General features: G+C 43.8%; 4 protein-coding genes across 12 annotated transcripts in view; all 4 read left to right on the top strand.

Moving 5' to 3' along the window:
- The window catches only part of pias4b (protein inhibitor of activated STAT, 4b), a 17,467-nt gene extending 11,545 nt beyond the window's left edge, over positions 1-5,922 (top strand). Inside the window, exon 13 of the mRNA XM_029703877.1 lies at positions 5,788-5,922. Coding sequence (XP_029559737.1) covers positions 5,788-5,922 — 135 coding nt within the window. The remainder of the gene's footprint in view (positions 1-5,787) is intronic.
- A 1,281-nt stretch (positions 5,923-7,203) lies between these two features.
- map2k2b (mitogen-activated protein kinase kinase 2b) lies at positions 7,204-13,202 on the top strand. Of its 2 annotated transcripts, none has more exons than XM_029705632.1 (13): positions 7,204-7,509; positions 7,845-8,090; positions 8,197-8,407; positions 8,941-8,997; positions 9,119-9,208; positions 9,375-9,452; positions 9,841-9,892; positions 10,009-10,133; positions 10,846-11,065; positions 11,156-11,208; positions 11,378-11,439; positions 11,649-11,694; positions 11,923-13,202. In XM_029705632.1, the coding sequence occupies exons 2-13, from the start codon at positions 7,996-7,998 to the stop codon at positions 12,031-12,033; spliced, it is 1,200 nt and encodes a 399-aa protein (XP_029561492.1). In that variant the 5' UTR covers positions 7,204-7,509; positions 7,845-7,995; the 3' UTR covers positions 12,034-13,202. The 2 variants fall into 2 exon arrangements, with proteins under 2 accessions (XP_029561492.1, XP_029561490.1); XM_029705630.1 differs by having other exon boundaries at positions 7,204-7,605.
- Positions 13,203-28,127: 14,925 nt separating this feature from the next.
- tcf3a (transcription factor 3a) lies at positions 28,128-68,817 on the top strand. Of its 8 annotated transcripts, none has more exons than XM_029705623.1 (21): positions 28,128-28,460; positions 34,206-34,300; positions 35,006-35,078; positions 44,639-44,712; positions 46,587-46,662; positions 47,156-47,196; positions 47,722-47,851; positions 48,590-48,639; positions 51,837-51,939; positions 55,459-55,595; positions 55,703-55,841; positions 56,013-56,071; positions 56,259-56,337; positions 57,159-57,235; positions 57,404-57,583; positions 57,770-57,881; positions 58,020-58,152; positions 58,794-58,847; positions 62,723-62,967; positions 63,603-63,749; positions 65,688-68,817. In XM_029705623.1, the coding sequence occupies exons 2-20, from the start codon at positions 34,247-34,249 to the stop codon at positions 63,740-63,742; spliced, it is 1,956 nt and encodes a 651-aa protein (XP_029561483.1). In that variant the 5' UTR covers positions 28,128-28,460; positions 34,206-34,246; the 3' UTR covers positions 63,743-63,749; positions 65,688-68,817. The 8 variants fall into 8 exon arrangements, with proteins under 8 accessions (XP_029561483.1, XP_029561482.1, XP_029561484.1 ...); XM_029705622.1 differs by having other exon boundaries at positions 62,720-62,967; XM_029705624.1 differs by lacking the exon at positions 62,723-62,967 and adding an exon at positions 59,535-59,776.
- Positions 68,818-71,259: 2,442 nt separating this feature from the next.
- Positions 71,260-71,940, top strand: part of uqcr11 (ubiquinol-cytochrome c reductase, complex III subunit XI) — a 5,465-nt gene continuing 4,784 nt past the window's right edge. The window contains exons 1-2 of the mRNA XM_029705620.1: positions 71,260-71,407; positions 71,935-71,940. The exon at positions 71,935-71,940 is cut by the window's right edge and continues 135 nt beyond it. Coding sequence (XP_029561480.1) covers positions 71,358-71,407; positions 71,935-71,940 — 56 coding nt within the window. The 5' untranslated portion in view covers positions 71,260-71,357. The remainder of the gene's footprint in view (positions 71,408-71,934) is intronic.

Here is a 71,940-nt window from a genome sequence, read left to right as displayed (position 1 = left end):
ATTATAAGTGAAATAATCTGTCTGTAAAGTATTGTTGGATAAATTACTTGTCATGCACAAAGTAGATGTCCTAAAAGACTTGCCAAAACTATAGTTTGTTAACAAGAAATCTGTGGAGTGGTTGAAAAATTGTTTTAAAGACTCCCACCTAAGTGTATGTAAACATCCGCTTCAACTGTATGTGCTGCCACTCCATAAGGGTGGGGATACAAATGATCTTGACAACTATTGCCCCATTTCAAGACTACCTTCTTTAGCTAAGATTCTTGAATCCTTGGTTAATGTACATCTTCGTTCCTTTTTATCTGATAATTGTATTTTTGATATAAACCAATCAGGGTTTCCTCTTGGGCATAGTACTACCACAGCAACCACGTTAGTTGTTAATGATCTTGTCAATGCCTTGGATGCTAAAAAGATCTGTGCTGCCTTGTTCATTGACCTGTCAAAGCCGTTCGACATTGTTGATCATTCTGTTTTGCTGAAGAAGTTATCAAAAATACGGTTTACGGTTTCAGAATTATCTTAGTGACAGAATTATCTTAGTGATCTTAGTGACAGAACTCAGGCCATCTTGACAAAGGTTAAATCTGAATTTCTTGAGATTCAAAAAGGTGTTCCTCGGTTCGATTTTGGGTCCATTATTGTTCACCTTGTATATTAATGACATAGGAAACACTGTTAATACTTGTAACATTCATCTCTATGCAGATGACACAGTTTTGTATTCCTGAGCCATCTCGGTGCAGCAGGCCATTCGTTAACTTCAGCATGACTTTGATTCAATTCAGAAATCACTTTCAGATCTTAAATTAGTGTTAAATACAAGTAAACCCAAGCTCATGCTGTTCTCTGGGACACGAAATGTTGACCCTGAGGACCTGCATATAAATACATGGGTGTCTGGATTGATGACAAGTTGTCCTTTGTAACTCATATAGAAAATATGACTAAGAAGCTAAGATCCAAGAGTTTTTTTTATATCAAATTAAATCATGCCTCAGTATTGAAATTAGGAGAAAGATTGTTCAAACAACGCTTCTCCCTGTATTGGATTTTGGTGATATTGTTTACATGCATGAGACAACCTGTTTTGAAACCCTTGGACGCAGTCTACCATTCCGCAATACGCTTTATCACAGGGGACAATTTTATGACTCATCATTGCAGTCTGTATAAAAATGTAGGATGGACCTCTCTGTCTGTAAGAAGAGAGCTGCATTCTCTTTTATTTATTTACAAAGCAATCTTACAGAAACTCCCTTCATATGTAACTTAATTAAGAATCCTCAGTTACCAAACCCATTCTCAGGAATGGATAACACTAGAGATCCCTTTCATTTCTTCAGATTTGGGAAAACCAAAACGCAGGTTTTTTTGGCCCTAATTTGTGGAACAGTCTGCAGAGTTCACAGCAGTTACATGTGCTGGTGCCACTCAGGCAGTTTAAATTATTGATTGCGGATCTCTATGTAGTTGAATTATTGCTTTTATTAAATGTTTATTTTGTTGTGTGCTAAATTATATTGTTTTATACACAGACTACTGTTCAAAAGTTTGATCAAATCAAATGTTAGTCACATGCGCCGAATACAACAGGTGTAGACCTTACAGTGAAATGCTTTACGAGCCCCTAACCAACAATGCAGTTGGGGGAAAAAAATATGGATAAGAATAAGAGAAAAGTAACAAGTAATTAAAGAGCAGCAGTAAAATAACAATAGCGAGAATATATGACTAGATGTTCAGGAGTCTTATGGCTTGGGGGTAGAAGCTGTTTAGAGGCCTCTTGGACCTAGACTTGGCGCTCCAGTACTGCTTGCCATAAGGTAGCAGAGAAAACAGTCTATGACTAGGTTGGCTGGAGTCTTTGACAATTTTTAGGGCCTTCCTCTGACACCACCTGGCATAGAGGTCTTGGATGGCAGGAAGCTTGGCCCCAGTGATGTACTGGGTCGTTCGCGCTACCCTCTGTAGTGCCTTGCGGTCGGAGGCCGAACAGCAGTAGTAGTAGTATATCCCTCCCGCCGACTAATTGAAGAAGAACTCTTCGTCCAGTTTGATGTGAGTAATTGCAGTTCTGATGTCTAGAAGCTCTTTTCGGTCATAAGAGACGGTAGCAGCAACATTATGTACAAAATAAGTTACAAACAACGCAAAAAAACAGACAAAATTGCATGTTTGGTTAAGAGCCGATAAGACGGCAGCCCTGCCCTCCTGCGCCATCGTTCTAATGCAAGACTATGACGAGGTCATATCATTCCTGTGAGAGTTCGGTCCATTCCAAAAAACAGTAGTTGTCTTCCTGAGCATGAGCAATATTCCAAATGGCTATCTGGGAATGTCCATTGTCTTTCTCGGCGATATACCAGAGCACTGCTGCAAACTATCAATCATCAACTCGAGTGAGAATGGAGACCCGAACATGGGAATATCTTTTAAGGAAGAGAGTAGACTGGTGGGTCCCGACATGTTCCCGATACAAGAGGATCAACAACACTGTGGCGACCACATTTGGATTTGGGAACGAGTCGGGGGGATGTCTCGACGGATGGTACTTCAGCAATGAGAAATACACGTCAGCTATAGTGTTTGATGTAAATATCCTGTAACTTTTTTTTATCCAGGCATAGAGGTCTGGGCTCTAAAGGCACGGCTAGAGGTTTATAGACTAATCCCAGGTTTAATTGATCCAAGTTGTCCCTTCACCATATTGGGAGTGGGTGTGTGATAATGCAGGAAAGGTCCTGTCCTCGAACCTTGATCTTCTTCCTAGGAGTTCTGGTCGGATCGTTCATTAGTAGCCAGCTCTCTGACAGGTAAATCCATCCACGTTTGGATCAGATTATGCCTTCCCTTAACTCGGTGTGGATAGTCTCTCTGCAAAGATGGGTTTCTGTGAGGTCTGTGAGAGGTTTATTGCAAGCAGGAACAGTCATCTAGGCCTTTTTATGTGTAGGTTAATAGGAAGGATAATCTGATATCATGATATGCCCTGCTCATATCGATATCAAATGATCAATATTGATGCCCACCACTAAAAGTTAGAGTAGATTCCCAAAGCCTAAACACAGAAATGTTGTTTTGTTCAGAAATATTCACTAGAATGGGAATCCCTATTCAAGTCGATGAACGTCTTCTGATTCTATTTCTGTGCTTGTGTTTATTATCTGTGTGTCCTGCAGGTTTGGGAGGAAGCCAGTGTTTTTCAGTACAATGGCTGTTCAGATAATCGTTGCACTAATCCAGTCTACCTCAATCAGCTGGCCTACGTACTGTGTGCTTAACTATCTGAGGGGCTTGGGCCTGACATCCAATTGCATTACATCACTAGTATTGGGTGAGAGAAGTGTTGTATGTGGCACAAGGCCAGGGTACTGGCATACATCCCATTTACATTCATCATATTCCTACCCAACCTCTTTGAATGTTCCACTTATAAACTGCGGGCTACATAAGAGTACATTGTCTGCCAATAAATGTTGTGTGAATAGTATTTGTGCCAACAATTATTGTGTTCTTAAATAGGCTACACAGGAGAGGGGTAAAGAAGTCCGAGTATCAAACACAGGAAGTTAATATACCCCAAACAGTCTTCTCTGATCCTGAAAGCTTTGTGGTGGTGAATCTTGGGGCAAGAAGTCGTATTATTATAATAATAATAGCTATAGGCTATAAGGTCACAAACTTTTTTCCTGGTCGGGAGAAACTAACTTCAGGTTAGGTTCCCCTAACATATGGCGTTGCACAATATTTGCAGCCTGCGAACTGCATCTGTTTAGTTATTTGTTATTTTACGTAGTCTTCGCCAAATACACAAATTCCTGCTATGTAAATGGTCAGGGAGGTGACCAAGAACTCGATGGTCACTCTGATAGAGCTCTAGAGTTTATGTGGAGATGGGAGAACCTTCCAGAAGGACAACCATCTCTGCAGCACTCCACCAATCAGGCCTTTATGGTAGAGTGGCCAGACGGAAGCCACTCCTCAGTAAAAGGCACGACAACCCGCTTGGAGTTTGCCAAAAGGCACCTAAAGACTCAGATCATGAGAAACAAGATTCTCTGGTCTGATGAAACCAAAATTGAACTCTTTGGCCTGAATGCCAAGCGTCACATCTGGAGGAAACCTGGCACCATCCCTACGGTGAAGCGTGGTGGCATCATCATTCTGTGGGGAGGTTTTTCAACTGCAGGGACTGGGAGACTAATCAGGATCAAGGCAAAATGAACGTAGCAAAGTACAAAGAGAGCCTTGATGAAAACCTGCTCCAATTCCTTCGCCCTCATGGCTTGGTTTTTGCTCTGATGTGCACTGTCAACTGTGAGACCTTCAATAGACAGGTGTGTGCCTTTCCAAATCATGTCCAATCAATTGAATTTACCACAGGTGTCTACAATCAAGTTGTAGAAACATCTCAAGGATGATCAATGCAAACAGGATGCACCTGAGCTCAATTTTGAGTCTCCTAAGCACTGGGTCTGAATACTTATGTAAATAAGGTATTTCTGTTTTTTATTTGTAATAAATTAGCAAAAGTGTCTAAACCTGTTTTCCCTTTGTCATTACGGGTATTGTGAGTAGATTGCTGAGGAATTTGTTTTATTTAATCAATTTTAGAATAAGGCTGTAATGTAATAAAGTGGAAAAAGTCAACTGTTCTGAATACTTCCAGAAGGCACTGTACATTTTATAAGAATCAATTCCTACAGTGGTCAAACCGTGGTGCCAAAACATTCATATACTTATAATGTAGTCTATTATATGGGGCGGATGGGATTCTTATCAGAATGCACTCTAATTCCAAACAGTAAGCCAGGAGAGTGAAACAGGGAAAAAGGTTATTCTTGTCCAGGCAAGAAATGAAGTATGACTGTCATGGCAACACCTTGAACAAATGGCACAGGACAGAACAGGTTGGATGCAGTCTGTTGATTTGCGGTTCTGCAAAGAATGCCCAAGTAAATCAGTAAATTGTCAGCCTAGCAGTAGGGTGACCCTACTCTGGTAGCACCTCCTACTAGCTTGTTACTGCAGTTTTATGCTATTTATGTGTGATACATAACTGCAGAGAACAAAATTTGTCTTCATTCAATATGATAATAAGTATTCTAATAATTTGTTTGCTTTAGCTTTCATTAATATGCACATTTGTATCTTTTTAAACTAAGGCCCATTTGTACTGTTACCTAAACTGTACACTGCCACTAGAGGTGAATAAAAGCCTACTTGTGTGACTGACTAAATTACACTTTTGCCTCCCCCACCTTTTCCACCAGCCCTACCACCAAAGATGTATTTAAACCCTGGATTACTGATGCTATGTACTGGTGATTGAGAGGCTTTGAAGTCACTGGTCGGCCATATTGGTACTCCCCAGTATGAGCAGTCCTGGTTAAACAGTACAAATATGGCCTACGAAGATCGATCAAGATGGCAGGACAAAGTGAAGGAGCAATTCAGCTGGTAAGACACAAGGCTTAAGTGGCAGGAGCTTCTAACAACCACTGATTACAAAAAGAAAGCCAGTCATGTTACGGACACCAACGTCACCCTACCGGATGAGCTAAACACCTTTTTCTCACGCTTCGAGCATAATGACTCTGACGAGGAGAACCCCCGAGGGCTAAGGGCTAACATTCTCCACGGAGGATGTGTGCAAGTCATGCAAGCATGTTAACTCTCGCAAGGCTGCCGGCCCCAACAGCATCCCTAACCACGTCCTCGGAGCATGTGCGAACCAGCTATCTGTTGTGTTTTCGGAAATGTGCAATCTCTCTCTACCAGGCCATTATCCCCATCTGCTCCAAGATGTCCACTATCATCTCCGTGCCCAAGAAGGGGAAAGTAACTGAGCTGAATGACTACCGACCCTTAGCACTGATCATAAAGTGCTTCAAGAGGCTAGTCAAAGATCGATAACATCACCTCCTCGACACACTCAACCCTCTCCATTTCGCCTACCCCTCGACAGATACACAGACGACGTAATTGCACTGCCTATTCCCCTTACCAACCTGGACAAAAGGAATGCATATGTGAGGATACTGTTAATTGACTACAGCTCAGCCTTCGACACCACAGTGCCCTCTAAGTTCACCACAAAGCTCACAGCCCTGGGACTGAACTCCTCCATATGCAACTGGGTCCTGGACTTCCTGACGGGCCATCCCCAGTTGGTGAAGATTGCTAACATTACCTCCCCAACACTGATTCTCAACACGGGGCCCCACAAGGGTGCGTCTTCAGTCCCCTCCTGTACTCCCTGTATACCCATGACTGCGTGGCCTTACACAGTTCCAACTCCATTATCAAGTTCGCTGACGACATGACAATAGTAGGTCTGATTACCAACAACAACAAGACAGCCTACAGAGAGGAGGTAGGCACTCTGATAGCATGGTGCCAAGTAAACAACCTGTCCCTCAAAGTCAGCAAAACAAAGGAGCTGATTGTGGACTTCAGGGGGGACCAGGCTGGGCCCCATCCTCGTCAACGGGGCTGCTGTGGAGATGGTCAAAAATATCAAGTTCCTTGGCATACACATCTCATAGGAGCTGAAATGGTCAAAACACACGGACATTGTGGTGAAGAAGGCAGGACAGCAACTCTTCAACCTCAGGAGGCTGAAGAAATTAGTTTAACCATAGAAATTCGGCTTGTCCCTGAAGGTTCCCCACTGCTCCCTCAATGGACATTTATAATTGTTACAGTTGTAAATATGTATTTATTATTAGTAGTATTATTGTTTCATTCATTTCCCTTTTTGACCTACACTGTTGGAGCTCAGAGATTAAGAATTTCACTGTACCGTTCAACTACATCTGCGTCCCTGTTCATGTGACTAAAACTCATCTAATCTAATCATAGGAATTAATGTTATTCTACAGTATTTCAATTAAATGTTTCAAGGACAAAATTATATGTATTTAAGTATTTTTTGTTGTCGTAGTGGGGACAGTAACATTAGTAATCTCAAAATTATACTATGCTTTATATATTTTTTTATTTTGTATGTTTATCTCTAATTTAAACGTATGCATTAAGATGTCTAATCGAATAAATGTGGCACAAACGAATGTAGACATTAATACAAAATATTTTTTACAACGGTGGGGGAGTGCCAAGATGAAGGCACGGTGGCTTCAGCACAGCGCCCCCTATCAGTTATCTATATAAATCATTGCATACCACCAGGTGTAAAGGTGTGCCATAACGTCGGTAAAGACAACTTTTCTCGCGAGACTTTCTTTGTCTTCCTGGACCAAATAGCATCTGATAGTACCGCGAAGAGGGCCAAATTTAGCCGCTACCCCCACTCTTATCCTGGGACGTTGTGTGCAGTCTATGGTCCACATCTCAGGACACGAATAACTTGTTGGCCCCAACGGTCCGCTAGGCCAAGACGGGTTTGGCGAAGACGATAGCGGAGCAACACGCAAGGACAGTGGGATTGTTAGCTTGAATGGCTAGCACGGATACCTAGCTAAAGCATTAACGTTACTATTGGTATGGAATGTGGTGATGGCTGTGGTCCAACCTTTGCTTGTGTAACTAGCTATCTACAGTTAGCTGTGTTGATTCATTCTTTATCCCAACTTGAAGGTAACGTGATTAATTTAACAACATAGTAACGTGTCTTACTAGCTAGCTAATTATTTGTTTCCATAATGTTAGCTTGCTAGCCAGTTTATTGCTAACGTTAGCTATTGCCTCCTGTGACTGCCAATAACTAACTAGTCATAGCTAATTTATCCAGCCATCTACCGTTAGTTAGCTAGTCTGGTCTAAAATACCTAGTTAACTAACTAGACACCTCATTGTCACCCCTGTTGATTCGATAGATACACCGGCTAGTTTGAGAGCTAATTGGCTAGGCAGGCCTGAGGCATTTTGGATCTGCCAACAGCATTCAGTCACTCTTCTGGCGACACAGCAAGTTGGGGTCAAGAGACTCAACGCTGGTATCTAGCAAGTTATTCTCTAAAACAAAACATGGCCCCCAAAAAAAGACCAGTGCGCCTTAACATCACTCCCACCGCTGGTGAGGGAGGATTGTCCACCTCCACAACCATCGCAGCTGCCTCTGAGTAAGTAACTCCTTAGCCAGCTGGCTACTGTTAAACTCAAATTCAAGTCAACCTCTACTTTCATGTGAGAATTCACCTCCAATTCTCCCTACTCCTTCGCTCTCAGTGCTAACCTGGAGGCCCTACAGAAGAAGTTGGAGGAGTTGGATCTGGACGAGCAGCAGAAGAAGCGCCTGGAGAATTTCCTTACCCAGAAGGCCAAGGTGGGCGAACTGAAAGATGATGACTTCCACCGCATTTGTGAGTTGGGTGTCGGCAATGGAGGCGTGGTCAACAAGGTGTGCCACAAACCCTCAGGCCTCGTCATGGCCAGAAAGGTGAGTGGTGTGAATGCTGGTGCCAGTCTGAAAGCAACCCCCTGACCCTTTTCTTAGATCAGGAAGGATCAGGTGGGTGTGAGCCGATTGATGGGAAATTTGCCTGAAGGCACTTTCTAGTGGTTTACATGTCACCATATTGCTCAAACTTGTCCGATCCTTTCAGATGGGAAGCAGTTAGGGGTTGATTTCAGACTTGGCAGAAGGTAAAAACAAATCGGTAGATGTGCCTTTTTGAGCAAGGCTCTTAACCCTAATTTGCTCTGTGGGGGAGGGGGGGTAAAAAGGATAAATTGTAAAAAAAAAAATAATAATAATAATGTATTGATTGTATTGCCTATGATGTAATAACAATTGTAATAATAACAATTGTTCACAAGAAAAGACTAGGCACATATTTCTGTAATTCTAGCAAAACAATTTAAGGCAGCCATTTTGAACCAGCAAAACCAGTGTACTTATGGCCATTAGTGATGAGACGAAGACATATTGATTTTTGGTGTTTATGTATTGCATTCATCCTCCCTCCTTAGCTGATCCATCTGGAGATCAAGCCAGCCATCAGGAACCAGATCATCAGAGAGCTACAGGTGCTGCTTTTGTTATTTCATTTAGCATTATCAATAACTTAATATCATATTTAAACCAAATCAATTCTTAAACAAGAGTATTCCTTATGTGTTTAAACCCATCTCTCTCGGTCTCCCTCAGTTGCTACATGAGTGTAATTCTCCCTACATCGTTAGTTTCTACGGGTCCTTCTACAGCGACGGAGAGATCAGCATCTGCATGGAACACATGGTAAAGGATGGGGGAGAGAGTGGGGGTGAGAGAGGGTGTTTTTCAAGAGCAAGTTAAATAATTTTGGGGAGTATGGTTGAGATGGTAATGTTGTAATGCAGGTAGACTCGGACCTTGTCATAGGGTGAGGTGGTTGTGACTGAGTGGCTCTCCTCTCTCCCTGCAGGATGGGGGCTCTCTGGACCAGGTGCTGAAGGAGGCCAGGAGGATCCCTGAGGAGATCCTGGGGAAAGTCAGCATTGCTGTGAGTATCATCAAACTAGGGCTGTTTTTATTATTGTTTTTATTTAACCTTTATTTAACTAGGGGTTCTTTTTATTATAATTTTTTAAAACCTTTTTTAGCCGTGCGCTGCTCCTAAACTGCAGGTTTTTTTTGCAGGGAGGTATTTTGCCAACATCTATTTAGGCTTATTAAAACACTTTTCGATCACGAGTATCATCTGATCCAACTGGCAACTTACGAATACGAGTATGGCCATGTCGGCACACCCCTACAACAAACCATGGCTAGCTACATATGAAGATAGTAATGCATGTCTATTGTTTCCCAAAGGATAGATGTAGTGTTTGACAATTCCAAGTGTGCTCTTGAAACTGGGCAAAAACGGCAACATTTTCACATCTTCACAGGTTCTAAGAGGGTTAGCGTATCTACGAGAGAAACACCAGATCATGCACAGAGGTACACATTGATGCTATGCATTTGAATTTACGTATCTACCTATGCACTGTACATTTTCCACTGCGTTCGTCTGTGCCTGTGTGTTTTTAGGTCTAACGACCCCTCCTATCCCCCAGACGTAAAGCCCTCTAATATCCTGGTCAACTCTCGTGGGGAGATCAAGCTGTGTGACTTCGGGGTGAGCGGCCAGCTGATAGACTCCATGGCCAACTCCTTCGTGGGAACACGTTCCTACATGTCGGTGCGTACCCCTGATTTTGTGTGTGTGTGTGTGTGTGTGTGTGTGTGTGTGTGTGTGTGTGTGTGTGTGTGTACGTGTGTGTGTACGTGTGTGTGTACGTGTGTGTACGTGTGTGTGTGTACGTGTGTGTGTGTGTGTGTGTGTACGTGTGTGTGTGTGTGTACGTGTGTGTGTGTGTGTACGTGTGTGTGTGTGTGTACGTGTGTGTGTGTGTGTGTGTGTGTGTGTACGTGTGTGTGTGTGTACGTGTGTGTGTGTGTACGTGTGTGTGTGTGTACGTGTGTGTGTGTGTGTGTACGTGTGTGTGTGTGTGTGTACGTGTGTGTGTGTGTACGTGTGTGTGTGTGTACGTGTGTGTGTGTGTGTGTGTGTGTGAGTACGTGTGTGTGAGTACGTGTGTGTGTGAGTACGTGTGTGTGTGAGTACGTGTGTGTGTGTGAGTACGTGTGTGTGTGAGTACGTGTGTGTGTGAGTACGTGTGTGTGTGAGTACGTGTGTGTGAGAGTACGTGTGTGAAAGTACGTGTGTGTGTGTGTGTGAGAGTACGTGTGTGTGTGTGAGAGTACGTGTGTGTGTGAGAGTACGTGTGTTTGTGTGTGTGTGAGAGTACTTGTGTGTGTGTGTGTGTGTGAGAGTACGTGTGTGTTTGTGTGAGAGTACGTGTTTGTGTGTGTGTGTGTAAGCCATCTATTGCTGTGTCTCTAACCAACAGCCGGAGAGATTGCAGGGCACCCACTACTCAGTCCAGTCTGATGTGTGGAGCATGGGGCTGTCTCTGGTGGAGCTGTCTATCGGCCGGTATCCCATCCCCCCTCCTGACGCCAAGGAGCTGGAGGCCATCTTTGGCCGGCCCATCATGGACGGGACCGAGGGAGAAATCCACAGCAGCACCTCTCCCCGACCCAGACCCCCCGGGGGCAGACCTGCCAGCGGTCAGAACACACACACCCACAGCCTCTTTCGCAGACAGATCATTTACATATTTGTACTGATTATCTCAATAATGTTTTACTGTTAATCAGGCCACGGTCCTGCGATGGCCATCTTTGAGCTGTTGGACTACATCGTCAACGAGGTAAACACTGCTGAGGATTACCCCCCCCATGGCCATAGATGGATAGAAGAATGCAAATGATTGTCACGGAACGGAAGCTAGAATAGAATATGACCAAACTCCACTGTTATATCCATGGCATGGTGTATAGATGGGCTCGTTATTGATTATGATCATGATTTTGTTACAGCCTCCTCCCAAACTGCCTCATGGAGTATTCACATCTGATTTCCAGGACTTTGTGACTAGATGGTGAGTTCCCTCAGTCTGAATGATTTATGAATACAATGCCTTGATTTAATAATTATATCAAACTATATTTGTCACATGCGCCGAATGCAACAAGTGTAGACTTTACCGTGAAATGCTTACTTACCAGCCCTTAACCAACAGTGCAGTTCAAGAAGATCTCACTATCACTATTTTTATGAAATTACTGTGACATTCTTGTGCTTCCTCAGTCTCATCAAGAACCCAGCAGACCGGGCGGACCTGAAGATGCTGATGGTGAGTGTTGGCCTTTGGACTGGAGAGCACTGGGAAGGGCTGAAGAGAGAAAAGCTAGCCCTTTGACAGAAAAGCGGGCCATATTGGATTCCAGTCCCTTGCTGTTGGCTGCTTAACTAATGGTTATAATAACTAAAGAGATAGACATGATCGATATGTCACAGTACGTGATTAGCTGAAGCACAGATGTATCTTTGTACTAAGCCATGTGTCTCTTGTTTGTTTCAGAACCACACTTTTATCAAGCGCTCGGAGGTAGAGGAGATGGACTTCGCTGGCTGGCTCTGTAAAACCATGGCGCTGAACCAACCCAGCACTCCCACACGCACTGCAGACTAAACTCAAACAGACATGCAGCGGCCTGAACACATACAGACTAATGGGCACACATAGATATATATATATATATACATATACATACATACATACATACATACATACATACACACACACACACACACACACACACACACACACACGCTTTTCTTGTCAGCCGCCTCCCCTCCTTCAGGTGATCCAAGTATGAACTGGCCCTATTGGCCCTAAAGCCTCCATTCAGTCACTCTTCTCTAACCATTAGTGCTGAGCGATTAACCAACATTTCGTAAAACATATTTTTTTGTTTGTTATTAAACAACTAATTATTCGACGTTCATTTTTTTTGTTGTTGGTGAGCCCAATGCACTGTTTCTCACTCGAAATCAAGTCAATAACTACAGTATGTGGGATGCTGGGCTGAAGGGAGTTGTAGTTTTCATTAAGAAAATATTATACCTAGTTCAACGCAGAAACGTGATAATTAACTACAGTGACCTTAATCCGTTGCGTCTGTTTCTTCCGTCTCGGACAGAGACGTATCAGAGAGGAAGTGGCGAAGCGAGAGGCTTCACTCACCAGAATATGTCCAAAATAAGCCCAATGCGTTTCTATGGGCTTATTTTGGACCTAAAGCTTGTTGCCTGCCTTTGGGACGATTCCTGTTGTTCGGGCGGTGACATGAGCATCTCAACATTAAATACAGATCTCTGTACGGATAAACTTTCACACCTGCTATGTTGTGTACACACAGACTGCATCATGAGAGAGGAATGTACACAACACAATGATGAGGGACAGATGCTGTTAGTTATCTACTTTGAAGAACTAGTAAAATGTTTTCGCCAGACAGCTCTACAGCGTAGGCAACTGAGGCAGGCTAGCTAAATAGGATGACTAAAGACAGTGCAGTATGGGGAGCACATAGATAACATTAGATGGCCTGGCGGACTGCTACTGCCTGGGCAGAGATGAGATGATTACTATTATTTTTCATTCCTTAAAGTCAAGTAATCAGATAAAAACCAAGTAATATACACAACTAAAATGTTTTATTTTAAAGGAATTTACACTTTCTATCGATGTCTATACAATGTAGACCTGACAGACAATGGTATATTTTCAAGGTTTTGGCAATTGAATGTTCACTATTTTAGGCTTTGGAATTTCTATTAAAAAAAACCTCTAAAATCGTTGTGAATCCTTATTTCAGCATGCATTCAATTTTTTCAAACATGATCAAAATTGAATAACTGAACTGACCTCAAAGCACTAATCGCTCAGCACTACTGACCATGTCAGAAACAAACGCTCTGTTACAACCTTAATCAGGATTGCTTCACAGGTTCGGTTGGGCCAACCCCTCACTGTTGTCAGACTCATCTATCATACTGTAACAGAAGCCCGCATCCCCATACCTCTTCCCCTTGTTGTCTGGATGTTGTAATCTGCAGTATCAACGGGATGGGATCGAGGTGCTTCATTCTCCAGGAAGAGCAGACATAATTTATAAAGTGAAAGATGGGCTCTGGTCAGAGGCTTAAGATGCACATAGTCCCTAGCCGAGCTCTGTGAGTTAACAATCTTCATGGTCACCATGTTGGCACGAAATGTTTGTGTTTTGACATGTCTATCTACCTGCTGCAACTTCCCCTAAACTCCTTTTTCTTGTTTTGGGTTGCTTTAACATCGGAAGCCTTTTTAGCAGAGAGGTTATGCAGAAATATGCCCCCCCCCCCCAAAAAAAACAGACAGGAAATCAGGAAAGTTTACAAATTGAGCAAGACCTATTTCAGTTTCCTGAGTATGAATACAACATCTGCACTTCATCTGTTTCAAGACGATAGTCTTTTGCGTTTCTTATTTAGCTTTTCAGTTACATTTCACTTTGTAGGAACAGTAACCTCAACGTCAGTCACTCTAGGAACAGTAACCTCAACGTCAGTCACTCTGTAGGAACAGTAACCTCAACGTCAGTCACTCTTGGAACAGTAACCTCAACGTCAGTCACTCTGCAGGAACAGTAACCTCAACGTCAGTCACTCTGTAGGAACAGTAACCTCAACGTCAGTCACTCTGCAGGAACAGTAACCTCAACGTCAGTCACTCTGTAGGAACAGTAACCTCAACGTCAGTCACTCAGCAGGAACAGTTACCTCAACGTCAGTCACTCTGTAGGAACAGTAACCTCAACGTCAGTCACTCTGTAGGAACAGTAACCTCAACGTCAGTCACTCTGTAGGAACAGTAACCTCAACGTCAGTCACTCTGTAGGAACAGTAACCTCAACGTCAGTCACTCTGTAGGAACAGTAAACTCAACGTCAGTCACTCTGTAGGAACAGTAACCTCAACGTCAGTCACTCTGTAGGAACAGTAACCTCAACGTCAGTCACTCTGTAGGAACAGTAACCTCAACGTCAGTCACTCTGTAGGAACAGTAACCTCAACGTCAGTCACTCTGCAGGAACAGTAACCTCAACGTCACTCACTCTGCAGGAACAGTAACCTCAACGTCACTCACTCTGCAGGAACAGTAACCTCAACGTCACTCACTCTGTAGGAACAGTAACCTCAACGTCACTCACTCTGTAGGAACAGTAACCTCAACGTCACTCACTCTGTAGGAACAGTAACCTCAACGTCAGTCACTCTGTAGGAACAGTAAACTCAACGTCAGTCACTCTGTAGGAACAGTAAACTCAACGTCACTCACTCTGTAGGAACAGTAAACTCAACGTCACTCACTCTGTAGGAACAGTAAACTCAACGTCAGTCACTCTGTAGGAACAGTAAACTCAACGTCACTCACTCTGTAGGAACAGTAAACTCAACGTCATTGCCCACAGCTACAGTGTGACATTGGTATTTTTGCCAGGCCATTGGTATTATAACAGTCATGATTAGTATTTGATGTACATCACAGGAGGTTGGTGGTAATGGCTGGAGTGGAATGGTACCAAACACATGGATTCCACATTTACTCCGTTCCAGCCCTTATTATGAGCCGTCTTCTCCTCTGCAGCCTCCACTGATGTAGATGTATATATCGTTACATATGAGTATGTCTACACATGTCTTGGTGTATGTGGATTCAGATTTGTAAAGCATATATGCAAGACATTAGTTTATTTTCTTTTGGCAGATGGTTATGAGTGTAGTGTTTGTCCATGAGAAGGCTTATGATACTGAAATACTGCACTAATCATTCAACTTCGGGTGTCTTTCGACCAGGGTTGTGTTTAAGATCAACAGTGCTGCTCTGAGGTCAAGACAAGTCTAAAGCAGTTTAGTCTCCTTCATCTGCACCGTTCTGAAAGCACAGGATAGGTGAAAACACTATTGAGAATATCTGCTGCCCATGTTTTGCTTTCACCTGTCCAATTATTTTACATCAGTGATGTTTAAGGCAAGGAAAGGAGACTAGAAAAGGATGCCACTTAAATTACAGAGATGCAACCCTATTGTCTGTGAAAGAGGAAGCCATTTAGACTGTTGAGATGCAGCCCTAGTGTCTGTGAAAGAGGAAGCCATTTAGACTGTTGAGATGCAGCCCTAGTGTCTGTGAAAGAGGAAGCCATTTAGACTGTTGAGATGCAGCCCTAGTGTCTGTGAAAGAGGAAGCCATTTAGACTGTTGAGATGCAGCCCTAGTGTCTGTGAAAGAGGAAGCCATTTAGACTGTTGAGATGCAGCCCTAGTGTCTGTGTCCTGGCCAGACTCCCTCCATCCCTTTGTCTATACGAGAGATTCATGGCTGACTTGTGTTGGGGAATGAACACACTTTAACCAGAGTAAATTCTATCTTTATATCATAATATACAGTACCAGTCGAAATGTTGGACACATCTAGTCATTCAAGGGTTTTTCTTTATCTTTGCTATTTTCTACATTGTATAATAATTAAGACATCAACTATGAAATAACACCATATGGAATCATGTAGTAACCAAAAAGTGTTAAAAGAATCAAAATATTTTATATTTGAGATTCTTCAAAGTAGCCACCCTTTGCCTTGATGACAACTTTGCACACTCTTCGCATTCTCTCAACCAGCTTCGGGAGGAATGCTTTTCCAACAGTCTTGAAAGAGTTCCCACATATGCTAAGCACTTATTGCCTGCATTTCCTTCACTCTGCGGTCCAACACATCCCAAACCATCTCAATTGGGTTGAGGTCGGGTGATTGTGGAGGCCAGGTCATCTGATGCAGCACTCCATCACTCTCCTTGGTTAAATAGCCCTTACACAGCCTGGAGGTGTGTTGGGTCATTGTCCTGTTGAAAAACAAATGATAGTCCCACTAAGCGCAAACCAGATGGGATGGAGTATCGCTGCAGAATGCTGTGGTAGCCATGCTGGTTAAGTGTGCCTTGAATTCTAAATAAATCACTGACAGTGTCACCAGCAAAGGACCATCACACCTCCTCCATGCTTCATATTGGGAACCACACATGCAGAGATCATCCGTTCACCTACTTTGCGTCTCACAAAGACACGGCGGTTGGAACCAGAAATCTTTAATTTTGACTCATCAGACCAAAGGACAGATTTCCACCGGTTTAATGTCCATTGCTCGTGTTTCTTGGCCCAAACAAGTCTCTTCTTCTTATTGGTGTCATTTAGTAGGGGTTTCTTTGTAGCAATTCAACCATGAAGGCCTGATTCACGCAGACTCCTCTGAATAGTTGAAGTTGAGATGTCTGTTACTTGAACTCTGTGAAGCATTTATTTGGGCTGCAATCTGAGGCTGGTAACTAATGAACTTATCCTCTGCAGCAGAGGTAACTCTGGGTCTTCCTTTCCTGTGGTGGTCCTTATGAGAGCCAGTTTCATCATAGCGCTTGATGGTTTTTGCGTATGTTCTTGAAGAAACGTTCAAAGTTCTTAGTGTTCCAGATTGACTGACCTTCATGTCTTAAAGTAATGATGGACTGTCGTTTCTCTTTGCTTATTTGAGCTGTTCTTGCCATAATATGGTCTTAGCCCTATTTGGTAAAATACCATCTTCTGTATACCACCCTTACCTTGTCACAACACAACTGATTGGCTCAAATGCATTAAGAAGGAAAGAAATTCCACAAAGTGACTTAACAAGGCACACCTGTTAGTTGAAATGCTTTCTGGTGACTACCTCATGAAACTGGTTGAGAGAATGCCAAGAGTGTGCAAAGCTGTCATCAAGGCAAAGGGTGGCTACTTTGAAGAATCTCAAATATAAAATATATTTTGATTTGTTTACCACTTTTATGGTTACTACATGATTCCATATATGTTATTTCATAGTTTTGATGTCTTCCCTATTATGTAGAAAATAAAACTTGAATGAGTAGGTGTCCAAACTTTTGACTGGTACTAAATATATATAAATACATACATACAGCAGGGTATGGATATGCCATTGAAATAAGTGCATTTCTGTGTCCTGGGGGGGTTGAGGGCCTTTCACTGCTTTCTTTGGTTCATTTTGTGTATTTCTTCTAAATAACGTTTAAAAACTAGGTATGGTTTCTTCCACGGCAAAACCGTCAAAAGCTTTGTCTTTGTAAGTCATAATTGTCAATAAATGGTATGTGTTGTCACAACGAAACACTCTTATTGTTCTCTTCTGGAAGCATTACACTCATGACACCACTAGAGGGCAGTATAGAAATTCATAGGCATCGTCAGAGGCGCTCAGGGTAGAATTATCCCTCAGGCACAGATATAGGACCAGTTTACCAAGAGGGGAAAACTGCAAATCTGACCTTAGATTAGTGTCTAAAACAGGGGTGTCAAACATACAGCCCGTGGATGGTTTGAATTAAAAAAAAATACATATTTATACTTTGAGGGGGAATTAACTCAACATACCTTAAAATCACTAAAACCAAGTTGAAACTGTAGAAATGCTAATGGGACTACATACACTGCTCAAAAAAATAAAGGGAACACTTAAACAACACAATGTAACTCCAAGTCAATCACACTTCTGTGAAATCAAACTGTTCACTTAGGAAGCAACACTGATTGACAATACATTTCACATGCTGTTGTGCAAATGGAATAGACAACAGGTGGAAATTATAGGCAATTAGCAAGACACCCCCAATAAAGGAGTGGTTCGCCAGGTGGTGACTACAGACCACTTCTCAGTTCTTATGCTTCCTGGCTGATGTTTTCGTCACTTTTGAATGCTGGCGGTGCTTTCACTCTAGTGGTAGCATGAGACGGAGTCTACAACCCACACAAGTGGCTCAGGTAGTGCAGCTCATCCAGGATGGCACATCAATGCGAGCTGTGGCAAGAAGATTTGCTGTGTCTGTCAGCGTAGTGTCCAGAGCATGGCGGCGCTACCAGGAGACAGGCCAGTACATCAGGAGACGTGGAGGAGGCCGTAGGAGGGCAACAACCCAGCAGCAGGACCGCTACCTCCGCCTTTGTGCAAGGAGGAGCAGGAGGAGCACTGCCAAAGCCCTGCAAAATGACCTCCAGCAGGCCACAAATGTGCATGTGTCTGCTCAAACGGTCAGAAACAGACTCCATGAGGGTGGTATGTGGGCCCGACGTCCACAGGTGGGGGTTGTGCTTACAGCCCAACACCGTGCAGGACGTTTGGCATTTGCCAGAGAACACCAAGATTGGCAAATTCGCCACTGGCGCCCTGTGCTCTTCACAGATGAAAGCAGGTTCACACTGAGAACGTGACAGACATGACAGAGTCTGGAGACGCCGTGGAGGACGTTCTGCTGCCTGCAACATCCTCCAGCATGACCGGTTTGGCGGTGGGTCAGTCATGGTGTGGGGTGGCATTTCTTTGGGGGGCCGCACAGCCCTCCATGTGCTCGCCAGAGGTAGCCTGACTGCCATTAGGTACCGAGATGAGATCCTCAGACCCCTTGTGAGACCATATGCTGGTGCGGTTGGCCCTGGGTTCCTCCTAATGCAAGACAATGCTAGACCTCAAGTGGCTGGAGTGTGTCAGCAGTTCCTGCAAGAGGAAGGCATTGATGCTATGGACTGGCCCGCCCGTTCCCCAGACCTGAATCCAATTGAGCACATCTGAGACATCATGTCTCGCTCCATCCACCAACGCCACGTTGCACCACTGTCCAGGAGTTGGCGGATGCTTTAGTCCAGGTCTGGGAGGAGATCCCTCAGGAGACCATCCGCCACCCCATCAGGAGCATGCCCAGGCATTGTAGGGAGGTCATACAGGCACATGGAGGCCACACACACTACTGAGCCTCATTTTGACTTGTTTTAAGGACATTACATCAAAGTTGGATCAGCCTGTAGTGTGGTTTTCCACTTTCATTTTGAGTGTGACTCCAAATCCAGACCTCCATGGGTTGATAAATTGGATTTCCATTGATTATTTTTGTGTGATTTTGTTGTCAGCACATTCAACTATGTAAAGGAAAAAGTATTTAATAAAATTATTTCTTTCATTCAGATCTAGGATGTGTTGTTTAAGTGTTCCCTTTATTTTTTTGAGCAGTATATATACAGTTCCTTGACTGTCCTGCTCAATAATAATCACAGAAATGAAAGCTAAACAGTCAGGGAGTATAGACAATTCCAAAAACCATGGATAGATTACTATCTTTTGTTCATTTTGACGGCGAGGAAATATAACATTTCAGTGCGGACCTCCGGACCTTGTTGAAGACTGAATGTGGCCCCCAGGGCAAAATGAGTTTGACACCTCTGGTCTAGAAACAACTTCATCATATTTCCTCAAAAGGCCACTTTAGTAGAGTCATGAGAAGCAAAGGCATGTCAGGTTCAACAAATTCCCCACAGCCTACCTTAGCTATGTGCTGCGTTAATAATATTCTGGTTATGTGTTTGTGTGTGTGTGCGTGTGTCAGTGGAGGCTGGTGGGAGGAGCTTTCGGAGGACGGGCTCATTGTAATGGTTGAAATGGAACAGAATCATACATGTTGTTTCTATATGTTTGATGTGTTTGACTCCGTTCCATTTATTCCATTCCAGCCATTACAATGAGCCCATCCTCCTATAGCTCCTCCCACCAGCCTCCACTGGGGTGTGTGTGTGTTTATCCTTGTGTTGAGGTTGTAGGGGATAAGTCTAAAGCTTCGAGAGCTCAGATTGTAGCAGTGTGTGTGTGTGCCGGTTTTTGTATATGTCTTTGTGTGTGTATGCACGTTTGGGAGTGGTGGGGGGCAGGTCTAGAACTTGGAGAGGTGGGGGGCTGTGAGGGAGATTGGGGGGGCTCTAAGACACTGCGGCAGTAAAACAGCAAAGTCTGCAGTGATTAATATGCAAATATGCAAATGAGAGGGTAATTAAGATCCTGCGTTCGTCAGTGGCTCTTTGATTGCTAATGAATTCCAATCTGCAAGAAAGGGGGAGGGGAAGATGAGAAAAAGACTAGTAAAAAAAGAGAGAAAAGAGAGATGGAGAAGAGTAGAGAGGTATATTGCACCTCTATTCACGTTCTGTGTAAACAGGAAAGGTTAATGGGGGTCCATCATGAATGAGTGAATGAATGCTTAGATGGATGAATGAAAAGTAGATTAATGCTTTGATTTATTGTCATGACAGAATGTCTCTGTCAGAGAGGGATGGGTGTGGTTGTTGTTTAACAGTGACTAACGCACATCATCACCAAACACACAGCGTGGCGCTAGCCATGCTCGCCACGGGGAGCAAGAGAGATGCATGCTGGTTAACGGTGATGCTTTTGACCCCCGTTGAGATAGAGAGGGAGAGAAAAAGAGAACGTGAGGTACCCTAGGCAGGGGGGTTTGCAGTGGCAGCATATGTGTCGTGGAGCACGAAGGATGTTATTTTGATATTTTTGGCAAGCAGTAACTTCACACATGGGCAGACACACTGCTGTTATTGTTGTTTCAATGCTCCCTTGACACCCCTAATTCTCTCTCCCTCCCTGCCCATCGCTCACACAATATACTGTATCACTCTCTCTCCTTACTTAGCCTTCACCCTCCCACCCATCTCTCTCTCTATCTCTCTGTTGTTCTCTTGCATCTTATGGTAACAACACCTCTTTACAAACATCATCATAGAGGTAATCTTGTTGCTTTAAAATTAAATTGCCCTTATGCACTGATCTAAGATATGTTTTTTGGTTTGGTTTTCATAATAACTGATTCTAGCAGTGATTACGACGGGCTGGTCCTAGATTTGCACTACTGGGAGTATTTTGTGTTTTGTTACAGGAAACAGGAAACCATAGTCACGTTTCAGGAAGCCCCAGGTTGTGCACACTGTACCTGATGCGTGGGTGGCTGCACCGGGGCCTACCACGGAGAGAAGAGACTTGTGAGTGTAGAGAGAGGGAGCCCAGTGAAAGCGTAGGTGGAGAAGAGGGTGTTTTAGGGTTAGGAAGATGGGGTTCCACGCTCAAAATAGCTTTTCGTACCTTTGCGTAGGCCTATAGGTAAACCATACCACAGTACAATGTTGCTGCAGTGCAAATATTGCTCTACTTACATAAAAACAATCTTTCACGTTTTTACAGAAGAGGTGGTAAGACCTTCCCACAGTCTAGTAAATCTGGGACACTGTAACCTTTTGTCATTAACTGCTCATAGCTGTAAGGGGAGGCAAATATATCTGAAAATGTTTAACAGCGCTAACATCAACTTCGAATCAGCATAACAATACAGATCATTACAACATCAGCACAGTAGTCAGGAGGTAAGATTCACCAGACTGCTGGTGAGTCTCTGATCCACCTCTACGCAGACAACACCATTCTGTATACTTCTGGCCCTTCTTTGGACACTGTGTTAACTACCCTCCAGACGAGCTTCAATGCCATACAACACTCCTTCCGTGGCCTCCAACTGCTCTTAAATACAAGTAAAACTAAATGCATGCTATTCAACCGATCGCTGCCTGCACCTGCCCGTCCGTCCAGCATCACTACTCTGGACAGTTCTGACTTAGAATATGTGGACAACTACAAATACCTAGGTGTCTGGTTAGACTGTAAACTCTCCTTCCAGACTCACATCAAACATCTCCAATCCAAAGTTAAATCTAGAATCGGCTTCCTATTTCGCAACAAAGCATCTTTCACTCATGCTGCCAAACATACCCTCGTAAAACTGACCATCCTACCGATCCTCGACTTCAGCGATGTAATTTACAAAATAGCCTCCAACACAATACTCAATAAATTGGATACAGTCTATCACAGTGCCATCCGTTTTGTCACCAAAGCTCCATATACTACCCACCACTGCGACCTGTATGCTCTCGTTGGTTGGCCCTCACTTCATACTCGTCGCCAAACCCACTGGCTCCAGGTCATCTACAAGACCCTGCTAGGTAAAGTTCCCCCTTATCTCAGCTCGCTGGTCACCATAGCAGCACCCACCTGTAGCACGCGCTCCAGCAGGTATATCTCTCTGGTCACCCCCAAAGCCAATTCCTCCTACGGCCATCTCTCCTTCCAGTTCTCTGCTGCCAATGATTGGAACAAACTACAAAAATCTCTGAAACTGGAAACACTTATTTCCCTCACTAGCTTTAAGCACCAGCTGTCAGAGCAGCTCACAGATCACTGCACCTGTACATAGCCCATCTATAATTTAGCCCAAACAACTACCTCTTACCCTACTGTATTTATTTATTTATTTATTTTGCTCCTTTGCACCCCATTATTTATATTTCTACTTTGCACTTTTCCACTGCAAATCTACCATTCCAGTGTTTTACTTGCTATAATTGTATTTACTTTGCCTTTTTTGCCTTACCTCCCTTACAGTGAGGGGGAAAAGTATTTGATCCCCTGCTGATTTTGTACGTTTGTCCACTGACAAAGAAATGATCAGTCTATAATTTAAATGGTAGGTTTATTTGAACAGTGAGAGACAGAATAACAACAAAAAAATCCAGAAAAACGCATGTCAAAAATGTTCTAAAATGATTTGCATTTTAATGAGGGAAATAAGTATTTGACCCCTCTGCAAAACATGACTTAGTACTTGGTGGCAAAACCTTTGTTGGCAATCACAGAGGTCAGATGTTTCTTGTAGTTGGCCACCAGGTTTGCACACATCTCAGGAGGGATTTTGTCCCACTCCTCTTTGCAGATCTTCTCCAAGTCATTAAGGTTTCGAGGCTGACGTTTGGCAACTCAAACCTTCAGCTCCCTCCACAGATTTTCTATGGGATTAAGGTCTGGAGACTGGCTAGGCCAGTCCAGGACCTTAATGTGCTTCTTCTTGAGCCAATCCTTTGTTGCCTTGGCTGTGTGTTTTGGGTCATTGTCATGCTGGAATACCCATCCACGACCCATTTTCAATGCCCTGGAAGGAGGTTCTCACCACAGATTTGACGGTACATGGCCCCGTCCATCGTCCCTTTGATGCGGTGAAGTTGTCCTGTCCCCTTAGCAGAAAAACACCCCCAAAGCATAATGTTTCCACCTCCATGTTTGACGGTGGGGATGGCGTTCTTGGGGTCATAGGCAGCATTCCTCCTCCTCCAAACACGGCGAGTTGAATTGATGCCAAAGAGCTCCATTTTGGTCTCATCTGACCACAACACTTTCACCCAGTTGTCCTCTGAATCATTCAGATGTTTATTGGCAAACTTCAGACGGACATGTATATGTGATTTCTTGAGCAGGGGAACCTTGCGGGCGCTGCAGGATTTCAGTCCTTCACGGCGTAGTGTGTTACCAATTGTTTTCTTGGTGACTATGGTCCCAGCTGCCTTGAGATCATTGACAAGATCCTCCCGAGTAGTTCTGGGCTGATTCCTCACCGTTCTCATGATCATTGCAACTCCACGAGGTGAGATCTTGCATGGAGCCCCAGGCTGAGGGAGATTGACAGTTCTTTTGTGTTTCTTCCATTTGCGAATAATCGCACCAACTGTTGTCACCTTCTCACCAAGCTGCTTGGCCATGGTCTTGTAGCCCATTCCAGCCTTGTGTAGGTCTACAATCTTGTCCCTGACATCCTTGGAGAGCTCTTTGGTCTTGGCCATGGTGGAGAGTTTGGAATCTGATTGATTGATTGCTTCTGTGGACAGGTGTCTTTTATACAGGTAACAAACTGAGATTAGGAGCACTCCCTTTAAGACTGTGCTCCTAATCTCAGCTCGTTACCTGTATAAAAGACACCTGGGAGCCAGAAATCTTTCTGATTGAGAGGGGGTCAAATACTTATTTCCCTCATTAAAATGCAAATCAATTTATAACATCTCTATAACGTCTCTAACTGTTCAAATAAACCTACCATTAAAATGATAGAGTGATCATTTCTTTGTCAGTGGGCAAACGTACAAAATCAGCAGGGGATCAAATACTTTTGTCCCTCACTGTATCTCACCTCATTTGTTCACTTTGTAAATAGACTTATTTTTCTACTGTATTATTGACTGTATGTTTGTTTTACTCCATGTGTAACTCTGTGTTGTTGTATGTGTCAAACTGCTTGCTTTATATTGGCCAGGTCGCAATTGTAAATGAGAACTTGTTCTCAACTTGCCTACCTGGTTAAATAAAGGTGAAATAAATAAATAAACATTTATAAAATAGCCTCCAACACTCTACTCAACAAATTGGATGCAGTCTATCACAGTGCCATCCATTTTGTCACCAAAGCCCCATATACTACCCACCACTGCGACCTGTATGCTCTCGTTGGCTGGCCCTCGCTTCATACTCGTCGCCAAATCCACTGGCTCCAGGTCATCTACAAGTCTTTGCTAGGTAAAGCCCCGCCTTATCTCAGCTCACTGGTCACCATTGCAGCACCCACCCGTAGCACGGGCTCCAACAAGTATATTTCACTAGTCACCCCCAAAGCCAATTTGGCCGCCTTTCCTTCCAGTTCTCTGCTGCCAATGACTGGAACGAATTGCAAAAATCACTGAAGCTGGAGACTCATATCTCCCTCACTAACTTTAAGCACCAGCTGTCAGAGCAGCTCACAGATCACTGCACATGTACATAGCCCATCCAACTACCTCATCCCCATACTGTATTTATTTATTTATTTTGCTCCTTTGCACCCCAGTATCTCTACTTGCACATTCATCTTCTGCACATCTATCACTCCAGTGTGTAATTGCTATATTGTAATTACTTCGCCACTATGGCCTATTTATTGCCTTACCTGCCTTATCTTACCTCATTTGCACACACTGTACATAGACCTTTTCTACTGTATTATTGACTGTATGTTTGTTTATTCCATGTGTAACTCTGTGTTGTTGTATGTTGTCGAACTGCTTTGCTTTATCTTGGCCAGGTCGCAGTTGTAAATGAGAACTTGTTCTCAACTTGCCTACCTGGTTAAATAAAGGTGAAATAAAATAAATAAAATAAAATGAAACGAGGTGAACATCTCATTGTGGGTCTGTGAAGCCACACGTGTGGTAGGCTCTGAGTTCCCATGAAGCCTGGCGCAGATGTACAGTACCAGTCAAAGGTTTGGACACACCTACTCATTTCTACATTGTAAAATAATAGTGAAGACATCAAAACTATGAAATAAAACATATGGAATCATGTAGTAACTAAAAAAGTATTAAACAAATCAACCGCTGTGTCTTTGTGCGACAGAGTAGGTGAACGGATGATATCTTTATGTGTGTGGTTCCCACTGTGAAGCATGGAGGAAGAGGTGTGATGGTGTGAGGGTGTTTTACTGGTGACACTGTCAGTGATTTATTTATAATTCAAGGCCCACTTAACCAGCATGGCTACCACAACATTCTGCAGCAATACGCCATCCCATTTGCTTTGCGCTTAATGGAACTATCATTTATTTTTTAACAGGACAATGACCCAAAACACAACTCCAGGTTGTATACTTTGAAGAATCTAAAATCTAAAATATATTTTGATGTTTAGCACTTTTTTTGTTACTACAGGATATGTGTTCTTTTATAGTTTTGATGTGTTCACTATTATTCTACAATGTAGAAAATAGTACAAATAAAGAAAAACCCTTGAATGAGTAGGTGTGTCCAAACTTCTGACTGGTACTGCAGTTCAACTCAATACCTTTTTTTGAATTATCTTGAAACACACAGACACACTATATGAGCCGCAGACACATGCTGTGTTTGTTTATTTTACCACCAAAAGACTCATTTCACAAGGACCAGGTGCCGAGTCCTAAGTCTGTATCACATGTCATTGCCTCTACAAACCAAAGGGAAAAACCAGGCTTTCTCTCTCTCCTTTTTTAAACACACACACACACACACTATACTATACACACTTCATGTCGGACCCAGCTGTTAGTTAGGCTACTTAGTGCCCGACCCCACCTCAACTGATGAAGCCTTGGTTCATTCAGGCAATTAATTATGGACTACTTCCCGCTGTGGAGGGTACGCTACAATCATCCAAACTTCTAACTCCTTTGACTACTGATGGACACAAATAATATTGACAGGGGTCTTGGGTTTAAGCAAACGGCCAACACCATTAGTGGGTTTATCATCGTGGGCTTATAGTGACTTAAGTCTCAATGATACAAATGGGGTCAGAATATAGCCTTTGAAAAAGGTTGTGAAGACACACTTCAAAGAAAAAATATTAAAATTGAAATGTTGTCAGTCACAAAAGTCTCATCCTCATCCCAAATAGAGGATCATAGCCCAGAATATCCTATATTAATTAATAACTCATCACAGTAATATAACTGTTAAACACCTTTCCCTGTGATATGTACTCCTTGGCACATAAAAAATTCTTCAATTTAAGTGGTCTCCCCTTTTTCTCCCTCTCTGTTGCTCGTTCGCTCTCTATCTCCCTCCCTCCCTCCTGTTCTTTATAACACATGGTATACAGTATGTTGCTGGCCATATAGTTTCCCCACCCCCCACGCTATACAGTCTTACTGTGGTCCCTGGTCTTGTCCACTAATTCTTCACCTCTCAGAGTCTACTAAGTCATAAGCTACGGCTACTAGGCATGGTTAGTCCTCTCTCTGTGTGTCAGGTCAAGATGTGGTTGCAGAAAGGAAAAATACTGGGATCTTTTCTCTGCTGATGCATAAGACTCCTGAGCTCACAAGCTGTTTCCACAAAGGTTCGATGTAAAAGCCAAATGCTGCTGCAGCCTGTACTTTTAAAACCTTCAACCACACTTTCACGCCATTGAGGTGGAGCCATTTGTCGACCGCTGCTTTCAGTGACACGCACGCACACGCACACACACACGCTCACACACGCACACACACACACGCTCACACACGCACACACGCACACGCGCACACACACACACACACACACACACACACACACACACACACACACACACACACACAAGAAAAGCAGCAATCCTAACCCTGATCTGCCTCCTCAAATAATTGTGTGCAAAAGAAAATAAGAATACCGGTAGGCTAGATTATGATTGTTAATTAAATGTTGACAATCTGTATCCATGTAATCTTATATCATAGATGTTATGTCCCTACCTCCACAATAATATTTCACTAAAGTATAGGATAGGTTTGTACATCAAACTATGCCTATAATAGATTCAATTAATTAGGAGACTACTAATCTGAACAGAACATTACCTAAGGTTTATGTTATAATTGTTTTTTTTTACAGAATTCTTCGGCTGAATTGTATAAGCCCTGTAGAAATATATATGTGTTGCTTGTTGTTGTACCTAATATGAGGATGCATATTTTGCAATAGTTTTCAAGTTGAATAATAGTCTTCATCAATAACTGCATCATCCATTTATGCACCGTTGTTGCTGTTAAAAACATTAATCAAACGCTGTCCTTGGCTGATACTTGATGGGGTAACATTGGAGGCAGGTCCAACGAATACTCTCGATATATATTTGGACCTTCTTGCTGTCAATCAGATTTTCGTGGCATACCATTGGTTGTGCGTCTGCGGTAGCCTATTATCATTCCATCTCGCACTGTTTCTGGTCTGTCACTCTTCAGTTTTCCGAGGTCTCCTTCCGCAAATCAACGTAGTTCTCATGGCTTGCGATTTAAAAAAAAGACATATTAATGCAACGACAATTACACTGATGCTGTACAGTATTTGAGTTGATCTCCATATAAAATTGTTACAGGATGGTTATCAAAAATGTGTGTCTGGTTGTAGGGCGTTTGAAATAGGACACCGCTGGTCATTTAACGTTCTCGTACGCCGCGGAGGGATACTCTTTTGGAACCGACAATGTGGAGGCTGTTAAAATGTCTACTCGGAAGATGAAATGGTTACAATTGTAGCAACTAAAATAATCGCATGATATATCACAAGAGTTATGAATCTATTTGCAAACATTGTTTCATTTTCGTGACGTGGACTGTATAACGAACCAAGGGTTTGGTAGAACACACGATATCGTCGTTCGGTGTTCGTCTACAGTCCGGAGTACGGAGAGGGAATCTATCCCCAACTTTATGTTTTTCTCTCTACTCCAAGCGTTCATTTTTTCCCGTTGGATGCCACATAATTGAATAGAGGTTACTGAAAGGTAAATATACCTCATCACACGCTGTACATTTGTGAATTATATTATGGTTTTGCAGGGGCATTGAGCAACTTTAGCAAATAATAGTGTTGTGTGAGTAGCACGGGCGGAGAAAGCGGGGTGTTGAGTTTTTGTCCGGCCTGAGCAATGGGAGCGAGCGTGCAGCAGTTGGGCAGTACTTACAGCCTTGTGGGAAAATACTTCTTTGTTCACTTTGCGCAACATTGTAAAGTTTAAAAGTAACCTAACATGCCCGTTCGAACGGCAGAATTCTCGCAGTGATACTATTGCCACGTCTGTATTAATATTTTATTGAATAACAAGCCACATAATTTTTTAGAAGGTTCAAAACTTTTGTTAAATATTTAGAGAAACTTCGTGGTGCAGAGGAAAGTTGCGCCCAGAAATGCACGCTTGTCTCAAATGTATGGGTCAAATAGGTTGTTTAATGTTGTACGTCTTATGTGTATTATGAAGTAAATGTTCAAATTTCTCTCAATACCCAGTTATGTGCTCAATATTTTTCCACTGTTTATTTCGCATTTGGCAGGAAATCCCCCCCCCGTGCTGAACCCCTTGTACAATAAAAAAAAAAAATAATAATCACATATGTGAAAATATTTTACGCTCGGTTCTGAAATTCTTACTACGTTTTTTCATCATAGGTCCGTTGAATTTGATACCCAAAGTGAGCGACGCTTACTCCTTTGTTCTAGCCTTCATCACAAACTTTTCCAGGGCATGACTCTTTGTTTTAAGTGTATTCGAAAGCTACTTAAAAACCGGTTTCTCACCAGTCTAAAAAGCACGAATTTAACAATAATTTGACCAAATAGTCTGTGTTGACATAACGCGTTCGTTGTTATGGTAAAACCTGCACTCTGGGGATTCCGTCACAATCCGCAAAAACTATTTACATTCCCCGAAGGAGAGGCCAGATGATTTGGGAAAGGGACATCCAGAGAAATCTCAGGCAACTGTTAAGTCTGTTGCAACTTGACTTTCTGAACCAATCAACAAGATCATAATACATTAATCTTCAATAGAAATGCATGCTTCTGTGTGCTCCATATACTATAGTAATGTCCCTTAAAAACATAATGATTGTTATTCTAAGGGGCAGATCGACATTTACTGGTGAGGAAGGGCTGGTCCAACTCAAGGTGTAATACATATTTTTTTTCTTCCTCCCAGTGTAAAAAATATTTTCACATTACTGTCCCCTTTGTACAGCGAAATTGACCCCCCCCCCCCCCCCCCCCCCCCCAATAGCATTAACTCAAAATAATGTTAACAACCAAAAGTGGTCGAAGTCGATGCCAAGCAGGGTTACGGGCCAGAAGGTTGGGGGTCCACAGAAGAGCTCTCTCCCTGCCTGTTTCATTAAACTACGATCAGAGCAGGCTGTAGAAAATGATCAGCTATGGGGAATTCAGATTATCAATATTTTGATGCAATATTTCTAATTATATTTTCCGCCAACAGGTTTCTGTGCCAATGCACCACACAACCAATAAACAAAGCATACAGACATCGGGCGCTTCAATATTGTGGTTTGGTTTTTCAACATCCCAATAAATAGATTGACACAATCTCGACCAAACAGAAAATACATCCATCCCTACCTTGTAGGCTTACCCAGTATAGAAGACTTGGCTTGACAATCTCCGAATGTCATTCAACTTTTTGGCGGTTTGTAACTCTCTTTCCATTCATCAATTGGCCACTGCACAGTTTGGATTGATTTGAAAGATTTTCAAGTGACCGGCATTGCACAATAAAGTCACACTTATTTTCATTGTGGTCCCAATTATTATTTTTTACATGAATACAATTAGAGAGATGGATAAAAAAAAATAATAATGCTCAACCTCCAAATGAGTATGAGGGGGGAGTTTAAAAGCTTGTTTGGCTGGTATCTTATTGTTTAGATGCTTGGGGCTGCTGGTGAACCATGATGTGCAGGCATAATCAAAGTGACACTGGACTAGTGCACTAGCTAGGTTTCCATCCAATTGGCGACAGATTCTTCATAAAAACAATGTGCCGTTATAGAAAATTTGGCACCGGACAGCAAGATGAGGAAGATTTTAATTTACTGGACATTTTGCAAACTGTACCAGACATCCGTATGCGTTCAGTTCTGACCTGGCACAGCCAGCACCATCAATAAACAAGGGATATTGGCCAAATGAGCCACATTGTGTCCTTAACAGCCTATAACACATTTACAAAAACACTATTACTTGTATTTCAATGTGTAGCATTTGATTTATAGCCTACTTACCTAAAACAATAATTGTTCACTTCACATTTCAGCTGTCAGAGATTTGAGTAGTAAATGTATCAGGACATTGCATGCTTAGGTGTCCGCTGTATTATATGAGCTGAAGAGTGAATGTAAACCAGGGGAAAAATACACTACCCTCACCTATTTTGGACCACCTCTCCCCCCAGTACATTTCGATCTGTCCCTAGTAGGGTACTTATACCCTATTTGTGATAACATTGCCCACAGCCACTAGTTAAACATTTTATAAGGAGCCCAAACTGAGTTTTGTATGTGGCCCCTCATGTTCTTTGCACCTCACTGTGTGTTGGCCCTTGGCCATGAGTTGCTGCCTGCATGAGGGAAGGCACACATTGGTCACTCATTCTTGCTCTATTGATATGTCTGAAATCTATCAATCCATTCACACACAACCAGAACCCAGTGCTTGTCAACGCCTGAGCTGTTCATAACTTCGATGATGGTGTAGGTTGATTATGTAACACAGATTTGGTAGCCTAAACCTTAAGTTACTACAGGGTGAATCCTCACCAAACCACGACAAAAGAAGAGCAGTGGCCATTAGGACTCTAATAGTAAATATGATACTTCTAACATTTAACTAAATGGGGACAGTAGGTTTAATTATATTATTTTTTTAAACCTGTTGGCCACATCCTAATGTCCACTACAGAGGACATGTATTAACAAGCTCTTATTTAATATAAAAAAATATTACACTGCTCTCAACAAACTGTTCCTGAGATATTTACTTATTAGAAACAATTTCAATATCAAACTCACAAAAAATATAATTACACAATTATACACACTTACATAAAATGTGCCAATTGGGATGGTAGCCATTTTGAAGGACCAGATAATTTGTTTTATCAGGGTTATATTGTAGTCCTCTGTAGCTCAGTTGGTAGAGCATGACGTTTGTAACATCAGGATAGTAGGTTCGATCCCCTGGGACTACCCATAGGCTAAGTAAAAATTCATGCATGACTAAGTCACTCTCCGCTAAATGGCGTTTATTATTATATTAAAAGCCCAGAATGTCCTCTCAAAGGTACAACAGGACCTAACGCAGCGGCATGTATGGCCTTAGAGATACGGACCAAAAACACATCCCATAAGAGATGGATAGCAGGGTCTCAGGAGGTCGTTACATTTTGACCTTTCCCAGGCCTCCTTTAAGACTCCATAATGGTTCATCTATAAGTGCTACAAGGCACAAATTGGTGTCGTATGACACTTTGCTCCACTTGCTCTGAAATATGAGTCGTATATTGATTTCAAGAATTTTCTTACATTCATTTATGAATATGGACAAATATAAATATGCATATAGAAAGAAAAAAAACTGGTTTATTTGGTAGATTTTTCTCTATATTGTTGAATATAATATACTCTACTACAGGCATATCAAAGTTCCAGAGTGAGATCTCTGCCAGTTTAAGTAACTGCCCATTTTATACAGAAAAATTGGCATAGTAGGCAATGTAACCCATCACAGCCCTCCTTTTACCTGCATCATTCCACATCCTGCAAATCACCAGCTGAGGGCCACCATTTTGAATCCATTTTCACATTCACTCTGTTGGTAATGCTTACAAACTGGATCATAATGCTAAAAGTATCAGAGATCCCACTCTGGAACTTTGATATGCCCGTAGAGTATATTATGTAAAGCAATACATTGCAAAATGTGCCAAATCAAAAATTGTGTTTTCAATATTCATGTTTATTTTTCAATATTCAGAAAATTGTTATTTAAATCAAAATACAACTCATATTACAGAGAGAGAAAGCAGTCATATGACACCAATGTTTGCTTTGTAGAACTTGCAGGTAAAGGAGGTAAGGCCAAGATCTTTATTTATTTTTTATTTTAACTTTATTTAACTAGGCAAGTCAGTTAAGAACAAATTCTTATTTTCAATGACGGCCTAGGAACAGTGGGTTAACTGCCTGTTCAGAGGCCCCTTGTCAGCTCGGGGATTTGAACTTGCAACCTTTCGGTTACTAGTCCAACACTCTAACCACTAGGCTACCTGCCACCTCAAGATGTCATGGACATGCCAACTGATTAATTATTTCTCAATTGTTCTATTAGATACATGTCAGATATGTCAATCTTTGGATTAGTTGTATAAATCCCCCAAATCATAGTTTTTGATCTCTACATTGATGTCTTGTCACATGTACCTTGGAAACTCTGTCTGAAGTTTATGAGAAAGGCACTGTTGTGTTGTGTTCATCAGGTACAAACAAGAAAAGGTTGTGAAACAGAAAATAACTAGGTTTGTTTTTTCCCTAAGTATCTGGGGTTACTGGTGTGACATTTCATACCGTATGTAATAGCCTTTGATGCTGTCTTGTTGGTGAGAAATTCTCTTCCAACAGGTTAGTTTCTGAGGTTGCCAAGGCAGCCAGCATGGAGGACAAAGTCGAGTATTGGCATTGTGGTGTAATCAGAAGTTATACTCCACTCAGTGTGTCTGATGTGGGCTAGGACAGGGAGAACTCAGAATTCATGTAACACTAGATTTGATTAAGGCTCTCAACCTGTATTACCCAATGATTGAAGCAATGCTGTAGTAGTTCATCTCAGAGTGTAAGTTTGTCAGTAGTTTCTGTACCTCAAAAGGGATTCCTGTTTTATAGATTGAGCTATGTAGCACAAATCTGCAGGCCACAATCTTAAATGAATGGGAAATATTTACAGCATCTAATTCAATAACGGGAGGATAACTCTGGTAGCAGTGAAATAACTAGCAGGCTAGATAGCTAGGTGGTTGTCCCACCTAGCTATCTTAAGATGAATGCACTAACTGTAAGTTGCTCTGGATAAGAGTCTGCTAAATGACTAAAATGTAAATGCTATGTCTGTGCCATGCTATCCCCTTTGTGACCATTGAAGGATGTGTGTGACATCACGATGACTCAATGCTGATGATATTTCCATCATGACGTAATGAGTTACCGACTGGGTATCAAACAGACCAGATGCACCTTCGCGTAAAGACCGTTTTAGCCCACTGGGCTAAAGCCTGTTTATGGGAGCCCCTTGTTTGCTCAAGGAGCAAACTTGAGTCTTCAGGTCTCAGACAAGGTCTCTTATCACCAAACACCTCCTACATGCGCTCCCAAATGTGAAGTAATGTTCTGCCAAGGGACATTGTAATGTGGTGTATCCATTTCAAATAGAGGTCTAACCAACCACACAGTAAAACGAGTGGTTGCAGTCAAGATAATTGTTAGTAAAGAGGAATATTGATGTCAGTATACGCAACTTTTTTTGGTGGATTTGAATCATGTAGCAGAACATGTACCTTTACACAGGAATCAATCGAGTAGGATTTGACTTCACACTTTTGTCACACTGTGATTCTTGTCTTCTGTCCATTTAACTATTTGTACCTTAATCCAGACTTATCCCACAAAATGACAGCCCTCTCCCCTCTCCCTAGTCAGTTGCTGAGACTGAGGACCTAAGGAACAGCAGCAGAGAATGGCTACAGTGGGGACAGACAAGGAGCTCAGCGACCTGCTGGATTTCAGCGCGGTAAGAGATCTTGGCTGTCAACAGCCCTACAATATCTTTGAGTATCTTAGACCATAATGCTACAATCTTTGTTCAGAACACTTCCTTCAATAAAGTAATAGGTTGTTCAAATATATGTCATCTCTTATGAAGGGATGGGCAGCAAAACTGAATTGCTTCAACCTATGTTTTTTATTGTATTAACAAGACCGTGTTTCTCTACACACATCAAGATAGACATGCCAAAGATCCGTTTGAATCAAAATGTTGTCTTGTTACTATAACAAAGGAAAGTTGTGGAGCACTTGAGTGCATGGGCTTTGTTGTATTATTTGAGATAATGGATTGGTACATAAATGGAAGAATAGCATGGTATCAATCAGTCTGTGTTGTCATTGGGCAGTTGTTGTGAGTCACTCGCATCAATGAGTCAGCCCAAGCTTGGCATGTTTAGATTGCTTCCCACAGTTGACAGCTGCTGGAGTTTGTTGTAACTGAGAATGACTAAATCCTTCTATCGGATAGGTTAAATAGGCACCTAGCATCAAACAATGTAACATCAGAGGTGTAATATAACAGTTATTATAAACTGGGTGGTTAGAGTCCTGAATGCTGAAAGCCATGGTATATCAGACCGTATACCACAGGTGTGACAAAACATGTACGTTTTTTTTTGACCCCATCTCTGGTTTAATGTTTTTGACCCTGTGTCTGTCTACGTTTCAGATGTTTGCACCGCCGGTGTTGAATGGGAAGAACAGGCCCACCACTCTAGCCAGCAGCCAGTTCGGAGGCACTGGTAAGACTAGCCCTTTGCTTTTAATTCAAAAATAAAGTCAATATCCAGTGACGGTTTGCGGCTCCCATTTTTTAAAATGTTTATAAAGCCTAGGGGTGGTACAAGCATTTAATCATTTCAGTCAAAATGGTCTTCAGGTGACCTCGGTGATCGTACAACAGCGTTATAACTGGGATGTTCTTCATATGTAACCAATATGATCAAAATTGGTCAACGTCTACGTTTCCTCTACTTATCTGTAAGTAATTAATTTGTTTTTTTAACTGGTAGCGAGCTACCTTCAGCTGAGGCGTGTGGGCGTTCTAGAGCAGAACAACCGACATGTTTGTGAGAGACTCACCTTTCCATACAGGGGTCATAATAGTTTGTTCGCCAAACCGTTCAGACAGAAGTTAGCAGATTGGCGGTACCGACTTCAGATGAGTCACATGATGCTTGTGGGGGTCGCAGAGCAAAACAACCAACATGTACAATGCCTTCAGAAAGTATTCAAACCCCTTGGCTTTTTTCTCATTTGTTGTTACAAGGTGAGAAATGGATTGAATTGTCTTTGTTCTTTTTTTGTGTGTCAATGATCTACACAATACACTGTCAAAGTAGAAGAAAAATTCTAACATATGAAAAATAAATGTTATCTTGATTATTCAACCTCCTGAGTCAATACATGTTAGAATCACCTTTTTCAGCGACTACAGCCGTCAGTCTTTCTGGGTAAATCTCTAAGAGCTTTGCACACCTGGATTGCACAATATTCTTTGAAAAATTCTTCAAGCTCTGTCAAGTTGGTTGTTGATCATTGCTAGACAGTAGGGCTGAGCGATTGACCTACATTTAGTTGTATTTGGTTGGTTATTGAAATACACTACTGAGGGACATTACAGATATGTGTGGGGTACAGAGGGATATGGGGTAGTCATTCAAATCATGTTAAACACCATTGTACACCGAGTGAGTCCATGCAGTTAATTTGACTTGTTAAGCAAATGTTTACTCCTGAATTTATTAAGGCTGGCCATAACAAAGGGCTTGAATAGTTTTTGATTCAGGACATCATGTTTACATTTTTTATGATTATTATTTTTTAATCCACTTTGACACTATGGGGTATAATGTGTAGATCGGTGACAGTCTCAATTTAATAAATGTTAAGGCTGTCACGCAACAAAATGTGAACACTTTCAGAGGTGCTGTTCGTGAGAGTTTCACCAATCCATAAAGGGGTCATAATAGTTTGTAGGCCAAACCGTTTGACGCTGTAGATGTTTTTGTGAGAAGACGATTTCCGTGATGTCTCGTGGTCTGACAAACACCGCTGTAGCTCTTTCACCAAAGATGCGGAAGGCCGATAGCGGTGGATTTGGTGGATTGGGACTTAGCCCATGCAACAACAAACCCTCTGCATATCTATCTTAAACTGATTTTTTTATGGGGATTTTAATTATGCTAATTTGATTTCTGTGGGGCTGCGGAAATTGATTTGAGGGTTATTAAAGGAACAGCTTGACAGTGATGGGCTATTACAGGCCTAACTACACTTTCTCTTATTCCTTCCTAGAACCCTCTCACTGTCCCACCTCTGACCCCTCCATCCCCCCCTACTGCCCCTCTTACTGCCCTCGTGGGGAGTGCTGTCTGGAGTCAAATCCCAGTAGCTGTATCAATACTCCAAATATGCTAAAATGGCATGTTGTCCTTCATTACCAGTGAGGGTTCAAAGGATTGGATAGCATTCCACCATATTGCTTCCACCTGTCTTGTCCTGCTAGATCATTGATCATAAAGGAAAGTTAATGAGGGAAAGAAGCTAGTTAAAACAGACTGACCCAGCCACCCCCTTCCAGGTGTCCCCTCCCTCACCTTCTCAGCTGCCGCCTCTCCATCATGCTCTACTGAGGGTGTAAAGACCGGAGGGGTGATGGGAAATGACCCTATTCTCCCCCCACCTCTCACCCTGTGGAAGAAAAACTATTTCTGTGTTTCTTTGCTCCTCCTCACCTCCAATCAACCACCATCCCTCGATAGGCCCCATCTCCTCTTGTTGACAACCATCCAAAGATCAACACAAGAACCATGCTCCACATCCAACTACTGTCCTCTCTCGGTCTCAAACCACCTTCAACCCTCTTTCGCCCAATCACTTGCCCTCATCCTCTCCTCCACCTTCATTCGCTCTCCTCTGAACCGTTGCTGTAGGTCCTTTCTGCTCCTAACTGAAAAGAAACAGGATATTGAAGTAGCAGAACTAAGATGAAAAGGACGGGCAGGGTTGAGGCCAGGGACCCAAACTACAGCTTGAGTGCCACTTAGATCTTCTTTTGTAGCAACAAAAGGTGAACGTTTACAAAAGGTCCTTACTGTTCTCAATCCAACGGCTGCTCCTGGCATTGTTTTGCAGCCCTCAGCCCAGGTCTCCACAATGCTCATTAGAGGCCCAGACAAAGGGTCTTGGCCGCTGAGAGAGAACTGGATAGGCAGGCAACATATGTGGCCCAGTGTATGATTTCACCCAGGAACCCCCCAGCCCCCCTCACCCCACCCATATTTTCACAATGAGAATGATGAGGCTTTCTGAGGGAAGGTTCTGGATCTCTCTGCCATACCTTCTCCTTGGTACCATTTAGTTAGTATCTTCTCTGCTTTGCCTTTTTATATAGATTTTGATTTAGATGAGCTGTTTTTCTCTGGTGCTCAGGCTCATCCCTGTCGGGTGTAAAATGGCTGTTTTTCTCTGGTGCTCAGGCTCATCCCTGTCGGGTGTAAAATGGCTGTTTTTCTCTGGTGCTCAGGCTCATCCCTGTCGGGTGTAAAATGGCTGTTTTTCTCTGGTGCTCAGGCTCATCCCTGTCGGGTGTAAAATGGCTGTTTTTCTCTGGTGCTCAGGCTCATCCCTGTCGGGTGTAAAATGGCTGTTTTTCTCTGGTGCTCAGGCTCATCCCTGTCGGGTGTAAAATGGCTGTTTTTCTCTAGTGCTCAGGCTCATCCCTGTCGGGTGTAAAATGGCTGTTTTTCTCTGGTGCTCAGGCTCATCCCTGTCGGGTGTAAAATGGCTGTTTTTCTCTGGTGCTCAGGCTCATCCCTGTCGGGTGTAAAATGGCTGTATTTCTCTGGTGCTCAGGCTCATCCCTGTCGGGTGTAAAATGGCTGTTTTTCTCTGGTGCTCAGGCTCATCCCTGTCGGGTGTAAAATGGCTGTTTTTCTCTGGTGCTCAGGCTCATCCCTGTCGGGTGTAAAATGGCTGTATTTCTCTGGTGCTCAGGCTCATCCCTGTCGGGTGTAAAATGGCTGTTTTTCTCTGGTGCTCAGGCTCATCCCTGTCGGGTGTAAAATGGCTGTTTTTCTCTGGTGCTCAGGCTCATCCCTGTCGGGTGTAAAATGGCTGTTTTTCTCTGGTGCTCAGGCTCATCCCTGTCGGGTGTAAAATGGCTGCCATTTATTGTCAAGGACTCATGGATTAGGATGAATTTACCCTGATACTGGTCTAAGGTCTGTTTTGGGGGAGGGGTAAACTGATCATTGATCTGTGTCAAGGACAGACTTCTACCCGTAGGAGCTGTTGTCATGCATCCCTGGTTCTCTCTGACATTAGGTGGGTATGTGCGATTCCCTTGAGGTGCCACCTAACTTCCAACCAAGTTTCATTTACTGGCAACCAGAAACTGAGAATCTGAACTGGTATTTATAAACCCTGGCTTTGGCTAAATGCAGAAGAGCAGAGTGTGTTTTGCATGAACTTTCTGTTCTTTAGGAAGCTTCCTTCATGTGAATGGAAATGGAATTGGTCATTTAGTAACTCGATCAGATTTGCATACGAATTGGATTCCTTGTGTGGTCTAGAGGCATACTATGTCAGACTGCTCAAACCACAGAGCTTTAAACATAACATACATTGTCCAGAATATAAAGAGGCGTTCCAGTTGCGTTGAGCCTGCTACTAAGGTCAGCATTTTCTGAAGGATTTAGCCTAATGCTTGTAGCTTCTAACTTCAATGATTTCAAAAATATCTTCAATATGAAAGTAGCATGCCTAATCATGTTGAAGTTTGTAATGTCAATTGGTGTTTAATATTGTCCTCTCGGCATCTTAACACCGGCTCTTATGAATCATTTCAAACGCATCACACACCATACTGTTGCATTTCCATTCTAGACATTCCTTAAATCACAATCGCGCTCCTTAATACTTATTAGTCATTTTGCCTTGTCTGGGTGACTCACATTTCTGTCATACAGGAGAAAGAAGAAAGTGTAGACAGACAGTACACCAGTAAGTGTGTACATGTGTCTGCATGTTCCCTGTGTTTTAGTCCTGTAGCCTCAGAGCCAGTGACTCAGACTGACTGCTCCGTTTCCACTATCTCTTCCTGTGTTAATTATAGACCAGCCTCAGTCTCTTAAAGGGGTGGCAAGACCCGGGTTTAAAGGGAAGGCTCGCTAAAGTGAACGTGTCTGTCCTGACTCAACCCTCTCGCTATCTGAGACATTCACTGACGTACGCACGCACGCATGCACACAAGTTTCCCCGCCGGCAAACCCCATAAAAGCGGTTAAGGTGTAAAGTCCTTGCCTCACGTATGTTAGGGTTGTTCTAGTCAGCAATGGCTCTGCAACATAGTAGACAAACCGCTGTCACGATTATTGGTTTATTTGTCATACTTTAAATGAGTCCATAGAGTTAGAATGTGGAGTTCAATACGGGGTCCTTTCTTCTAACGATTTCTATGGATGTGTGAAACCAGGGATTTGTGGACAGGAGCTCTGTTTTCTCTGTTGTAGTAGTGTCTTATATCAGGCTGTCATGGTAACGACTTGTAGGAGGAAGCCATTTGAAGTTTGAGCAATACAGAGGATTTTACTTCGACGAGTCTGTCACTTATTCTCTCCTTCATCTACTAATCAGCAGCTCTGTTAATTAGAAGGAAAATGTGGAATAAAAAAATGTGAATTCGTAATGAATATGCATGAAAGCTATTTTGATGTTTTACTTCAGAGTTGCTCACTTGCGCTCTCCCTCTCAATGTGAGTCATTTGTGTGGTGTGAAACAGTCTTCATATTTGTATCTCCCTGGTTCAAATTAACTTTCCTTCCATACCTTTTTTTTAATACATTTCAAATCCCTGGACAACCATAAAAATACCTTGCAATAAGAGTTGTGATGCTACTTACAACTTAACCCAGAATGTCTAGGAGAGCACTTCCTTCAATGCATTCCAAACCCCCTCTCCTCTCCATTCCCTCCTTACTTCCTGTCCACCCTTCCCTCCCCAGGAGAATCTGTGAATAGCCCGGGGCCAGGGGTTCTAGGTACCTGCAGAGCTCTCCATTATCCCCATGGTGTCAGTTCAGATCTGGATCTCCCCTCATTTGCACCTGTCAGTCTTCCTAAAGAGCAGTAAGGGATACCCACCGTGTTCATTTCCTACCCCAGCGGCTATGCTAAGTCTTCCACATTCTTTAGATGACTCCATTTTAGGCGCCCATTCATAGTGTTGACTTGAGGGGAATGTGGATTGTGTGGCTTGTGAAGATGGCATCTGAGGTCCGGCCTGGTTTAGGCAGAGACCAGACCAAGACGTCCTCATAACGTTTGTCTTTGCAGCCCTCGACAGGGTTATGGAGATGGTTAACCTCAAGTTTAACGCATCTTGTGGATATCTAGACTGTGGTCTGTACAAGTAGTCAGAAGGTGATTTTAGGCTAGCTGTTTAGCACATGCCAAAAGATACAAATGCTAAGCTGTCGCAAAGTTAAAAAAAAATATATATATATTATTGGATCATTGAGTCCGTAGATTACATTTAAATGTGGGTGAATACCAAACATTTGGAACACCTTCATAATATTGAGTTGCACCGCCCCCTTTTGCCCTCAGAACAGCCTCCATTTATCAGGGCATGGACTCCACAAGGTGTCAAGCGTTCCACAGGGATGCTGGTCCATGTTGACTCCAATGCTTCCCACAGTTGTCAAGTTGGTGGATGTCCTTTGGGTTGTGGACCATTCTTGATGCCCACGGGAAACTGTTGAGCATGAAAAACCCAGCAGCGTTGCTGTTCTTGACACAAACCAGTGCGCCTGGCACCTACTACCATACCCCGTTCAAAGGCACTTAATTATTTTGTCTTTCCCATTCCACCTCTGAATGGCACACACACACAATCCATGTCTCAATTGTCTCGAAGCCTAAAAATCCTTTAACCTGTTTCCCCCCCCTTCATCTACACTGATTGAAGTGGATTTAATAAGTGACATCAATAAGGGATCATAGGTTTGACTTGGATTCACCTGGTCAGTCAAACATGGAAAGAGCAGGTGTTAATGTTTTGTGATTGGGGGGTGGATGATGGGGGGGTGGATTGATAGTTGCATATCGGGATATTATATTTGATTTTATTGCTTTGACAATATCGCAATATTTTGTGCTAGTTGGCTGTACCTGCACCAAAACTTCAGTGTTTTCATTCATAGCTTGTTGTTCATCTTTTTAAACAGGGAGCCAATATGTTTTCAGCACTTTTATTTCAATGACTGATCAAAACTGGTTTTCTCATGGTTCTCTTGTCCCTCTGCAGCAGACATGTGGTGAGAAATATGTTTGGAACATCAAATTTCAATAAAATCACAGTATTGAATCACACTACATATAGAATCATAATACATATCGTATTGGCACCTGCGTTTGGTGATATCGTGAGGTCCCTGGTGAACTATCCATTCAGCTGGCGCCTTTGCGATCCCCCTGGGAAATGACTAGGAGAAACACTTGTCATTTTCAGCAGAGGAAGGGACTGGTCCTTATGTGTGCTGTTCTATGTCTCTGCTGTGTACATTTCCTCACTACTGATTGACATGGAGAGTGACATCACGTCGAGGCAACAAGCCCCTCGTCTCCTCCATCTGCCATTCCGCTGGCATCTCTCCTATAGATCAGTTGTCACGGTGATGTAGCAGCTCGCTCCACTCTGGACCATCATTCTCCTCGATGGCTGATCGTCTTCTTCCTACCCGCTCGCCTCCGCCTCTCTGTTTTTTTAATTAGACAACAAAACAAAAAAATATGAATATTCATAGAGCAAAGCCTCATTAATATGCACTATTATGCAGATCAGCCCACAATTAAGCCACAGCTTCCCCCCAGAGATGCTGGGTAGTGGTAAGAGAGGAGGTTGGAGGGAGAGAATCGCTGCTTCACCAATCTTTAAAACACTTTCCCTACTTTCCCCTTTTTCAATGCTAATCATTTGACCAGGGACTACATGACTTGTGTCCCTTCTGTTAATGTGTAGCCCTTAGTCTGTTGTCATGCAAAGAGGGTGTAAGGGGATAGGGATATTAACTGCTATTGCGTTGCCATGGAAAAATGTAAAGGAGTGAAGTGGGAGAAATGACAAATTTTGCGGATGATTGTAGGAGCCTCATGCTTGGTGTTAATTATTCAAACTTCCTACAGCTCTTAGCCACACTAACATGTTGACCACACTGCTCCCGTTGCAAAATAAATGTATTGTACACACAAACTCAGCAAAAAAAGAAACGTCCTCTCACTGTCAACTGCGTTTATTTTCAGCAAACGTAACATGTAAATATTTGTATGAACATAAGATTCAACAACTGAGACATAAACTGAACAAGTTCCACAGACATGTGACTAACATAAATGGAATAATGTGTCCTTGAACAAAGGGGGGTCAAAATCAAAAGTAACAGTCAGTATCTGGTGTGGCCACCAGCTGCATTAAGTACTGCAGTACATTTCTTCCTCATGGACTGCACCAGATTTGCCAGTTCTTGCTGTGAGATGTTGCCCCACTCTTCCACCAAGGCACCTGCAAGTTCCCGGACATTTCTGGGGGGAATGGCCCTCACCCGCCGATCCAACAGGTCCCAGACGTGCTCAATAGGAATGAGATCTGGGCTCATTGCTGGCCATGGCAGAACACTTACATTCCTGTCTGGCAGGAAATCACGCACAGAACAAACTGTATGGCTGGTGGCATTGTTGTGCTGGAGGGTCATGTCAGGATGAGCCTGCAGGAAGGGTACCACATGAGGGAAGAGGATGTCTTCCCTGTAGTGCACAGCGTTGAGATGTCCTGCAATGACAACAAGCTCAGTCAGATGATGCTGTGACACACCGCCCCAGACCATGATGGACCCTCCACCTCCAAATCGATCCCGCTCCAGAGTACAGGCCTCGGTGTAACACTCATTCCTTCGACGATAAACACGAATCCGACCATCACCCCTGGTGAGACAAAACCGCGACTCGTCAGAGAAGAGCACTTTTTGCCAGTCCTGTCTGGTCCAGCGACGGTGGGTTTGTGCCCATAGGCGACGTTGTTGCCGGTGATGTTTGGTGAGGACCTGCCTTACAACAGGCCTCATCTTCACACTGATGAGCAGGGAACCTGCGCATCTTCCATTTGGTGTTTTTCAGAGTCAGTAGAAAGGCCTCTTCAGTGTCCTAAGTTTTCATAACTGTGACCTTAATTGCCGACCGTCTGTCTGTAAGCTGTTAGTGTCTTAACGACCGTTCCACAGGTGCATGTTCATTAATTGTTTATGGTTCATTGAACAAGCAGGGGAAACAGTGTTTTAAACCCTTTACAATGAAGATCTGTGAAGTTATTTGGATTTTTACGAATTATCTTTGAAAGACAGGTTCCTAAAAAAGGGGCGTTTCTTTTTTTTGCTGAGTTAACATGTTTTTCAATCATTGCACCCACACTGCTCACACGTGTCTGCGTAGCTAAAATAGAACTTGGTTCTATTTGTGACGCTTGACGCACTGCAAGTCCCACCTTTCCCATCTCCTCATTGGTTTTTAGGAGCATATACCCACGTGGATGATTGAAAGATGAACTGAGGTCCACACTCCAGTCCAGTTGGTAGTGGTAATGCACCTTAAATTAAAGTTGGTTGCCAACCCCCATATGAAGTCTAAAGAAGAAGCCTGAAGGAGGAGCGATTACTAGACACAAACTCTGTTTACCCTTTTGTCGGTGTAGAGGACATTGTGCATTTCAGGTAAAATAACAGCACAATGTTTATATCCCAGGACAAATTAGCTAGCAACAGCAAGCTAGCTAGCTAAATTGCCATAAATGTTGCCATAAATAGTTTTTTTTTGACCTGTCCCCAAATTAATATAGTTGGTTCTGAGTTAATTTTTGATATTTCAACCTGCGTGTCCTGATTCGTGTCTGGTGTGGGTGGACAAAATCAACCCGCGTCAGCATGTTAGTGGCAGAGCGGACACAGGGAGCTGAAGTAGCAGTGCTCAGCCAAAGGTTATTTGGAGCACTCCCAGGCAGTTCGGAAGCAGCAGTGCCTGAACAGACCACCCTCCAGCCTCTATCTTCTAGGTACTAGTGTGGCTCTGAAAAGATTGGATAGGTATTGAGGTAATGGTAATGCTCCACCTTGGCATATTCTGCACACATTTCCAACCCACTCAAACCTATCAATACTTGGGTGGGGGGGACTAGGGGTTATTTAGATTAAGTCTTTAGTTAGTCCTTTTTTTTCCCTCTCAGGTCTAACCCTTTGTTCCATGTTCTAGGTATGGATGAGCGAAGCGGTTCTACCCCCTGGGCATCTGGAGAACAGAACAGCCCTTCCTTCAACCAGGGACGGGTAAGGGAACACTGCACATTACACTTTTGTGTATATATACATAGTGCAATTGTATGTGGACACCCCTTCAAATTAGTGGATTCGGCTATTTCAGCCACACCCATTGCTGACGGGTGTATAAAATTGAGCACACCGCCATGCAATCTCCATAGACAAACATTGCCAGTAGGATGGCCTTACTGATGAGCTCAAACTTTCAACATGTCACCGTCATAGGATGCCACCTTTCCAAGTCAGTTGATCAAATTTCTGCCCTGCTAGAGTTGCCCCGGTCAACTGTAATTGCTGTTATTGTGAAGTGAAAACATCTAGGAGCAACAATGGCTCAGCTGCGAAGTGGTAGGCCACAAGCTCACAGAATGGGACCGCCGAGTGCTGAAGCACATTGCAACACTCACTACAGAGTTTCAAACTGCCTCTGGAAGCAACGTCAGCACAATAATTGTTCGTCGGGAGCTTCATGAAATGGGTTTCCATGGCCGAGCAGCCAAAACACAAGCCTAAGTTCACCATGTGCAATGCCAAGCGTCGGCTGGAGTGGTGTAAAGCTGTGAAAACGCGTTCTCTGGAGTGATGAATCACGCTTCACCATCTGGCAGTCTGAGTTTGGCGGATGCCAGGAGAACGCTACCTGCCCCAATGCATAATGCCAACTGTAAAGTTTGGTGGAGGAGGAATAATGGTCTGGGGCTGTTTTTCATGGTTCGGACTAGTCCCCTTAGTTCCAGTGAAGGGAAATCTTAACCCTACAGCATACGATGACATTCTAGACGATTCTGTGCTTCCAACTTTGTGGCAATAGTTTGGGGAAGGCCCTTTCCTGTTTTAGCATGACATTGTCCCCATGCACAAAGCGAGGTCCATACAAAAATGGTTTGTTGAGATCGGTGTGGAAGAACTTGACTGGACTGCACTGAGCCCTGACCTCAACCCCATCGAACACCTTTGGGATGAATTGGAACACCAACTGCTAGCCAGGCCTAATTGCCCAACTTCACTAATGCTCTTGTGGCTGAATGGAAGCAAGTCATCACAGCAATGTTCCAACATCTAGTTAAAAGCCTTCCTAGAAGAGTGGGGGCTTCTATAGCCGTAAATGCGAGACCAACTCCATGGTAATGCCCATGATTTTGGAATGAGATGTTCGACAAGCAGGTGTCCACATACTTTTTGTCATGTAGTTTATCAACATGGACATGTTCTTACACCGTGGATATTGCGAATCCATATCGCTCATATCGTCCACCGTGGATATTACGAATCCATATCGCTCATATCGTCCACCGTGGGTATTACGAATCCATATCGCTGATATCGTCCACCGTGGGTATTACGAATCCATATTGCTCATATCGTCCACCGTGGGTATTACGAATCCATATCGCTCATATCGTCCACCGTGGGTATTACGAATCCATATCGCTCATATCGTCCACCGTGGGTATTACGAATCCATATCGCTCATATCGTCCACCGTGGGTATTACGAATCCATATCGCTCATATCGTCCACCGTGGGTATTACGAATCCATATCGCTCATATCGTCCACCGTGGGTATTGCGAATCCATATCGCTCATATCGTCCACCGTGGGTATTGCGAATCCATATCGCTCATATCGTCCACCGTGGGTATTGCGAATCCATATCGTCCACCGTGGATATTGCGAATCCATATCGCTCATATCGTCCACCGTGGATATATTGCGAATCCATATGACTAGTCTTATCTGGACGTAACAGATTGGTCCAAAGAGCTCACAGGCACAGTGCATTTTGCTTGTAGATGTCATGTTGAATCTTTTTTAAGATGCTGCATTTGATTTGAGTTCTTCATCGCTCTCTTTGTCTGTTTCTTTCTCTTCTTCCCTCCAGGGTTATGGTGAAGGAACTCATTACAATGAGCATGAATGCCTGGCTTCCACCCCTATGTTCGGCTCAGGAATTGTGGGTAAGGAGATCTGAATATATTTCCTCCATCCTGGCCTATGTTTTAGATCTATCTGGAACAGGTTCTCTCCCTGGTCTTCCATTTAATTAAGCTCAGCTGATTGGACATCCCCATCATGACAACGTGTTAGGGTGGGGTTGAGGGGTTTAGGAGCACCCAAGCACAAACAAACCTCTCCCAAAGGATTAGTGTGGCCTATAGCATGTTTATGTGTCTATCAGATGATCTGTCAGGAGAGCAGAGATGGGGGTTAGGCTTTAATTACCCCCGGACCCTCTATAACGAGCCAAGTTGTTTTGCTCCTGTCTAAAGTCATAAATACAACCCTTCATATAGAGCACCTCACACGGCGGGCGGGTGGCAGATAAGGGGCGCCCAACTGGAGAAAGGGGAACAGGTCAGATTGGTTGTTAATGTGCTGGAGATGAGTGAAACGGCCTTTAAAGGTTTTTACCATGTCCTGCCCTGATTGTCCCTCTATCTGTTTTTACAGGCAAAGCTGAGCGAGGACCCTACTCTTCTTTTGGAGCACAGGTAAAATCAGTCGCTTCTCTTCCAACTTGGTTTTTCCCTCTTGTGACTAGTTCTCTTCTTTTATTGTGCATCTGCTCCCCTCGTCCTTCTCATCCTCTCTCCTGCTCCCCTTGTCTCCTCGTCCCCTCTCCTCCTCCCCTCGTCCTTCTCATCCTCTCTCCTCCTCCCCTTGTCTCCTCGTCCCCTCTCCTCCTCCCCTCGTCCTTCTCATCCACTCTCCTGCTCCCCTTGTCTCCTCGTCCCCTCTCCTCCTCCCCTCGTCCTTCTCATCCACTCTCCTGCTCCCCTTGTCTCCTCGTCCCCTCTCCTCCTCCCCTCGTCCTTCTCATCCACTCTCCTGCTCCCCTTGTCTCCTCGTCCCCTCTCCTCCTCCCCTCGTCCTTCTCATCCTCTCTCCTGCTCCCCTTGTCTCCTCGTCCCCTCTCCTCCACCCCTCGTCCTTCTCGTCCCCCCTCGTCCTCTCTCAACATTACTGTCTCTAGCAGTATTTGTGTGACTGACCTGGTCTTCTCTCTTCCTGTGTAGCCGGGCTTTATGCCCAGTGAGATGCCCATGCCCAGTCCTGATGCCCTGTCCCCCTCGGGTCTGAAGTCAGGCTCCCAGTTCTACCCCTCCCAGTTCAATCCTCGCAGGAGATCCACCCAGGAGAGCATGGGTAAGGACAGAAACCCCCGAATATTATCCCATAGAATGCAAGGAAGATGGAGCACACATTCCAATGTAAAGCAGTGTTCCATGGTGTTTCCTTCTGGTCATATTGGAGGGGCTTTTTTTAATTAGCTTCCAGTTCTATTTCTACTGCTAATGCTTACTGCAGTTACATCCTTATAAAATCACATGGAATTCACGACCATATCCACTCCACTATTACTATGTGAAGGAGTTGCTCTTTATTCTGGTTTATATGTAGGACTGTGATTACCCTCACTTCTCCTACTGATGTTTAAAATAACAACCAGAGAGATCTCACTTCTCCTACTGATGTTTAAAATAACAACCAGAGAGATCTCACTTCTCCTACTGATGTTTAAAATAACAACCAGAGAGATCTCACTTCTCCTACTGATGTTTAAAATAACAACCAGATAGATCTCACTTCTCCTACTGATGTTTAAAATAACAACCAGAGAGATCTCACTTCTGCTAACCCAGCCAGGGGTTCAACGGGAGGAGGGTCGGGTGACACCGTTGCATAAACACACTGGTTGGATAAGATAAGATTCCGTTTGATTAAGCCGTTTATAAGGGCCCATAAAGACAGATATTCCTACCAGCACAGAGCTTACCTAATGGACAGCATGAATGAACCCATTCATCGATATGCCCGAACTGTTAACACTGCATTCATAACTCTGTTGTTTCATCTATGTACTCACTGTGTGTGTCTCCTCAGATGGCCAGCCAAAAAAGATCAGGAAAGTTCCCCCTGGCCTGCCCTCTTCAGTAAGTACTCCCCCCCCCCCCCCCATTACCTCCTCGTACCAGACTGCCACACCTTAGTATGCCTATTGTCCCTGAAGAACACAAACCTGTTTCAGACCTTTTGCCCCTTCCAACCCAAAATGAGCCCACCTACGCAAGAAACCGTGTCACCCAACCATATTCAAACCTTTCCCCACTCACTCTCAGGAATGCTCCCTCATCTAAAACATTTACCCCACCCACTCCCTTACACACACATGTTCTGCATCCCCCATCCCTAAACTGCCTCCCAGCCCTCATTGTCAGTGTGTGTAATGTGGACGCACACCAATCCCCAGACTATAACCCCGGATTTTAGAACGGCAGCCAAACTGGCAGAGAGAGAGAGGGCCTCCAGCCCCACAGCTGTGTGCTTTTGCATTGCCAACGAGGTGAAAAAATAAACGGAGCCCCATTCATTTATTTAGACTTCTGGATTTATAGTGGGTTTTATTTGTAGGCCATTTATTTTATAGATGTGCATGCATTCCTTCCAGCCCAGCATTCTCACCCGTCCATTGCTCAAGGTAAAGAATGAGGCTTGATGACTTCACTAAACCTCCTCTATACAGTGTCGACTGTTCACCTTCCATCTTTTTCCTTCTCTCCGCTCCCTCTTTTTTCTCTACATCTCTCTCTTGTGAGTTCTACTTGCTCCCACCCTCCTTTCTGTTTCTCTCTCACCCTCCCCCGCTCTCTTTTCCTCCATCTCACTCTTTTTCTCCCTCCCCCATCCCTCTATCCCAGCTGCCTGTAGAGTTGGCTGCAGTCCAGGAATGGGCAGATGGCACAGTAATTAGGAGTGCATCTCTCCATTCCTCTTCCTCTCTTCCTCTCTCTGTTTAATCAAATTAGAGAAACAACTTCACTGTGTAGGAACTGAGTCGTCTGGGCCATAGTTTTATTATCTCATGCCTGCCAGAATTGGGCTGATTCTGTGGCGTCTGCTAGTTCACAACCTCAGGACCTTCACCTCTTTAGTGACATGCCAGAGACAACTATCAATTCTGTGTGATGCTCTGTAAGCCAGAGAGAAGGCTGGGTCATGTGTGTTAACCAGACCCAACTTGATCATGTGTGTAACGCGCGCACACACCACACACACACCACACACACTAGCACAGACAAACCGTATACATCTCAAACCTAGCCGTAAGACCCTGAGATCACAGAGAAGAAACTTTGGGTTTATGGCTCCTTCTGAGCCAGTAAAGAATGAATTTGTTGTCTTGGTAACGGAACATAAGGAGTTCAGTTATTGTTCTGGGTTAATGGCAGCCTCCCTGTCATTGGTTCAAGGCAGTTTACTGAACCTACATCCAGCAGATTGTACAGGAGCACACAGCTTATCTTGTACTTTGTATAGGCTAAATGATCTAGAAAAGTATGTTTACACCGAGGTTAGCTGTAGTTAACATGTGGCCTAAAGGCTACTTTACTATAACTGTGTGTGGAATTCTTGTCTGTTTAAAATCTGTTTGTTGTCTTAGTAACAGAACATCCCATAAGAAAACCTTCCACACTGCTTAGTTCAATAGTAAAGACAACAGCCCCAGTGTCCTCAAATGCCACAGAGGCTGTTGATTTTGAATTAAGCAGTAAAAAGAGATAGTAAAAATGTACTCCTCAATTGACACCAACCATTTGAGCAGTGTTCAATGTGTGTATGTGTGTGGGTGGCCTAATCAAGACAGGATGCAAGGTTTTGACCACACACAGTCTGCTATTTCAGATCACTTGGGAATCATTAGAAAATACCATGTTAGACTCCAGCCAACCAAGCCATGGACAGCAACAGGCTCCTGAACAGCCCCAAAGCCATAAGACTGCTAAACAGCTAACAGAATGGCTACACAGATTATCTGAGTTGACCCTTGTATTTAATTTGTATTTTTGTCTCTATGCACACTCACAGGACTCTACACACTCACACTGGCACTCCAACACACACTCACTTAATTTGCTCACACACACATTTATACTGACTATTTATATCACTCGCATGCAATCATCATAGACACTGCTGCTACTCTGTTTATCATATATCCTGATGCCTAGTCACCTTACCCTATACATATCTACCTCTATCACTCCAGGATCCCTGTCACCTTACCCCTATACATATCTACCTCTATCACTCCAGTATCCCTGTCACCTTACCCTTATACATATCTACCTCTATCACTCCAGGATCCCTGTCACCTTACCCCTATACATATCTACCTCTATCACTCCAGGATCCTTGTCACCTTACCCCTATACATATCTACCTCTATCACTCCAGGATCCCTGTCACCTTACCCCTATACATATCTACCTCTATCACTCCAGTATCCCTGTTACCTTACCCCTATACATATCTACCTCTATCACTCCAGTATCCCTGTCACCTTACCCCTATACATAACTACCTCCATCACTCCAGGATCCCTGTCACCATACCCCTATACATATCTACCTCTATCACTCCAGGATCCCTGTCACCTTACCCCTATACATATCTACCTCTATCACTCCAGGATCCCTGTCACCTTACCCCTATACATATCTACCTCTATCACTCCAGGATCCTTGTCACCTTACCCCTATACATATCTACCTCTATCACTCCAGGATCCTTGTCACCTTACCCCTATACATATCTACCTCTATCACTCCAGGATCCTTGTCACCTTACCCCTATACATATCTACCTCTATCACTCCAGGATCCCTGTCACCTTACCCCTATACATATCTACCTCTATCACTCCAGTATCCCTGTCACCTTACCCTTATACATATCTACCTCCATCACTCCAGGATCCCTGTCACCTTACCCCTATACATATCTACCTCTATCACTCCAGGATCCCTGTTACCTTACCCCTATACATATCTACCTCTATCACTCCAGGATCCCTGTCACCTTACCCTTATACATATCTACCTCTATCACTCCAGTATCCCTGCACATTGTATATATGATATTGAAACTGACCCTGTATATGAATTACTTCTCGTGTTCTTATTTTTTTTGCTTGTGTTTGTTCTACCTCATGTTGTTTTAGTACTACATGTATTGTTGGGTTTAAAACCTGTAAGGAAGGCAGTTCACTGTACTTGTGCCTGTGACATTAACTTGAAACCTTTTTTAATGTGTCCGATTTCCCCCATCTCCCTACTGTGTGTGTTTTGTAGGTGTATGCGTTGGCCTCAGGAGAGGACTATAACAGAGATGGTGCAGGGTATCCTGCCTCCAAGCCTGGGAATGTGGGCTACCCCGGCTCCTTCTATATGCAAGGTTAGTGTAGTGTATACCAGATCATATCTGGGGGCTTAAACTACACAATATACTTAGCATTATGGGTTTACCCACTTTGATACCTCGGAAACATGGAGAAAGTTGTCTGAAATGCAATTTTGGTTTAGGTGATTTATTGAAGTACTGTATTAGCTGACCAATGATGTCATATACACTCAGTGGACAGGTTATTAGGTACACTCATGTAGTACCAGGTCAGACTCTCCTTTGCATCCAGAACAGCCTGAATTCTATGGGGAATGGAAAAGTTGATCAATTGGTATCAAGGGACCTAACGTGTGCCAGGAAAACATTCCCCACACCATTACACCACCAGCCTGTACCGTTGACACCAGGCAGGATGGGGCCATGGACTCCACACCATTACACCACCAGCCTGTACCGTAGACACCAGGCAGGATGGGGCCATGGACTCCACACCATTACACCACCAGCCTGTACCGTTGGCACCAGGCAGGATGGGTCCATGGACTCCACACCATTACACCACCAGCCTGTACCGTTGACACCAGGCAGGATGGGGCCATGGACTCCACACCATTACACCACCAGCCTGTACCGTTGACACCAGGCAGGATGGGGCCATGGACTCCACACCATTACACCACCAGCCTGTACCGTTGGCACCAGGCAGGATGGGGCCATGGACTCCACACCATTACACCACCAGCCTGTACCGTTGGCACCAGGCAGGATGGGGCCATGGACTCCACACCATTACACCACCAGCCTGTACCGTAGACACCAGGCAGGATGGGGCCATGGACTCCACACCATTACACCACCAGCCTGTACCGTAGACACCAGGCAGGATGGGGCCATGGACTCCACACCATTACACCACCAGCCTGTACCGTTGACACCAGGCAGGATGGGGCCATGGACTCCACACCATTACACCACCAGCCTGTACCGTTGACACCAGGCAGGATGGGGCCATGGACTCCACAACATTACACCACCAGCCTGTACCGTAGACACCAGGCAGGATGGGGCCATGGACTCCACACCATTACACCACCAGCCTGTACCGTAGACACCAGGCAGGATGGGGCCATGGACTCCACACCATTACACCACCAGCCTGTACCGTTGGCACCAGGCAGGATGGGGCCATGGACTCCACACCATTACACCACCAGCCTGTACCGTAGACACCAGGCAGGATGGGGCCATGGACTCCACACCATTACACCACCAGCCTGTACCGTAGACACCAGGCAGGATGGGGCCATGGACTCCACACCATTACACCACCAGCCTGTACCGTTGGCACCAGGCAGGATGGGGCCATGGACTCCACACCATTACACCACCAGCCTGTACCGTAGACACCAGGCAGGATGGGGCCATGGACTCCACACCATTACACCACCAGCCTGTACCGTTGGCACCAGGCAGGATGGGTCCATGGACTCCACACCATTACACCACCAGCCTGTACCGTTGACACCAGGCAGGATGGGGCCATGGACTCCACACCATTACACCACCAGCCTGTACCGTTGACACCAGGCAGGATGGGGCCATGGACTCCACACCATTACACCACCAGCCTGTACCGTTGGCACCAGGCAGGATGGGGCCATGGACTCCACACCATTACACCACCAGCCTGTACCGTTGGCACCAGGCAGGATGGGGCCATGGACTCCACACCATTACACCACCAGCCTGTACCGTAGACACCAGGCAGGATGGGGCCATGGACTCCACACCATTACACCACCAGCCTGTACCGTAGACACCAGGCAGGATGGGGCCATGGACTCCACACCATTACACCACCAGCCTGTACCGTTGACACCAGGCAGGATGGGGCCATGGACTCCACACCATTACACCACCAGCCTGTACCGTTGACACCAGGCAGGATGGGGCCATGGACTCCACAACATTACACCACCAGCCTGTACCGTAGACACCAGGCAGGATGGGGCCATGGACTCCACACCATTACACCACCAGCCTGTACCGTTGACACCAGGCAGGATGGGGCCATGGACTCCACAACATTACACCACCAGCCTGTACCGTAGACACCAGGCAGGATGGGGCCATGGACTCCACACCATTACACCACCAGCCTGTACCGTTGGCACCAGGCAGGATGGGGCCATGGACTCCACACCATTACACCACCAGCCTGTACCGTAGACACCAGGCAGGATGGGGCCATGGACTCCACACCATTACACCACCAGCCTGTACCGTTGGCACCAGGCAGGATGGGGCCATGGACTCCACACCATTACACCACCAGCCTGTACCGTAGACACCAGGCAGGATGGGGCCATGGACTCCACACCATTACACCACCAGCCTGTACCGTTGACACCAGGCAGGATGGGGCCATGGACTCATGTTGCTTACTCCAAATCCTGACTCTGCCATCAGCATGACACAACAGGAACCAGGGTTCGTCGGACCAGGCAACGTTTTTCCATTCCTCAATTGTCCAGTGTTGATCACTTTCCCACTGGAGCCAATTCTTGTTGTAGTTAGCTGATGGGAGTGTTTCTGAGATGCTGGAACCAGTGGGCCTGGCACAGACTCATACCATGCTCTGTCACTTGTTCTGCCCATTCTTTTCTTTTATTATAACAATTGTTGTTGTTGTTGGACTTTTTACCCCTTTTTCGCCCCAATTTTGTGATATCCAATTGGTAGTTAGTCTTGTCCTCTGAAACACGACCCTGCCAAGCCGCACTGCTTCTTGACACACTGCCCGCTTAACCCGGAAGCCAGCCGCACTAATGTGTCGGAGGAAACACAGTACACCTGGCGACCATGTCAGCGTGCATTGCGCCCGACCCGCCACAGGAGTCGCTAGAGCGCGATGGGACAAGGACAACCCGGCCGGGCAAACCCTTCCCGGACAACGCTGGGACAATTTTGCGTCGCCTCATGGTCCCCTGGTCACGAACAACTGCGACAGAGCCCGGGATGGTTCCCGGATCTGTAGTGACACCTCTCACACTGCGATGCAGTGCCTTAGACCGTTTTGCCACTCTGGAGGCCCTGTTTAGCCCATTCTAACGTTCAATCTAACAGTAACTGAATGCCTCTGCCGTGTGCCTGCTTTATATAGCACGGTCACCTTAGTCAATGTCTGTAGGAGAGATCCATTTTCGTGAACAGGCTGGTATACCTAATAAACTGGCAACAGTGTATGTGCCCCATTACTGCCTGTATTGTCTCATCCTCCCTGTTGAAACACCTTATGGCAGTGCTAGTGAGTCGTCTGTCTGTACATTAAGATGAAGTCATGAGGCAGATGTGACCCCTTGTCTTATTTCTGGTGGCTGCTGTCCCTCTGGTACTCACTCTCTCGCTCTTTCTATTCCCCCCTTCCCCTGTACCCCCACCACCCTCACCACCCCACCCCCCCCCTCTCACCACCCTCTCCCCTCCACACAAACACCCCTCTATATCCCCCCACCCCCCTCTCACCACTCTCTCTATACACAAACACCCCTCCTGGTTCCTCCCTGACAGAAGGTCTGCACCCCTCCCCTGACCCGTGGAGTTCTGCCGGGCCGATGGGGCAGCCGGGCTACTCTGCTGTGCTGGGTAACTCCCCTCACCTGGGCCAGCCCGCCCCCTTCACCGCCATCAACCCCCAGGACAGACTGGTGCGACTACTAACACACACTAGCTGGTTCTCTATATAGTAGTATAGAATACGTTACCATTTCTCTCACTCAACACCCAGAGAATGACTGAGCCTGTTTTTGTGCAGAAGCGCCAGCCGTTGCCACTCTCACCCCAGAACTACCCCCTGCACGGCAGCGAGGTGAATGGGAGCTTTCACCCTGGGTCCACTGGCTACGGAGTCCCCAACCACACACCCCCCATCAACGGAACAGACAGCATCATGGGTACGACTGTCTACCACTGACACTCTGTAGACTGTCTGTTTTTATCTGCCTGTCTCTGTTTTTCTCTCACTTTCTGGCACTTCCTTTGTTTCTTCCTTTACCTCCATCTTTTCTCTAAATTGAAAATGTCAGTTCTAATGGTTTGCTATCCACCCTGTTGTTCCCTCCCAGCCAACCGGGGAACAGCTCCACCTAGCTCAGGAGATGAGATCGGCAAAGCCCTGGCATCAGTGAGTAGAGCTGCACAGACCACATCAAGCGTAGTCTTCAGTGATTATACAAAGTTGATTTATCTACCAAGACTAAGATAAAACCCAATCTGCAAATAATAGAGAAGGCCGAGTTTCTGTCCTACTGTTTTCTGTATCACAGATCTGACTATTGAATGACCGTTTCATTGTTTTTGTTTCTGTGTAGATTTATCCTTCGGACCACAACAGCAACACCTTCCCTTCATCTCCATCTACTCCAGTGGGCTCTCCCCAGGCCATTGCAGGTGACTGGCCAGGGAAAATACACCTGTAACTAGCTCTCCCCAGGCCATAGCAGGTGACTGGCCAGGGAAAATACACCTGTAACTAGCTCTCCCCAGGCCATAGCAGGTGACTGGCCAGGGAAAATACACCTGTAACTAGTTCTCCCCAGGCCATAGCAGGTGACTGGCCAGGGAAAATACACCTGTAACTAGCCCTTCCCCAGTACATGGCAGGGAAAGTACACCTGTAGCTTGGAGGATCACAATTGGGTCAACCCTTAGTGAAACCTAGCAAAGCATTTCCTATATGGTGTGTTGGAGCCTACTGCTGATTCCTAGCTAGTTTCTATTCGGTTGTGACGGAACACTAGGCTAAGGGGATATTTTGCTGAAGAGATTGAAGTGTTTGGGTAGGTGTAAGAGCAAAAACGTCAGTTAACTCACCTAGCGGATGCCACCTGTTTTAGTCCTTAGGGGGACATATCCTGTTTTGTAAGGTTACAGCCACATGGAAAACAACAACAAATAGCTTTTTCTCACAGGCAGATGAAGCGCAAATGTCACTGTTGGTCCAATGTGGAATCGTGCGACCAGATTAGGTTCTTCTTTGACACCAGTGCTTTGAGTGTGGTGTCTGAAATGGCCAACCATAAAACCTCTAATGAAATTTGACATAATTAGATGACATCTTGTCTAGAGTTACTAGATAACAAGTTATGGTTGACTGCTTTTCAACCGAATGGTCGTTTGCCTGGTAGATGGAAAGCCCCACTCTTGTGGTTTGTCCCAACTATTTTCACAGACAGTTTTTGTCCAGATGCTTAATGTCTCGGTCTCTGTAGGTTCTGCCTCTCAGTGGTCCCGGGGCTCGGGACAGGCCACACCCTCTCCAAACTTTGAGGGAGGACTGCAGGCTCTGGTGAGTTACATGTCATGTCCAACTCCTGCACGTGTGCAGTCACACACGAGTAGCAGTCTTAAAAGATGACAAATAACTCCTTGATCTGAGGCGAGCTGGATGAGTTGAAGTTGATGAATAAACAGTGTTCGTTATACTTACCCCGGTGTTTTACCTTCTCTTCTACAGCAAAACAAAATGGAGGACCGTCTGGAGGAGGCAATCCACGTTCTGCAGCGCCACGCCGGGGGACAGGGGGGCCCAGGGGGGCTGACTGACATGCACAGCCTCCTCAGCGCTGGGATAGGAGGTCTTGCCCAGGCCTTCAACAACGCTGGCCTGGGACTGGCCAACAGACTGCCCAACCTGGTAAGAACTGGAGGGATGAATAGATCTATAGTGGGCCTATCTAGCCATATGGAAGGTTTAGGATTCTGTCTGTTTATTGTCATGCTGTTCTATACAGCCTCATGTAAATACTCATGTAACAGCTATGTTATGAAGAGACTATAGGACTGTAACTATCGAATCCTATGTTTCTCCTTTGCTCTGTAGATGTCCAACCACCATGAGGACTCTGCTGGTCCGCCCTCTAGTGGTCCTGGTCTGCATGGTCACCATGGCCCTCCCTCAGCCCAGCCTGGCAGCCAGCCTGAGGGCTTCACCAGTTAGTTCTTCCTTGTCACTCTTTATTTTCCTCTCTCTTGCCATTCAGGAAAGGAAAAGAGACAAAATGATTGACTCTCCCTCTTTATCAAAATATCTACTGTGCTTGGCGTTGACTTATCCCCCCATTTTCCCTCAGGCCTCTCTCGCTCCACACACTCGTCCAGTGGCGCCGACATCAAAAGGGAGGACAAGGAGGATGACGAGAACTCCTCCGTGGCTGACAAGTCAGAGGACGAGAAGAAAGACTCGAAGGCCCGCACCCGAACAAGGTGACTCAGCCCTCTGTCTGTAGCAATGACACATTAATATGACTGAAATCAGTCAGTCACTCTTGAGATGCAAGTATAGGACTTCTATGTTCAGGCAAGTCGACGTCGTCAATGCAAGATTTACCTGGAAGTTTGCATTAAGCGCTCGTTTAAGTTAGGATTCAGACCGATGTTTTCTGGCAGGTATTACCGTGTAGAAATTATTTGATCAGTTGGCACATTGATCAAATGAAGTCATTTTGACACCATACTGCATTCCAGTCTCTCTTTAGTGTTTGTGCAGTGCGATTTACAAAGTAAATAAAACTCCCGTCAAAACCTAAGCCCTAGGTGATTGTTGTGGTATCGGAAGTGGGACACTGATCTGTTTAACCATCTTGTTAGCTTAGGCTAGCGAATGTGGCTCAATGATTTGTCCTGGGGACTGTGCTGCTGTTATTATAAAGGGGGTAAACTCTCTCACTGAACGTTATCAGGATTTATTTGATCATTTTCAAGACATCTGTTGAAAATGATTGTCCATTCAGGGAGTGCAGGTTTACCCTCTCTATTTCAACCTAACACAGCCCCAGCACCCAAAAAGAGGTGATGTTCTTTAGCACTGTTATCATGTGTGCCCTCGTGTCTACCGTTGTTTTCAGAGAGACGTTCTCCTTCCAGACCTTCTCTTCCTCCCTATCAGACACGGGAGCAGAGTAAGTCTGCATCCAGTCATGTGCGCCTCACCTCAGGGGGTGTGGCCAGAAATATAGACACCAAATACATTTTTTGGAGAATAATTATAAACTGACATCTATTTATTTATACCTGGTAGGCAGAATTTCAGCATAAACGATCTACTCAGGCATAGCAAACGTTTTTCTCGCTCCTTGAGTCGTGCCGTTGTTGGTGCCTTGAGTGAAGGTTTGTATCATCTTGCAATTATAACACCTTCTTATAACACACAAGCTCTGAAGGGGATACCCCAGGTTTAATAACTGATGGTGTAAGTATATTATGAATTTGGAATTGTCAATTTGATGACTTGAACCTAGATGAAATTGGATTTTATAATTTCACAGCTATTGCAGCAGATGAACCTGGCTTTTACCATAACATTTTCTACATTGATAAAGAAAAGATGTTTGTATGTTGTATATGAGTTTGCAGAAGTATGTTAGAGGATTATATAAAGTCCTGTTTTCTTGCTTAAAGAATGAAGAGCTTCTTCTTTGTCATAATGGTCCAGAAGCTGTATTACAGCACTCCCAGAATGATAGCATTTAATCATTCTCTAGCAAGTGATTAGAACAGAACGTAATAGTCTTGTCCACTTTAGTAAATATGTCTTCTATCCCTTCCAACCAAACCTCCCCCCTTGGCCTACATTGACTCTTCATCAGTCATGATGATGAGGACGAGGATGACGAGGATCTGCCGCCGGAGTTGAAGAAAGAGCGGGAGAAAGAGCGGCGGGTGGCAAATAATGCCCGTGAGCGTCTGCGCGTGCGGGACATCAACGAAGCCTTTAAGGAGCTGGGCCGCATGTGTCAGCTCCACCTGACTAATGAGAAACCCCAGACCAAACTGCTCATTCTGCACCAGGCCGTTAATGTTATACTCAACCTGGAGCAGCAAGTCCGAGGTCAGTGTGCTGTCACTGGGGTCCAGTTTTAGACGGGACAAAGAACCAGGGTAGGGCCGCGTCCCAATTCTCTGATGCCTTCTAGTATCCTTCAGGGTAAAGGCCCTGGGATGTCTCCATACTCTTGAGTGGTTTTCTTTCCTTGTCTCTTTTCCTTCATTGATGTGAAGTCATTGGAAAGGTGTCAGTCATATTGCTTTCACCTGTCCTGTGTTTTTAGATCATTGCAGATAGAGAGCAGACTAGGCGTTGAGGCCACTTTCAAGTATTGAGATGCTCCCATAAGACACGTTTCCAACTATCTAGTTGTTTGTTATGATGGGAGAAAAGGGGACGAGGAAAGGAAGCTATTTAGACTGTTTGGGATGTGGCCCCTTCTCCGTTCCTTTAAGTCTTTGCTGCTGTGCGCACATATACAACCTACCACTGGATTCATGTCTGGTTTGGTGTCGTATGTGTTGCCTGATCTAAACAGCATGGGTCTGTCTGTCTGGGCTGCTTCATGTGACTGCCCCCCTCCACTATATTAGGGGCGTTCCACCAATTCGGTGCCTTTTGAGAATTGTAAGAAAAACTTTTCGAATTCTCATAATTTTGACATTCTGTCATAAAGGGCACAAGTTCAACTTAATTTAAAAAATATATGTTTTCCCATCTCAAGAGGTACAAAGAAAAATATATACTACATAATTACTATAGCCAAATTAACCAGGTGGACAAATTCATGTTAAATCAGCTATAAATCCCCTTGTGATGGTGGGAAGCTTGTGTGTAACGGAGAGGCAATTGAATGCAAGCTTCACAAAGTTGAATTGTTAAAACATTTCTATGCGTAACAGGGTTGAAGTATTACTCTTGACCAGCTCCGTTTTCCACCACAAAACACCAGCAAATGGCCTGCAAGAGTAGAATCAGCTCACCTGCTTTTACACTATCATTTGACTAGTAGATGTTTCTTTTGGAAAAAATATTGAAGTAATAGTTTCACCATATTAAAACGAGAGTTCAAGTCGCGTAACAGGGTTGACCTTAAAATGAGGGACAGACTTAAATGAATCACTAATCGCATGAAATAATTAATCTCCAGAAATTACTTTGTCAAAGTAACAAAAAGGCTAGCACTTCACAATGATGGTGAGGACTTGGAGAAATGTTGCTTAAGAGAAGTCAGAGGGTGCATTGAGAAACATGTCAAAATGCTGAATTTTGCATTTTAGCTAGTCTTTATTCATATAAAAAATCCGATTGAATTCTCCATGTGGTCTATATTAAAGGGCACTTCATTTAAAATATCAGGCTTTTAAAATTCTTTATTTGTGCACAATTTCTACTTAAAATATCAAAGGGATGCAAAAGGCACTCATTTGGTGGAACGAGTCATTAACATTATATTTCTGATTTCCCTTATACGCTTCTATCGCTGTCTCCCATCACTGTGCTTCTCATGAGGCCTTAGCAACACGGTTTAACAACCTATGTTTCTGTTAGCTTTTTACTCTTTGTTACAATTATTTCAGGCCCAGATAATGACTTCTAAATTCATTTAATCAGCTTTGGGTAATGGCCCAAAGTGAAGTGCAAAGATTTTTTTGTCAGAGGATTCCAACATTTTTTTTAATACACTCTGACCTCGGACTTGCTGCTCCAGGTTGAGTATAATGTTAACGGCCTGGTGTAACGTGTCACCATTCCCAAGTTACAGCATTGAGCCCCCTGTATTTTGCCTGCTGATTGGCTATGCTGATACGGGTTGTGGTTGGATGAGAGGGGCTCACTGTTCTGCTCCTATCCCATTCCTCAATGTATTAACTCACTTCACTTTCGTATTGCAGTGTCTCTGTGTTGCATGCCCTTATTCGTCAAATGTTAACATTTTTAATTTACTGATTTCATTGAAGTCCTCTTCATACCCATCTCCATCTCTCTTTCTGTCATTTCCTTTTGCAGATGGCAGCAGTGATTTCAGATTCCTCTCATTCAGATAATACATCTCTGACCGCTGATGTATTTAACATGAGGCACCAGTTGCATCTAGCTGTCTTTCTCTATCTCTGTGTTCCTGTTTCCCATTCTCTAGACCTGGTTAGAGGGTGTGTTGCTGTCTTTCCTCCTCTCCCTCTCTTTCTTGGTCTTCTTTCCTCCTCACTGACAGCCCCCAAAAGCCTCATATTATCACCTGTCAATACACTCCTGGGTCCTGATCAGCAGGAGACGTAGACTGTTGGTCTGGGTTCTGTCAGATTCCATTTGGAACATTTTGTATGATGGTTGTCAACCCATAACTCAACATTTTAAAAACTCAATTTGACAAAATAACCGTAAGTTGCTGTTTAGCCAACTGAAAGTCTCCCGAGAAGTGATGGAAAAACATGCTTTGGGTAAAAAAAACATATTCCCGGTTGCAAATATCATTTATGAGGTCTTAAAAGATGCGTTAATGGACAATAGCAGTAACAGTAGTGCTCTCGTCTCGGGATTCCTCCGTGTAAAAACAAAAGGATTCTGTTACCGCGTCCTTCGCAGTCCATCCATCCGCTCTCTCTCTCGCTCTCCTGCTCCACCGCACCACTCTCCACCGGGATCATCCATCTGTGATCCTCCTCATCGTCCCTGGAACACATTCTGTCCATCTGGACTGCTACCACCTTCCTGCTGCTGGCCTACTGCCCAAATATGGCACTTATTGAATGATGTCACAGTCAGGCAGTCTGATCTAGGATGTGAATAATGTGCAGGGAATGCTGTAGGGAAGTGCTGGTCTAGGATCAGGTCTAACTATGCCAGACAAAATATGGGAACTGGCCCTGGAACAGCAATTGGCTATCCACATAAACTATCCATAAAAACTGTCAGCATTTAGGGGTAACTTAAATCCGTAGGGGCAACTTGGTGGGTAAAAGCAGCAGGTGTTGGGGTGTACCATAATGCCCCCTCCCTCCTCAGCAGCAGCTGCAGCGTGGCCTCGCCCAGCGACGACAACCTGACGGCAGAGGAGAAGGAGAAGCGTGAGCGGGAGCGCCGCTCGGCCAACAACGTCCGGGAGAGGGTGCGCGTGCGCGACATTAACGAGGCGTTCAGGGAGCTGGGCCGGATGGTGCAGGTGCACCTGCGCGGCGACAAGGCCCAGACCAAACTCATCATCCTGCAGCAGGCCTCGCAGGTCATTATGGGCCTGGAGAAGCAGGTCCGAGGTAGGCCTCCTTTTAGGAAATTATCCAGTACCCTCCACCCAGCCAGCATGGCAGTGAAAGGGTTCATATTGGACCTTGAGATCTGAGGTAGGCCCCCCTTTTAGGAATAGATTCAGTACCACCTAGCCAACTAGCTCTTAATACTGGGCCTGGAGAAGCAGGTGCGAGGTATGGCTTCCCTGTAGCTCTGGAAGGATTCCTTACCAAACCCAAACCGAAAAGAGATGGGGAAGAGGAGGGGCTTCACCTCTGCCAAACACTTAGTGACCTCACTGCTGCCGTCTGGCCGTTCCTCTGTTCTGTCCAGCTGTCTCCTCTCTTTGTTTGGTCTTTTGTTCTCCATGATTTTCCAATTATACATTTTTCTATTTTGTTTCATATTTAGAATATTGTGGCATTTACACCTTAATCATACCTTCCGTGCCTGTCACATCTCCCTGCCTTTTTGTTTTTAACATCTCTCGTTCCTAGATAAGCCTAACCTCCCAAGCATTTCTCGGTTTACTAGAATCTGTAAAACCTGATGTTTTTTGCCCCTTGCGTCCATCTTTGACTATTGTCTTGTGCTCACCATCAGTTTACCTGAACCTGTAGATCCACTTCTCCCTGTGATTCTGTGTCTCCTCTTCCTAAAGAGCGTAACCTGAACCCCAAGGCAGCGTGTCTGAAGCGGAGGGAGGAAGAGAAGGTTTCGGGAGTGGATCCCCAGATGCAGATGGGAGGGGGGCACCCCGGGTTAGGCGGCGATGGACACAACTCTGTGAACCATATATAACACCCAGGTAAGCTGTCATAGTGTAACTGCCAAAACCCTATGTATTGTTGTGGCATGTGTGAGCATAAAATTCTTATTATTTTTTTTTTTCTGGATCAAAAGGGGCGATTGGTGGTGGGCGTGGCAGGGGACATTTAAAAATATATATATATTTATTTATTTAAATCTTTATTTTAACATGGAATACAGACTGAGACCTGGATCTCTTTTATGGCTGTGCCCTGTGTAAACATGTTGACATATACAGTTTTAGGCATACAGACAAGAACATTTCAAACATACAAAACAAAGACACAATTCAACAGAAACAATCACAGACAACATCATATTGATCCTCCATAACATTTTTGAAATGGGCAAGGGACACCAGAGTATCTAACTTAAGTTGGATCTGCAGTTTGTTCCATAAATAAGGTGCAAAGGATCTGAAGGCAGTCCTACCCAACTCTGTGGAGACCGCAGGAGTCTCTAATGTAATCCACATCTGTGATCTGGTTTTAAAATTAATATATCTAGTGGAAATTAATGATATATATGGAGGTAGTTTTAAAAGAAGTGCTTTATAAATAAACAAGAGAGCATGTTGCTCTCGCCTCACAGATAGAGAGGCCCAACCCACATGTTGATAAAGGATACAGTGATGAGTTTTGTAACTATCACCCGTGATAAACCTGAGTGCACAATGGTAAATAGCATCCAGTGGTTTTAATGTGTTTGCCGATGCATGCATATAAATAATATCACCATAATCTAAAACGGACATAAAAGTAGCCTGCACAATTTGTTTTCTATTTATGGAGGACAGACAAGCCCTGTTTCTGTAAAGGAACCCTATCTTGAATTTGAGCTTTTTTCCCAATTCAGTAACAGGCTTTCTTTTAAAAAACATATCTAACCATACCCCTAAGTATTTATATGCAGAGACCTGTTTGATTTGAGTACCATTCAAGCTAGTGATTACAAAAGTGTTTCTAACAGAGTTTAGACCTAGAAAAAAAACATGACATTTGTTTTCTTAGCGTTTAAAACAAGTTTCAGCTAAAATCAGACTCCAACTGCATTAAAGCTTGGTCCGCTGTTGGAGCAATAGAGTACATCACTGTGTCATCTGCATATAAATGGAATTTACAATATCTGACATCACCAATGTTTTTTATATAAAGTGAGAACAATAGTGGGACAATTATTGAACCCTGAGGGACCCCTTTAAGTAACTGTAAGGGGTCAGACTTGACCCCGTCGACCATGACGGCCTGAGTTCTATCTTAGTCATAAAAGCATCGGCAGGCATCAGTGCCCAGTCCTATAGATGTAAGCTTACTCAAAAGGATAGCATGGTCTACAGTGTCAAAAGCTTTTGACAAATCTACAAACAACGCAGCACAGTGCTTTCTATCATCTAAGGCATTTGCAATATCATTTACAACAAGCATAGTGGCTGATTGTGGTATTGTGTTTAGATCTAAAACCAGATTGATTGGTGCTAAGAATACTGTTAGCAGAAAGAAAAGATTGGTAATAAACATGGTCGGCCCGTCTGAATTTGACATTTTTAGAGGTCACACCTCTAAACATCTTGGTGGTGTAAAGACATTTGCATTATAAGCCTATTTCCTACAATTCTACAAATTATGCCATAGGTAATGCTGTGTTCTTTTAATCAAACATAATAACAAAATCATTACTACTAAATTCATTGTTTGGGGGAATTTAATTCTCCTGACTGTCTAGCTTTTATTTTGGTGATTGTTAGTTCTCAAAGATTATTATAAAAACAATATATAAGGGTATTGTCTACTCTCTATCATTACAAGTGTACACTGAAAGTTTTTCCATCCCAAGAATGTATTTTAATATGCATTAAAAAATGTTACATTGTTTTGGACTTCAGTGGATTTCAATGGCAGAAAGACGTGTAATATAAAGATCCCTGTTTGTCTTCCAGCTCCTGTTGATTGTACAGCTCTTAGAAGACGTGGCCTTATTGTCTTATTATGCATCTCAGTGGGTGTCAATCCACAAAGGTGCGCTCTCGATATAGCACATATAGTGGAGAAGCGCATACACACACACACACACACACACACACACACACACACACACACACACTGACAAAGCCTGTGGCCACATTCCTGACCATGAACACAAGAGCAACACACATGTACACCCCTATACACCAGAGTTTTGAAGAATATTTACAGTAAACATACCCTGAACTCCAAGGAGAGACTTGGCCACAGAAAGAGGAAATTTAAACGCAATGATTTTCTGCCTAATGGTCATGTTTTTGTAAGACATTTTGAGAAGTTGCTTTACATGTTGGGAGCAAAATTTGTTTGGATCAAATAGTATTTTTGGATCAATTGCTCATGTGAGCAACAGGATTTTGTGTCCTTTGGGTAGTCATCTGCCATTCCCACCTGAAAAGGTCATAGTTTCATTACAAGCGAAGGTGACACCAGAATCTAACCTGTGAGTAACTATGTGCCTGAGATGCATGCATAACGCCAAGGCTTGGGAGAGTTAGAATCGTCGTCATCCCCACCATTTTTTTCTCAAATGGCTGAAACACAGTACAGTTTGAGGTATTCAGCCACCCCACCAGAATGTAAAAGACTGGACAGTCATAGTGATGAAGGGACACTTATTGAATCGGCAGGCAGAGTGCTGTTATATAGCACAGTGATTTTAAAAAGTATCTGCCCTCGTCAGGGCTGACACAGGCCTGTCTGAAGGATTTGTATGGTGGGTATTTATTTGATCCAGGAATCCTACAAGCCTTCCATTTTTGTCCTCTTCATCTGTTTGTTGCTACTGCCATGGGTGGAGTGGAAGCATTCCCAGTGAGGAAGGTGTCCCCACCCACCAACACATACAGAGACCCAGGACAGGTCAGGACTCGCTACTAGCGCTGAGAACCACTTCCGGTTCACCTACTTTTCAACAGGATCACACGGTCATCTCAACACTTCCTCATTCTGACTTGGGGAGATTGGACTGAAACATGCAGGAAGTGTGTGTGTGTGCTCTGAACCAGAGCAAGCCTCTCCCCCTCCACTGCCACTCCCTTACCCTTCTTTACCCCTCCTGTTCTGCCTCCATTTCAGCCAGGCCATGTGGATGCATGGTCAGTACCCTCTGCCCCAACCTGAGTCAACCACCTGCCTTCATTTCTTTCTCTTCACGTTTGTGGAGCAAGTGTCATCAGTTGGCAAGGCAAACCTACATGGCCAGATCATGCGTACTTAAAGATTTTATGTACGACGTAAGGAAATGTCTGTTTTTTTTAAGTAGACTACAGTTATTTCGACGAGTATAGAAGGAATAATGGTTGGACTTCAAGAGGGTTGATTTTTGTGGAGTGGGTCCTGAAATATCATAGCTATCTTCCCTTGAATGCGTTCAACTGCTATCTATGGACAGCAATTTTTGTTCCTTAAATTACAGGAAGCATTGGGCGTTTTGAACAATTTATAAAGTCTGTAAGGATCCTCCTTTTTGTAGAAGTGATGTTATTTTTTTTTACTTTGTAATATAGCTGTATGAGTTTTTTCTTTTGGATTGCATTTATTTTTGTTTACCTTGTTTAAATGTAAGAACTCTCATTTTAGATGCCAGGAACAAACTCTTTTCCATCCCAAATCTAGTAATCTCTTTCTTTTTTTTTATGATGACAAAAGCAAGAAGTGCCAGTTGCTAAGGGGTGAAAGTAGTAAATGCCAACACTCCTAATATGGCTAGAACATCCACCAACTCTTTTGGAAGCACAGGTCATTTGGAGATGGTCTGTATAAATCATTTAAACCAGTTACTACTTCATACTTACTATCAAAGGATATGTCAAAGTATTGGCAAGCTTTGTCACTCATTTAAGTGCAAACTCTGATATTGTTGAAAAAGGAACAACGCATTACGTTTTTCATACCAGTTTCATTTTATGGCAGTCCTTTTCAGCTTGCTAGGTTTTTGACTTTGGTATCATTCTTAGTAGTTACTCACCAGGCCTGAAAATGTCACTGTTAAAACTTCACTGTGATTGTCACTGCATGCGTGGCTTTCCAAGAGAACCTTTTACAGATATAGACGATTGACATAGGAGGGAAGTGTTTCAGTACATATAAAAAATATAAAGTAATGTTTTTGACCCTTTTCCTCTGTTTCTCAGTTAGTGATGGGCATCCCTGAACAACTGAGTCCACTTTGATTTACTGAGCCCTATTACCAGTTTGTAGAATTGAGTGGATATGAGTGTTTCCAGACCTGTTATCTTCCGTATAAACCATTGATGATGTAGAGAACACTCAGAGTACCATGTCCTTCCTTAATAGTTTTTTTTTTTTTTTGTTCAACATTCTCAACTTTGTTTTCTACTAACTAGGGCAGAGAGACATTTTTGTTTTGATAAGAAAAATGTGAAATTGACATGTTCAGTATGTACCTATACAAGACCTGGCCAGTTTATGTTATAGAGATCAACTAAACAGTATTTTCCCCTGCAGAGTGATACTGAATTGCAACAGTATTTTCTCAGTTTGGCCTGTTTGTCTTTCATAGTAACCATCCTCCAGATGAAAACCCTAAGCTGCCATTGGTTCTTCTGTCTCACAGAAGACACATTGTTTTGGGATTTATTACAACAAAGAATTATCTGAAAAACTGAACATTGCTGATGTTATTTGTGTTCATTTTTGTTAATATTAAACTGCAAATGTTGAGTACATTATCCTTAACTTCCCTTGTCAAAACGCACAACTAGAATTTTGCCAGCGGTCTCATGGTCTGCCAATCTCTGCCCCCTTCAACAGACAGTCACACTGCTACAAAACCAACTGTCGCTCTTACATTGGGGACAGAATCCATTTGTCCTCAAAGTGCCTCCAGTTTCCTATTTTTTTATATATATATATCTATATATATATATATAAAGTAGATATTGAGAACTGTCATGTATATAACAGTAATGTAGCAATAAATGTGCCATTTTTAACAGAAATATACCTTTTTTTCAGTGTCTGTCTTTTTGAGCTTGTATACCTAAATGAAAAAAAACCATTGTAATAAAGGGTTGAAAACATGCTAAGATTCTTGGCTCATTTTGTGTGTATTGAAACGATTCTTCATGTACAGTCGTGGCCAAAAGTTTTGAGAATGACACAAATCTTAATTTTCAAAGTTTGCTGCTTCAGTGTCTTTAGATATTTATGTTGATGTTGCTATGGAATACTGAAGTATAATTACAAGCATTTCATAAGTGTCATGCATTTATTGACAATTACATGAATTTGATGGAGAGAGTGAATATTTGCAGTGTTGACCCTTCTTTTTCAAGACCTCTGCAATCCGCCCTGGCATGCTGTCAATTAACTTCTGTGCCACATCCTGACTGATGGCAGCCCATTCTTGCATAATCAATGCTTGGAGTTTGTCAGAATTTGTGGGTTTTTGTTTGTCCACCCGCCTCTTGAGGATTGACCACAAGTTCTCAATGGGATTAAGGTCTGGGGAGTTTCCTGGTCATGGACACAAATTATCGATGTTTTGTTCCCCGAGCCACTGAGTTATCACTTGCCATATGGCAAGGTGCTCCATCATGCTGGAAAAGGCATTGTTCGTCACCAAACCGTTCCTGGATGGTTGGGAGAAGTTGCTCTCGGAGGATGTGTTGGTACCATTCTTTATTCATGGCTGTGTTCTTAGGCAAAATTGTGAGTGAGCCCACTCCCTTGGCTGAGAAGCAACCCCACACATGAATGGTCTCAGGATGCTTTACTGTTGGCATGACACAGGACTGATGGTAGCGCTCACCTTGTCTTCTCCGGACAAGGTTTTTTCCAGATGCCCCAAACAATCGGAAAGGGGATTCATCAGAGAAAATGACTTTATCCCAGTTCTCAGCAGTCCAATCCCTGTACCTTTTGCAGAATATCAGTCTGTCCCTGATGTTTTTCCTGGAGAGAAGTGGCTTCTTTGCTGCCCTTCTTGACACCAGGCCTTCCTCCAAAAGTCTTCGCCTTACTGTGCGTGCAGATGCACTCACACCTGCCTGCTGCCATTCCTGAGAAAGCTCTGTACTGGCGGTGCCCCGATCCCGCAGCTGAATACATTTTAGGAGACCGTCCTGGCACTTGCTGGACTTTCTTGGGCTCCCTGAAGCCTTCTTCACAACAATTGAACCGCTCTCCTTGAAGTTCTTGATGATCTGATAAATGGTTGATTTAGGTGCAATCTTACTGGCAGCAATATCCTTGCCTGTGAAGCCCTTTTTGTCCAAAGCAATGATGACAGCACGTGTTTCCTTGCAGGTAACCATGGTTGACAGAGGAAGAACAATGATTCCAAGCACGACTCTCCTTAAGCTTCCAGTCTGTTATTTGAACTCAATCAGCATGACAGAGTGATCTCCAGCCTTGTCCTCGTCAACACTCACACCTGTGTTAATGAGAGAATCACTGACGTCAGCTGGTCCTTTTGTGGCAGGGCTGAAATGCAGTGGAAATGTTTTTGGGGGATTCAGTTCATTTGCATGGCAAAGAGGGACTTTGCAATTAATTGCAATTCATCTGATCACTCTTCATAACATTCTGGAGTATATACAAATTGCCATCATACAAACTGAGGCAGCAGACTGTGAAAATTAATATTTGTGTCATTCTCAACTTTTGGCCATGACTGTACAGTGCATTCAAAGTATTAATACCCCTTAATACCCCTCCACATTTTTGTTGTTACAGCCTGAATTAAATGTATTTGAAAAAATGATCTCCATGTAGCATGTACAGTGTGATTACACACATTTTCCCCCTGATGTGCATGCTCATTCACTCCATGCATTTGGAAGGATTTGGCTAATGAAGGAAATGTAGTGGAATCTTTCCCTGGCCGAGAACGTGCATCTGCATCAATGCAACGACATTGGGTGTATTCATTATGGAAACCACTTACCGTTTAAGAACCAAACTTAGCTAAACGAGTTTCTATTGGACAAATTCAGGAGGTCACTCCGTTTTTGTTTGCTTCCGTTTTAAACGTATTGCAACAATCTGCGTTATGAATACACCTGTTCTTTTTTAATCCTCAACTCGCCTAGTATTAGGGATCTCATCTGGCATTGTTTTATTGAAGGATTATTTATATGGATATTAAAGAAGGCTACTGGAGTTGTTTATTAAATTTCCATCAACTATAACTATGCTAAAGCTATATTATTGAGACTCCAATGAGAATGTAATACTTGTTTAATCCTAGATTTGAATTTATTTCCAGTCCACAGATTTCGGTGTGGTGATACTGATGGTTTGTCAGCACTGGGGGTTAGTTTAAGTAGCAGGTAAGGAGAATTATCGTGGCAGGTTAGGGAAACTGATTTTGCAGGTTAGGAGACAGGTTAACTAAATTAGTTTATTTTGCTAAATTACTACCGTTGTACATTTATCCCCGACGCAACAGCTAGATGGCGCTGTAGTCGCAGCCACAATGGTAAAAATCGTCAGTCAAGACAAACAGTATCATAACGCCGGAATAACCGGAAATGGCGTAGGGATCCTTTTTCGCATGGGCATGCGCTCAGTTCCCCCAGGTTTTTCCTTGGTGGTTAGCAACAACATCTAGCTCCAACATGCTTGGTAAAATGATCGGTCAGAAATACTTTTCCATCGCGAGAACATGGTAAGATAATGTCCTATGTTTACTGACATCTTGCTATTGATATTTGATCAAATAAGTTTGCAATGTCTTATTCTGACTTGCCCTTGTCTGTTTTACCCGTAGCTAGCTGAGGTCATGTCCGGAAAAGTTAGCTAGCTAGCTAGCATACTGGCTACTACGTGCCTTGCTTGGTAGCAAAGCTAGTTAATAATGGCAGCATTGACCCGTAGAAGGTTGCCATGGCCGTGAACCAGAAACACCGACCTGACTTTGATCATTTGGAGAACTAGTTAGCTAAGTACCTAATTCTGAATTTAGCGCTAGGGGGCGGCAGGTAGCCGCCAGTATGAGCGTCGGACCAGTAACCGCAATCCGACGTTCTGCCCTGAGCAAGGCAAGTACTGTTTCCCCGGCGACGATGACGTCAATTAAGATAACCCAAGTACCTCTTTGATTCACAGGGGTTGGGTTAAATGCATAGAGTTGTGCAACTGACTAGGTATCTAGCTCGAATGTAAATGACCTATTCAATTTTACCCCCAACGCAGGGTTCC

The sequence above is a fragment of the Salmo trutta genome, chromosome 21, assembly GCF_901001165.1.
Source record: "Salmo trutta chromosome 21, fSalTru1.1, whole genome shotgun sequence".
Classification (NCBI taxonomy): domain Eukaryota; kingdom Metazoa; phylum Chordata; class Actinopteri; order Salmoniformes; family Salmonidae; genus Salmo; species Salmo trutta.
The sequence above is the reverse complement of the archived record's forward strand: the minus strand, read 5'-3'. Positions and strand labels throughout refer to the sequence as shown.

Coding starts and splice junctions, on each gene's coding strand:
- map2k2b (XM_029705632.1), top strand. CDS start 7,996: ATGGCCCCCAAAAAAAGACCAGTGCGCCTTAACATCACTCCCACCGCT. Junction 9,453..9,840: donor TGGGGAAAGTCAGCATTGCT/GTGAGTATCATC, acceptor ACATCTTCACAG/GTTCTAAGAGGGTTAGCGTA. Junction 11,066..11,155: donor CGGGGGCAGACCTGCCAGCG/GTCAGAACACAC, acceptor ACTGTTAATCAG/GCCACGGTCCTGCGATGGCC.
- tcf3a (XM_029705622.1), top strand. CDS start 34,247: ATGGCTACAGTGGGGACAGACAAGGAGCTCAGCGACCTGCTGGATTTC. Junction 56,338..57,158: donor CTCTCCCCAGGCCATTGCAG/GTGACTGGCCAG, acceptor CGGTCTCTGTAG/GTTCTGCCTCTCAGTGGTCC. Junction 58,153..58,793: donor AAGGCCCGCACCCGAACAAG/GTGACTCAGCCC, acceptor CGTTGTTTTCAG/AGAGACGTTCTCCTTCCAGA.